General features: G+C 43.1%; 2 protein-coding genes, 1 long non-coding RNA gene and 2 pseudogenes across 5 annotated transcripts; 3 read left to right on the forward strand and 2 right to left on the reverse strand.

Annotated features, from left to right (window-relative positions):
• Nucleotides 1-15,949: 15,949 nt before the first annotated feature.
• LOC136529131 (histone deacetylase 2-like) lies at nucleotides 15,950-21,643 on the reverse strand (annotated as a pseudogene).
• A 4,624-nt stretch (nucleotides 21,644-26,267) lies between these two features.
• Nucleotides 26,268-30,360, forward strand: LOC136528676 (uncharacterized). Its single transcript, XM_066521641.1, has 8 exons — nucleotides 26,268-26,448; nucleotides 26,524-26,655; nucleotides 27,389-27,597; nucleotides 28,137-28,280; nucleotides 28,435-28,649; nucleotides 28,723-28,981; nucleotides 29,716-29,869; nucleotides 29,978-30,360. Exons 1-7 carry the CDS (start codon nucleotides 26,367-26,369, stop codon nucleotides 29,842-29,844), a joined length of 1,170 nt encoding a protein of 389 aa, XP_066377738.1. The 5' UTR covers nucleotides 26,268-26,366; the 3' UTR covers nucleotides 29,845-29,869; nucleotides 29,978-30,360.
• Nucleotides 30,361-30,876: 516 nt separating this feature from the next.
• Nucleotides 30,877-34,556, reverse strand: LOC136527349 (elongation factor 1-gamma 2-like). The gene is made up of 7 exons (XM_066520051.1): nucleotides 34,361-34,556; nucleotides 33,059-33,208; nucleotides 32,926-32,986; nucleotides 32,790-32,842; nucleotides 32,614-32,715; nucleotides 32,033-32,531; nucleotides 30,877-31,404 (listed from the first exon to the last, which is right to left on the reverse strand). The coding sequence occupies exons 1-7, from the start codon at nucleotides 34,367-34,369 to the stop codon at nucleotides 31,025-31,027; spliced, it is 1,254 nt and encodes a 417-aa protein (XP_066376148.1). The 5' UTR covers nucleotides 34,370-34,556; the 3' UTR covers nucleotides 30,877-31,024.
• A 14,866-nt stretch (nucleotides 34,557-49,422) lies between these two features.
• LOC136526221 (probable inactive receptor kinase RLK902) lies at nucleotides 49,423-50,398 on the forward strand (annotated as a pseudogene).
• A 15,649-nt stretch (nucleotides 50,399-66,047) lies between these two features.
• LOC136529079 (uncharacterized) lies at nucleotides 66,048-68,238 on the forward strand. Of its 3 annotated transcripts, none has more exons than XR_010777200.1 (4): nucleotides 66,048-66,273; nucleotides 66,598-66,665; nucleotides 66,752-67,381; nucleotides 67,504-68,238. It is a non-coding gene; the product is annotated as an uncharacterized lncRNA (long non-coding RNA). The 3 variants fall into 3 exon arrangements; XR_010777199.1 differs by lacking the exon at nucleotides 66,048-66,273 and having other exon boundaries at nucleotides 66,314-66,665; nucleotides 66,752-66,895; nucleotides 67,297-67,381; XR_010777198.1 differs by lacking the exon at nucleotides 66,048-66,273 and having other exon boundaries at nucleotides 66,305-66,665.
• Nucleotides 68,239-72,089: the final 3,851 nt, after the last annotated feature.

Consider the following 72,089-nt stretch of genomic DNA (forward strand, 5'->3'; position numbering starts at 1 on the left):
GAAAGAAGTGAGATTCCAAATGACCCACGTCACCTCGGAGTTCCATCGGGTGCATCCAAAATGATTTTCGAGCCTATGGTATGTTCAACACAAACCGTGCTACTATCTTGCGTCAGGATTAGCACTATCTTTAAATGGACCGAAACGAGCTTCCACTTGAGCCTCGTCACCTTGTGGTGCCATCAGGTGCGTCCAAAATGATTTCTAAGCCTGTGGTATGTCTAGCGCAAACCATGCACCCATCTTGCACCAACGCTAACACTGTCTCCAAATGGAAAGAAGTGAGATTCCCCATGACCCACGTCACCTAGGAGTTACATTGGGTGCGTCCAAAATGATGTCCGAGCCTAACGTACATTCGACGCAAACCGTGGATCTATCTTGCGTCAAGATTAGCACTATTTCCAAACGGATCAAAACGAGCTTCCACTTGAGCCTCATCACCTAGTGGTACTGTCGGGTGTGTCCAAAATGATTTTCTGAGTCGATTGTAAACCTATCTTGCACAGACAATAACACTATCTCCAAAGAGAAAGAAGTGAGATTCTACATGACATACGTCACCTAGGAGTTCCATCGGGTGCATCCAAAATGATTTCTGAACCTATGGTATGTTCGATGCAAACCGTGCACCTATCTTGCGTCAAGATTAGCATTATCTCCAAAAGGACCGAAATGAGCTTCCACTCTAGCCTTGTCATCTAGTGGTACCATCAGGTGCATCCATAATGATTTCTAGGCCTATCGTTCGCCTAGCGCAAACCATGCACCTATCTTGCACCGACACTAACTTTGTCTCCAAACAGAAAGAATAGAGATTCCACATGACCCAAGTCACCTAGGAGTTCCATCGAGTCCTATGGTATGTTTGACACAAACCGTGCACCTATCTTGCGTCAAGATTAGCACTATTCCCAAACGGACCGAAACACGCTTCCACTTGAACCTTGTCACCTAGTGGTACCATCGAGTGCGTCCAAAACAATTTCTAAGCCTTTGTTATGTCTAGCGTAATCATGCACCTATCGTGCACCCACACTAACACTGTCTCCAAATAGAAAGAAGTGAGATTCCAAATGACCCATGTCACCTCAGAGTTCCATCGGGTGCGTCCAAAATGACTTTCGAGCCTATGGTACGTTCGACGCAAACCATGCTACTATCTTGCGTCAAGATTAGCACTATCTTCGAACAGACCGAAACAAGCTTCCACTTGAGCCTCGTCACCTAGTGGTGCCATCGGGTGCGTCCAAAACGATTTCTAAGCCTATGGTATGTCTAGGGCAAACCATGGACCCATCTTGCACTGACACTAACACTGTCTCCAAATGGAAAGAAGTGAGATTCTCCGTGACCCATGCCATCTAGGAGTTACGTTGGGTGCGTCCAAAATGATGTCAGAGCCTATCATACATTCGACGCAAACCGTGGACCTATCTTGCGTCAAGATTAGCACTATTTCCAAATGGACCGAAACGAGCTTCCACTTGAGCCTCGTCACCTAGTGGTACCGTCGGGTGTGTCCAAAATGATTTTCTGAGTCGATGGCAAACCTATCTTGCACAAACAATAAGACTATCTCCAAAGAGAAAGAAGTGAGATTCTGCATGACATACGTGACCTAGGAGTTCCATCGGGTGCATCCAAAACGATTTCTAAACCTATGGTATGTTCGATGCAAACCGTGCACCTATCTTGCGTCAAGATTAGCATTATCTCCAAAAGGACCAAAACAAGCTTCCACTTTAGCCTCATCATCTAGTGGTACCATCAGGTGCATCCAAAATGATTTCTAGGCCTATGGTACGTCTAGCGCAAACCAAGCACCTATCTTGCACTGACACTAACACAGTCTCCAAACAAAAAGAAGAGAGATTCCACATGACCCAAGTCACCTAGGAGTTCCATCGGGTGTATCCAAAACAATTTTTGAGCCTATGGTGCGTTTGATGCAAATCGTGCACCTATCTTGCGTCAAGATTAGCACTATTTTCAAATGGACCGAAACGAGCTTCCACTTGAGCCTTGCCACCTAGTGGTACCATCGAGTGTGTCCAAAATGATTTCTGAGCCTATGTTATGTCTAGCGCAAACCATGCACCTATCATGCACCGACACTAACACTGTCTCCAAATAGAAAGAAGTGAGATTCCAAATGACCCACGTCACCTCGGTGTTCCATCGGGTGCATCCAAAATGATTTTTGAGCCTATGGTATGTTTGACGCAAACCGTGCTACTATCTTGCGTCAGGATTAGCACTATCTTTAAACGGACCGAAACGAGCTTCCACTTGAGCCTCGTCACCTAGTGGTGCCATTAGGTGCGTCCAAAATGATTTCTAAGCCTGTGGTATGTCTAGCGCAAACCATGCACCCATCTTGCACCAACACTAACACTGTCTCCGAATGGAAAGAAGTGAGATTCCCCATGACCCACGTCACCTAGGAGTTACATTGGGTGCGTCCAAAATGATGTCCGAGCCTATCGTACATTCGACACAAACCGTGGACCTATCTTGCGTCAAGATTAGCACTATTTCCAAATGGATCAAAACGAGCTTCCACTTGAGCCTCATCACCTAGTGGTACTGTCGGGTGTGTCCAAAATGATTTTCTGAGTCGATTGTAAACCTATCTTGCACAGACAATAACACTATCTCCAAAGAGAAAGAAGTGAGATTCTACATGACATACGTCACCTAGGAGTTCCATCGGCTGCATCCAAAATGATTTCTGAACCTATGGTATGTTCGATGCAAACCGTGCACCTATCTTGCGTCAAGATTAGCATTATCTCCAAAAGGACCGAAACGAGCTTCCACTCTAGCCTTGTCGTCTAGTGGTACCATCAGGTGCATCCATAATGATTTCTAGGCCTATGGTACGCCTAGCGCAAACCATGCACCTATCTTGCACCGGCACTAACTTTGTCTCCAAACAGAAAGAATAGAGATTCCACATGACCCAAGTCACCTAGGAGTTCCATCGAGTCCTATGGTATGTTTGACACAAACCGTGCACCTATCTTGCGTCAAGATTAGCACTATTCCCAAACGAACCGAAACACGCTTGCACTTGAACCTTGTCACCTAGTGGTACCATCGAGTGCATCCAAAACAATTTCTAAGCCTTTGTTATGTATAGCGTAATCATGCACCTATCGTGCACCGACACTAACACTGTCTCCAAATAGAAAGAAGTGAGATTCCAAATGACCCACGTCACCTCAGAGTTCCATCGGGTGCGTCCAAAATGACTTTCGAGCCTATGGTACGTTCGACGCAAACCGTGCTACTATCTTGCGTCAAGATTAGCACTATCTTTGAACAGACCGATACAAGCTTCCACTTGAGCCTCGTCACCTAGTGGTGCCATCGGGTGCGTCCAAAACGATTTCTAAGCCTATGGTATGTCTAGGGCAAACCGTGGACCCATCTTGCACCGACACTAACACTGTCTCCAAATGGAAAGAAGTGAGATTCTTCGTGACCCACGCCACCTAGGAGTTACGTTGGGTGCGTCCAAAATGATGTCAGAGCCTATCATACATTCGACGCAAACCATGGACCTATCTTACGTCAAGATTAGCACTATTTCCAAACGGACCAAAACGAGCTTCCACTTGAGCCTCGTCACCTAGTGGTACCGTCTAGTGTGTCCAAAATGATTTTCTGAGTTGATGGCAAACCTATCTTGCACAAACAATAACACTATCTCCAAAGAGAAAGAAGTGAGATTTTGCATGACATACGTGACCTAGGAGTTCCATCGAGTGCATCCAAAACGATTTCTGAACCTATGGTATGTTCGATGCAAACCGTGCACCTATCTTGCGTCAAGATTAGCATTATCTCCAAAAGGACCGAAACGAGCTTCCACTTTAGCCGCGTCATCTAGTGGTACCATCAGGTGCATCCAAAATGATTTCTAGGCCTATGGTACGTCTAGCGCAAACCAAGCACCTATCTTGCACTGACACTAACACTGTCTCCAAACAAAAAGAAGAGAGATTCCACATGACCCAAGTCACATAGGAGTTCCATCGGGTGTATCCAAAACAATTTTTGAGCCTATGGTGCGTTTGATGCAAATCGTGCACCTATCTTGCGTCAAGTTTAGCACTATTTTCAAATGGACCGAAACGAGCTTCCACTTGAGCCTTGCCACCTAGTGGTACCATCGAGTGCGTCCAAAATGATTTCTGAGCCTATGTTATGTCCAGCACAAACCATGCACCTATCATGCACCAACACTAACACTGTCTCCAAATAGAAAGAAGTGAGATTCCAAATGATCCATGTCACCTCGGAGTTCCATTGGGTGCATCCAAAATGATTTTTGAGCCTATGGTATGTTCAACGCAAACCGTGCTACTATCTTGCGTTAGGATTAGCACTATCTTTAAACGGACCGAAACGAGCTTCCACTTGAGCCTCGTCACCTAGTGGTGCCATCAGGTGCGTCCAAAATGATTTCTAAGCCTGTGGTATGTCTAGCGCAAACCATGCACCCATCTTCCACCGACACTAACACTGTCTCCAAAGGGAAAGAAGTGAGATTCCCCATGACCCACGTCACCTAGGAGTTACATTGGGTGCATCCAAAATGATGTCTGAGCCTATCGTACATTCGACGCAAACCATGGACCTATCTTGTGTCAAGATTTGCACTATTTCCAAACAGATCAAAACGAGCTTCCACTTGAGTCTCGTCACCTAGTGGTACCATCGGGTGTGTCCAAAATGATTTTCTGAGTCGATTGTAAACCTATCTTGCACAAACAATAACACTATCTCCAAAGAGAAAGAAGTGAGATTCTACATGACATACGTCACCTAGGAGTTCCATCGGGTGCATCCAAAACTATTTCTGAACCTATGGTATGTTCGATGCAAACCATGCACCTATCTTGTGTCAAGATTAGCATTATCTCCAAAAGGACCAAAACAAGCTTCCACTCTAGCCTCGTCATCTAGTGGTACCATCAGGTGCATCCATAATGATTTCTGGGCTATGGTACGTCTAGTGCAAACCATGCACTTATCTTGCACCGACACTAACTTTGTCTCCAAACAGAAAGAAGAGAGATTCCACATGACCCAAGTCACCTAGGAGTTCCATCGAGTGTATCCAAAACAATTTTCGAGCCTATGGTACGTTTGACACAAACCGTGCACCTATCTTGCGTCACGATTAGCACTATTCCCAAACAGACCGAAACGCGCTTCCACTTGAACCTTGTCACCTAGTGGTACCATCGAGTGCATCCAAAACAATTTCTAAGCCTTTGTTATGTCTAGTGTAACCATGCACCTATCGTGCACCGACACTAACACTGTCTCCAAATAGAAAGAAGTGAGATTCCAAATGACCCATGTCACCTAAGAGTTCCATCGGGTGCGTCCAAAATGACTTTCGAGCCTATGGTATGTTCGACGCAAACCGTGCTACTATCTTGCATCAAGATTAGCACTATCTTCAAACGGACCGAAACAATCTTCCACTTGAGCCTCGTCACCTAGTGGTGCCATCAGGTGCGTCCAAAACGATTTCTAAGCCTATGGTATGTCAGGGCAAACCAAGGACCCATCTTGCACCGACACTAACACTATCTTCAAATGGAAAGAAGTGAGATTCTCTGTGACCCACGTCACCTAGGAGTTACGTTGGGTGCGTCCAAAACAATGTTAGAGCCTATCATACATTCGACGCAAACCATGGACCTATCTTGCGTCAAGATTAGCACTATTTCCAAATAGACCGAAACGAGCTTCCACTTGAGCCTCGTCACCTAGTGGTACCGTCGGGTGTGTCCAAAATGATTTTCTGAGTCGATGGCAAACCTATCTTGCACAAACAATAACACTATCTCCAAAGAGAAAGAAGTGAGATTCTGCATGACATACGTCACCTAGGAGTTCCATCCGGTGCATCCAAAATGATTTTTGAACCTATGGTATGTTTGATGCAAACCGTGCACCTATCTTGCGTCAAGATTAGCATTATCTCCAAGAGGACCAAAACGAGCTTCCACTCTAGCCATGTCATCTAGTGGTACCATCAGATGCATCCATAATGATTTCTGGGCCTATGGTACGTCTAGCGCAAACCATGCACCTATCTTGCATTGACACTAACTTTGTCTCCAAACAGAAAGAAGAGAGATTCCACATGACCCAAGTCACCTAGGAGTTCCATTGAGTCCTATGCTACGTTTGACACAAACCGTGCACCTATCTTGCGTCAAGATTAGCACTATTCCCAAACGGACCAATACGAGCTTCCTCTTGAGCCTTGTCACCTAGTGGTACCATCGAGTGTGTCCAAAACAATTTCTAAGCCTTTGTTATGTCTAGCGTAACCATGCACCTATCATGCACTGACACTAACACTGTCTCCAAATAGAAAGAAGTGAGATTCCAAATGACCCACATCACCTTGGAGTTCCATCGGGTGCGTCCAAAATGATTTTCAAGCCTACTATATGTTCGACGCAAACCGTGCTACTATCTTGCATCAAGATTAGCACTATCTTCAAATGGACCGAAACAAGCTTCCACTTGAGCCTCGTCACCTAGTGGTGCCATCGGGTGCATCCAAAATGATTTCTAAGCCTGTGGTATGTCTAGAGGAAACCATGCACCCATCTTGCACCGACACTAACACTATCTCCGAATGGAAGAAGTGAGATTCCCGATGACCCACGTCACCAAGGAGTTACATTGGGTGCGTCCAAAACGATGTCCACGCCTATCATACATTCGATGCAAACCGTGGACCTATCTTGCGTCAAGATTAACACTTTTTCCAAACGGACTGAAACGAGCTTCCCCTTGAGCCTCGTCACCTAGTGGTACCATCAGGTGCGTCTAAAATGATTTTCTGAGCTGATGGTATACCTATCTTACACCTACAATAACACTATCTCCAAAGAGAAAGAAGTGAGATTCTATATGACACACGTCACCTAGGAGTTCCATCGGGTGCGTCCAACACAACTTTCAAGCCTATGGTACGTTCGATGTAAACCGTGCACCTATCTTACGTCAAAATTAGTACTATCTCTGAAAGGACCAAAACGAGTTTCCACTTGAGCCTCGTCACCTAGTGGTACCATCGGGTGCGTCCAAAATGTTATCTAAGCCTGTGGTATGTCTAGAGCAAACCATGCACCCATCTTGCACCGACACTAACACTGTCTCCAAAAGGAAAGAAGTGAGATTCCACATGACCCACATCAGCTAGGGATTCAATTGGGTGCGTCCAAAACGATTTCTGAGCCTATGGTACCTTCGACGCAAAGATTAGCACTATTCCCAAATGGACTGAAACGAGCTTACACTTAACGTCTGGTGCATCCAAAATGATTTTTGAGCCTATTATACTTCTAGCGCAAACCATGCACCTATCCTACACTGACACTAACACTATCTCCAAATGGAAAGAAGAGAGATTCCACAAGACTCAAGTCACCTAGGAGTTCCATCGGGTGTATCCAAAATGATTTCTGAGCCTATGGTACATTTGACACAAACCGTGCACCTATCTTGCGTCAAGATTAGCACAATTTCCAAATGGACCAAAACGAGCTTCCACTTGAGCCTTGTCACCTAGTGGTACCATCGAGTGCGTCGAAAAAGATTTCTGAGCCTATGGTAAGTCTAGCGCAAACCATACATCTATCTTGCACCAACACTAACACTATCTCCAAACAAAAAGAAGTGAGATTCCAAATGACCCATGTCACCTTAGAGTTCCATCGGGTGCGTCCAAAATGATGTCCGAGCCTATCGTATATTCGATGCAAACCGTGGACCTATCTTGTGTCAAGATTAGCACTATTTCCAAACGGACTGAAACGAGCTTCCACTTGAGCCACGTCACCTAGTGGTACGATCGGGTGCGTTCAAAATGATTTTCTGAGCTAATGGTATACCTATCTTACACCTACAATAACCATATCTCCAAAGAGAAAGAAGTGAGATTCTAGATGACCCACGTCACCTAGGAGTTCCCTCGGGTGCGTCCAAAACGATTTCCGAGCCTATGGTATGTTTGATGCAAACCGTGCACCTATCTTGTGTCAAAATTAGTACTATCTCTAAAAGGACCAAAATGAGCTTCCACTTGAGCCTTGTCACCTAGTGGTACCATCGGGTGCATCCAAAACATTATCTAAGCCTGTGGTACGTCTAGAGCAAACCATGCACCCATCTTGCACCGACACTAACACTATCTCCAAAAGGAAAGAAGTGAGATTCCACATGACCCACGTCACCTAGGAGTTCCATTGGGTGCGTTCAAAACAATTTCTGAGCCTATTGTACCTTCGACGCAAAGATTAGCACTATTTCCAAATGGACTGAAACGAGCTTCCACTTGAGCCTCATCTCCTAGTGGTAACGTTAGGTGCGTCCAAAACGATTTCTGAGCCTATGGTACTTCTAGCGCAAACCATGCAGCTATCCTGCACCAACACTGGTACGTTTGATGCAAACCGTGCACCAATCTTGCGTCAAGATTAGCACAATTTCCAAACGGACCAAAACAAGCTTCCACTTGGGCCTTGTCACCTAGTGGTACCATCGAGTGTGTCGAAAAAGATTTCTGAGCCAATGGTATGTCTAGCGCAAACCATGCATCTATCTTGCACTGACACTAACACTATCTCCAAACAAAAAGAATTGAGATTCCAAATGACCCACGTCACCTTAGAGTTCCATCAAGTGCGTCCAAAACGATGTCCGAGCCTATCGTACATTCGACGCAAACTGTGGACCTATCTTGTGTCAAGATTAGCACTATTTCCAAATGGACCGAAACAAGCTTCCACTTGAGCCACGTCACCTAGTGGTACGATCGGGTGCGTCCAAAATGATTTTCTGAGCTGATGGTATACCTATCTTACACCTACAATAACCATATCTCCAAAGAGAAAGAAGTGAGATTCTAGATGACCCACGTCACCTAGGAGTTCCCTCGGGTGCGTCCAAAATGATTCCCGAGCCTATGGTACGTTTGATGCAAACCGTGCACCTATCTTGCATCAAAATTAGTACTTTCTCTAAAAGGACCGAAATGAGCTTCCACTTGAGCCTCGTCACCTAGTGGTACCATCGGGTACATCTAAAACATTATCTAAGCCTGTGGTACGTCAAGAGCAAACCATGCACCCATCTTGCACTGACACTAACACTATCTCCAAAAGGAAAGAAGTGAGATTCCACATGACCCACATCACCTAGGAGTTCCATCAGGTGCGTTCAAAACAATTTCTGAGCCTATTGTACCTTCGATGCAAAGATTAGCACTATTTCCAAATGGACTGAAACGAGCTTCCACTTGAGCCTCATCTCCTAGTGGTAACGTTAGGTGCGTCCAAAACGATTTCTGAGCCTATGGTACTTCTAGCGCAAACCATGCACCTATCTTGCACCGACACTGGTACGTTTGACGCAAACCATGCACCTATCTTGCGTCAAGATTAGCACAATTTCCAAATGGACCGAAACGAGCTTCCACTTGGGCCTTGTCACCTAGTGGTACCATCTAGTGTGTCAAAAAAGATTTCTGAGCCAATGGTATGTCTAGCGCAAACCATGCACCTATCTTGCACTGACACTAACACTGTCTCCAAACAAAAAGAAGTGAGATTCCAAATGACCCACGTCACCTTGGAGTTCCATCAGGTGCATCCAAAACAATTTCTGAGCCTATGATACGTCCGATGCAAACCGTGCTACTATCTTACGTCAAGATTAGCACTATCTTCAAATGGACTGAAACGAGCTTTCACTTGAGCCTCGTCACCTAGTGGTACCATCAGGTGCATCCACAATGATTTCTATGCCGGTGGTACGTCTTACGCAAAGCATGCACCAAACTTGCACCGACACAAACACTGTCTCCAAACAGAAAGAAGTGAGATTCCACATGATCCACGTCACCTAGGAGTTACAATGGGTGCGTCCAAAATGATGTCCAAGATGATCGTACATTCGACGCAAATCGTGGACCTATCTTGAGTTAAGATTAGCACTATTTCCAAACGGACCAAAATGAGCTTCCACTTGAGCCTCGTCACCTAGTGGTAGCATCGGGTGCGTCCAAAATGATTTTCTGAGCTCATGGTATACCGATCTTGCACCTACAATAACACTATCTCCAAAGAGAAAGAAGTGAGATTCTACATGACCCACGTCACCTAGGAGTTCCATCGGGTGCATCCAAAATGATTTCTGAACCTATGGTATGTTCGATGCAAACCGTGCACCTATCTTGCGTCAAGATTAGCATTATCTCCAAAAGGACCGAAACAAGCTTCCACTTTAGCCTCGTCATCTAGTGGTACCATCAGGTGCATCCAAAATGATTTCTAGGCCTATGGTATGTCTAGCGCAAACCAAGCACCTATCTTGCACTGACACTAACACTGTCTCCAAACAAAAAGAAGAGAGATTCCACATGACCCAAGTCACCTAGGAGTTCCATCGGGTGTATCCAAAACAAATTTTGAGCCTATGGTGCGTTCGACGCAAACCGTCCATGCTACTATCTTGCGTTAGGATTAGCACTATCTTTAAACGGACCGAAACGAGCTTCCACTTGAGCCTCGTCACCTAGTGGTGCCATCAGGTGCGTCCAAAATGATTTCTAAGCCTGTGGTATGTCTAGCGCAAACCATGCACCCATCTTGCACCGACACTAACACTGTCTCCAAATGGAAAGAAGTGAGATTCCCCATGACCCACGTCACCTAGGAGTTACATTGGGTGCGTCCAAAATGATGTCTGAGCCTATCGTACATTTGACGCAAACCATGGACCTATCTTGCGTCAAGATTTGCACTATTTCCAAACGGATCAAAACGAGCTTCCACTTGAGTCTCGTCACCTAGTGGTATCGTCGGGTGTGTCCAAAATGATTTTCTGAGTCGATTGTAAACCAATCTTGCACAAATAATGACACTATCTCCAAAGAGAAAGAAGTGAGATTCTACATGACATACGTCACCTAGGAGTTCCATCGGGTGCATCCAAAACTATTTCTGAACCTATGGTATGTTCGATGCAAACCGTGCACCTATCTTGCATCAAGATTAGCATTATCTCCAAAAGGAACAAAATGAGCTTCCACTCTAGCCTCGTCATCTAGTGGTACCATCAGGTGCATCCATAATGATTTCTGGGCCTATGGTACGTCTAGTGCAAACCATGCACCTATCTTGCACCGACACTAACTTTGTCTCCAAACAGAAAGAAGAGAGATTCCACATGACCCAAGTCACCTAGGAGTTCCATCGAGTGTATCCAAAACAATTTTCGAGCCTATGGTATGTTTGACACAAACCATGCACCTATCTTGCGTCACGATTAGCACTATTCCCAAACGGACCGAAACACGCTTCCACTTGAACCTTGTCACCTAGTGGTACCATCGAGTGCGTCCAAAACAATTTCTAAGCCTTTGTTATGTCTAGCGTAACCATGCACCTATCGTGCACCGACACTAACACTGTCTCCAAATAGAAAGCAGTGAGATTCCAAATGACCCATGTCACCTTAGAGTTCCATCGGGTGCGTCCAAAATGACTTTCGAGCCTATGGTAGGTTCGACGCAAACCGTGCTACTATCTTGCATCAAGATTAGCACTATCTTCAAACGGACCGAAACAAGCTTCCACTTGAGCCTCGTCACCTAGTGGTGCCATCGGGTGCGTCCAAAATGATTTCTAAGCCTATGGTATGTCTAGGGCAAACCAAGGACCCATCTTGCACCGACACTAACACTGTCTCCAAATGGAAAGAAGTGAGATTCTCTGTGACCCACGTCACCTAGGAGTTACGTTGGGTGCATCCAAAACAATGTCAGAGCCTATCATACATTTGACGTAAACCGTGGACCTATCTTGCGTCAAGATTAGCACTATTTCCAAACAGATCGAAACGAGCTTCCACTTGAGCCTCGTCACCTAGTGGTACCATCGGGTGTGTCCAAAATGATTTTTTGAGTCGATGACAAACCTATCTTGCACAAACAATAACACTATCTCCAAAGAGAAAGAAGTGAGATTCTGCATGACATACGTCACCTAGGAGTTCCATCCGGTGCATCCAAAACGATTTTTGAACCTATGGTATGTTTGATGCAAACCATGCACCTATCTTGCGTCAAGATTAGCATTATCTCCAAAAGGACCAAAACGAGCTTCCACTCTAGCCATGCCATCTAGTGGTACCATCAGATGCATCCATAATGATTTCTGGGCCTATGGTACGTCTAGCACAAACCATGCACCTATCTTGCACTGACACTAACTTTGTCTCCAAACAGAAAGAAGAGAGATTCCACATGACCCAAGTCACCTAGGAGTTCCATTGAGTCCTATGCTACGTTTGACACAAACCGTGGACCTATCTTGCGTCAAGATTAGCACTATTCCCAAATGGACCAATACGAGCTTCCTCTTGAGCCTTGTCACCTAGTGGTACCATCGAGTGCGTCCAAAACAATTTCTAAGCCTTTGTAATGTCTAGCGTAACCATGCACCTATCTTGCACCGACACTAACACTGTCTCCAAATAGAAAGAAGTGAGATTCCAAATGACCCACGTCACCTTGGAGTTCCATCGGGTGCGTCCAAAATGATTTTCGAGCCTACTATATGTTCGACGCAAACCGTGCTACTATCTTGCATCAAGATTAGCACTATCTTCAAACGGACCGAAACAAGCTTCCACTTGAGCCTCGTCACCTAGTGGTGCCATCGGGTGCGTCCAAAATGATTTCTAAGCCTATGGTATGTCTAGGGGAAACCATGCACCCATCTTGCACTGACACTAACACTGTCTCCGAATGGAAAGAAGTGAGATTCCCGATGACCCACGTCACCAAGGAGTTACATTAGGTGCGTCCAAAACGATGTCCACACCTATCATACATTCGATGCAAACTGTGGACCTATCTTGCGTCAAGATTAACACTATTTCCAAATGGACTGAAACGAGCTTCCCCTTGAGCCTCGTCACCTAGTGGTACCATCAGGTGCGTCTAAAATGATTTTCTGAGCTGATGGTATACCTATCTTACACCTACAATAACACTATCTCCAAAGAGAAAGAAGTGAGATTCTATATGACACACGTCACCTAGGAGTTCTATAACACCTCGGGTGTTAGCCTTGCATAACTTGACTTGCATAACATGAGCATGAGCATCAAACATTCATAAATCATCATTTACAATTGAAACATTTGATCGAAACATATGAAACATTGCTTGTTATCTCGTGTTTCTTGGAACCTATGCATATGATCTTGTACAAATGAATGCAAGTGGGTAATGCTAGTCACTAAAACACCTTAGCCACACTTAGGTTAACAAAAGGAACCTTGTTCATGAAGGCCACATCTCATGATCAAGCATTTAAGTGATATTTCATGTGTTGACCTGGATAGCTCTATGTGTGACCACTGCATAAAATGATAGGATGACCTTGCAAGTTGCTCAAACATGCTTAGGATATCATTAGGAACAACTTTGGTATTAGTGCTAGGGCTAGTTTGGTCATTTAGCCATGGTTTGAGTATGTATCATGATTTCAAAGTGGCATGTTTGACTAAAGTTGAACTAGGTGTTAGAGACCTTGCATGGAGGAGTTCACTAAAGCAAAGTTGTAGTGTTTGGCATAGGGAACAACTTTGATTTTTGGGTCTTTGACTGATTCAGCTCCTAACATGTTTGAAATTGGATCACAAGAATCATCAAAATCTTGATTTCAACACTTACGAAAAATTTTCTAAGTCAAGTTCCTTGAACAGCCTGACAAGCTGACCTTCATGACAATATAACTTGAATTCGGTTGAGAATTGAGACACGATCATTGAACAACATTTGTAACTGGTACTTAGGTCTACAAAGTTGGTTTAGTAACCTAGCGCTAATTCGTCACGGTTTGGAAGTTAATTCATCACCAAAACTCGTCGTCAGGCACTGCATCGCGCGACTGACGAACTGAATCGACCGGCACAATGGCCGACCGGTTTCAGACACCGCGCGCCGCGTGGTGTGGGAAACGGCCGCGCGTCGCCACCGGTCTGTCCGCGCTGGCCATGACGCGCCTGGGCGCGCCTTCATCACCGCCAGCGCCCGCCCGAGCCACCCCGCGCCTCATTTCCCAATTTCTGCTACGTCTTCCTCGCCGCAGCGACAGCCGAGCTCGGCCGCACCTCTGCAGTCGCCATAGCCAACGCCAACTCGCCCTCGCTGCTTCTCCACCCCGGCAACGCCTCCACTAGTGCCTCAGCGACCCACTGCCTCCTCCCGTGCTCGCTGACCAAGCTTGGTAAGCCCCAGTGCCGTGCAACGCCTCGCCGGAGCTCTTCCGCCACACTCCGTCACCGTGGTCCGGCTGACTCCGACCACCGCATGCCACGTTTGAGCGCGCAATAGGCCAACCATAGCTCGTAGATGCTCGTTCGAGCTTGTGTTTGTGTCACCATAGCTTCCACTGGCGTTTCACCGTCGACCCGCACCTCCACCCCGCCATGGTCGCCGCCGTCAGCTCTAGGGTCGGCAATAGGTCTGGCCAAGTAGCTCAATCAATGCGCCAGGTCACCTAGGTCATGCCGTGATGATGTCACCACCGGCGAGTTCGCCATCGGCGAGCTCTGGCCGCGCCAGCGCTGTGCAGTGCCATTGCCCTATTTCGTGTCACTAACGCGTGGGGTCCCCTGACCAGCGGGTCCCACCTGTCAGCGACAGCAGTAGTGAAGGCTAACTCATTTTGAATCCAGTTTTTGATTTGTTTTGTGAAATTTGTATCTTCAGTTTGGTAGCTCTAAAAATTGTGAAATAAATATGATTATGTTGCTTAGGAAGTGTAGTATTTAGTAAAAATATGTTCTTGGCTTCAACAGTAGAAATTTCTGGAGATTTAAATAAGGATTTGAAATGTGCTTTTGAATGCATTCAAATTTATTTATTTTATATCTAGAGTTCCTGTGCTCCAAAAATTATGAAATTTTTAGTGGTAAGCTAGTCTTAGCATATGTGAACTTTGGTAAAAATTTGAGGACCAGTGCATGTGTAGATCTATAGTTATAGATTTTTCTTTTATAAATAGTTAATCCTTGCATGAATTTTTATAAATTAATTATGAGTCCAAAATTCATGAAATTTATTGGAGGTGATACTAGTACCATATGGATGTTAAGAAAAATAAGAAATCTGTTGCTTGACACGTTTCAATAGGATTTTCCATTTATGCTATTTCAAGCCTTGCTGCCTTATCATTTTTTATATAGAATGTTCTACTTAGTAAAATGACATGAAATTTCTATAGGTAGTCCTTTGATAGCATTAGTGAGGCACTGTAAATTTTTGAGAATTTATGAAGTACATCTGATATATGTTTATTATTTAACCTAGATATCTAAATAAAATAATAAAGGCATTTAAATAAATAGTTTGGACTTCACCATTACATCATCTTAACTGTATTTGGTATGCTTAAACTAGTGGTAGAGTCTAGGTTGTCCAAATTTTGAATGATTACATGAAGTAGAAGTATTTTTACTTTACATTGCATGTTAAATAGTTTCCGGACTGATTCTAGAATGTGATGAGTTGCATGTTGAAACTGATGTAGACTGTAAAAATGGTTAATAACAAAGTTGTGGAAGAATTTGATAAGCTTTCCAGAAAGTCCAGGATCACTATTTTTGGATTTGCAGAACTCCAGTTATGAGTGAAACAAGTAGCTACTGTTTGTGGCATAATCGATGCATTGTAGAAGTAGTTAAGTAATAATTGAGAAGAGATATGCACCTACTCAAACAACGTGATGCACTTGTTAACATATATGCATTCGTAATACTTATACCATACTCATGCATCTAGGATCGGAGGAAGAGATCATGTTGCTGGAATTCAAAGAAGCAGAGGAAGGGAACCCGCAGGAGGATCCGCAAGCCCTAGCTCCCGAAGGCGTGGAGCAGAACCCTGAAGAGCTTCCGGAGTGCCCTGACCACCGCCCTACTTCCTTTCTGCGAGGCAAGCCCTGGAGCATTATAAGTCTCCTAGTAATTTACAAATATTTACTTACGTATTTATGATTGTTGCATTAGGTTATAAGAGTTGAATGAAACCACTTGATGCATGTACATTCCTTGTCCAGATATTAACCCTTTAACCGGTATAGGTCCAGGATCGAATATATGCTTAGCCATGCTTAGACCGGTAGAAGTCAGGTGATGTCCTGTCACCTGCGAGAGATAGGGGGATACTGGAGCACGGTTGGCTATATCTGCTATCGTGGAACAGAACCATGTGGTAAAAGTAAATCGAGACCGGACGGGAAGTCGATAGAGAAGCAACAAGACATGGAGGTCTTGGGTGTGGACTTATCCCCGTCTATGTCGATTAAGGACCGTACCATTGTTGGCGCTTCTGACAAGATTGAACGCATGCCTCTCACTTAGCTAGCTGGATAACTCGTTTCGACTGCGAAGCCGAGTAATTCAACTCAGGCCGAGAACCATTCTGTTGTGCGCTCCTTCCGAGGGAACGATTAGACTGAGCCCAAGGGCAGGCTTGGCCTGAGCATCCTAGGCATCTGGTGTTCCAGATTGTGCGGCGCGGTACTGGACCCACGAAATGTGTACCTGAGTTGTACCAAAGGTGACCTAAGACTATCGTGGCTGATAGATCTGGGTTTGTGTTAGGAATAAATTCCCAGCTGGTTGAAATCGATTCGAATCGCCGTCTCTCTCGGATAGTGAGAAACTTGGCTAGTCCCTAACATCGTAGTAACTATATTATGAAACATGATGGTTCAGATGAATATGGAATTACAATACCTGCTATGGTTACTATTGTATGCTTCTAAATGATATACCACATGCTTGGCACAGGATAGTTGCTAATCTAGAAATGGATAGTCATAATTAACTTGATAAAGGAATCATAATGGTACAACGGGTAAATTGCCTTTTACGCAAAATGTTGTCAAGTTACGTCCACTTATACAGCCTTGCATAATCCTTGGAGTCATTTTATTTCTGGTTCATGACGGGTAAGTCTAGCTGAGTACCTTCTCGTACTCAGGGTTTATTTTCCCATTGTTGCAGATGGCACTGTGTATCATGGTTATTGCAAGAGTTGCTTCTATCCCGCTGTGGATGAGGAGTAAGCCTTGGGCCGGCTTCTTTAGTAATTCCTATCTTTGCTTTTGTGGACCGTGATCTGGCTTGCACTGTATCAAATTCGGTTTGTAATAACTTTTATTCGTACTCTGATGATGAAAAGTATCTGTGAACTTTATGTAATATGTGGCATGTATGTTGAATCCTGTACGATCTTGGTTGTTGTAAATCGTTTATCGAGACCCGTCGTGGTACTCGACGGACTACCGGGTTTATATGGGTTCAAGTATGATAGTGCGACCGCTTGCGGATTGCCATTGTACTTGTATTCTTAGAAATTGGTCGGTTCTGCGACAGTGGTCAGGCATAACTAGTGCAGTGTCCAGCTTATTTTAGTAACTAATGACATCGTGAACATGATCTCTGCATCTAGCAGCATTGCATTGGAGGATGCTTAGGTTTTCTGAAGATAGAATTCAGAAGAAGTACCTTCAATCTGCCTAATGGATCACCATCCAGGATGTCTGTTCCAGCATTGTAAACAATCAATTGGGGCTGAAATCTACTACTGCAGACCTGCAATAATATGTTCCAAGAGGAACTGTGAATAACAAGTTTGTTAAAACTTAAAACAAGCAAATAAACAGCACCAATGAATTGGCATTTACCCATTTCCTTATAAGGTAATTTAATAGGATTTAGTCATGTAGAACCAGACTTTCACCGTTTCAAACCTCATGCTCATTTGGATTTATATATACAAAGAGGATACTGAATCATTGATAGATGCACTTGAAATCACAAGTTAAAATGATACATTAAAAGTCACATTATACTGACTAGTCAAAATTTTGGATACATATCATGCAAAAGATGACATTTCAAAACATTAACCTAGTACCCAGTGTAAATATTTCTTATTCCAGCCAATTTTGCAGGTATGTAAATGTACCTCGAGAGCCTTGTCAAGTTGCTCCAAGTATTCATCTGTTTTTGTCCCACTCTATATTGCACAATCACATAACAAGAATTTCAACTAAAAAAATAAAGTACGTGCAGAGAAGGAGAGAATGCATAACTAAAAGGTTGCAAGATGAAACTTACAACTAATTCAACTTTTTGATCAATGTATTGCTTAGCAGTGAAATCCTGAAACAGACGAATGTATGTTTACAAAGAAACAAGAATCAGGAATATATCCGGTGTTGAAGAAAATGGAATGATAAATACAAAACTTGTCCTTTGTTTTGGTGTCTACATCATATTAACGTGGACTACTGCGAAACTGATAGTGTGAGACTGTCAGAATTCATTGCAGTATCAGCTGGACGGAACTACTGTTTTCTCTTGGAGAGGTCTTTTGATCTCTCATTGTACTGTTTTTTTTTTCTTCTTAATGAAATGACACGCATCTCTCCTGCGTCGTTCAAGAAAATAACTGCTGTTTTCAATTTCGATCTGTGAACAATTACATCATCTAAATGGTATATAAAGCTTGTTCAAAAAGATGATTGTACATTTAGGGTTTAACAATAAAACTTATGTTCAAGAAGTGAGATAAGAAAGTTCCACATAAGTAATCTCTCCATCAATATGTATTTCATATGACAATATATAAGAGCACAACAAATAACAAAAGAAAATAGCTTCATATACTACAGATATCTAAGGAGTGAGGGTGATGAAGATGTAGACTCTTACAAAGGGATAAATTCCAGCATTGTACATGTCTAAAATGTAAACCCTTCCTGTGAGTGATAAACTTGCATCAAATTGACAAATATAAAGAACCAAAATCCAAAGAAAATTAAAATACGTACCATCATTAGCAAAATCTTTTTCGTGTCCATTTCCTTGGTGGGCATCCAGGTCTAAGATCAATACACTGCAAATGTTTGAAAGGGAAAGTCAATTTGTTTTGTATAGCTAAGTTACACCCTTGCATAGGACTGCCAGCAATGAAAATATATATTGACCGACTGCCTGAGAGGATGCCTACAAGCCTTGCACTGTTCTTGGAAGGAGGATGGATTAACATCACACAAAATGCGTTGTGGATGCATTCATCGGTCGCACGTATCAGTGTGTAAGAAGAAGGCGCAGGATTCAGTTACACCGTGAAGATCATCAGCAGATTTTTTTTTTTTTTTGAAAGTGCGGGGGGGGGGGGGGGGGGGGGGGGGGGGGGGGGGGCAGGGGGGGGACGATTTGTCCCCACCTGATTTGATTACCACAGATTCCAGGAACACCTGGTGGGTGGAAGGGCATTAGCCCTGGGGTTTTGGCATGGTGCCACAGTTACAAAGGATAAGCGAGGCAGGAGAGCAATACATCTTAGTTACATGAAACTAATGGATCTCCAGAAACTAGATAAGGCGGCGGAGCTTCTAGGCAGTCAGCATTGCCACAGAGCAGCAGTAGCTTTGCAGGTAGCTACCAGTCTCAAACCAAATCATCAGCAGATTTGGTTTGAGTCCAGATAAGTTTGGTTTGTTAGGCAAGATACATGGGTTTGTTAGTAAAGTAAGAGTCCTAGCTTGTTAGGCAAATTGATTGGGGATTGGTGCTATATAAACAGAAGAGATGTAATTGCAAAGAAAAGCACGGAATAGACCTAAATAACTCAGAGCCTCAAGTTGGGGGCGAGTTGGTTTATCCCCTGCTATCGCTCGTCCCTAATCCGACTCCTTGCTTGCCGTTTCACTACATATCTTCAGTTTATATAGCACCAAAGCCCAAATCAACTTGCCTAACAAGCTAGAAGTCTTTACTAACAAATCCATCTATCTTGCCCACCAAACCAAACTTTTTAGACAAACAAAACTTGCTGATGATTATGCTCAAAAAATTTTCTGATGATCTTCATAGTATGACAAATCACCTTCTTCCTACAACAATGATGCATGCGAACAATGAATGCATCCCTCCACAACACCATGCTTCCTTACACTCGCTCCAGTAACAAAAGAGTGACATTTTTAGACAATGACATGGTTCCCAAAACAGAACTTTGACTAGCAATTTCTATTATAATACATTGGCAAACCATACCACAACTGTATGGCTGTACTTCTGAGACAAACTACTCATACCATTTCTAGCTGTTCATATCAATAACATGAATTAATTGATTATCAAAATTCAATAACTTGACTGCAAGTAACCCAAAATGTCACTGTTTGGTCACTGGAAGGAGCATATGCAGAACGTGCAGTCAACCAAGCATATAAATAAGAGACTAACACAGTCAAGCATATAACTAAGTAAAACTTAGTTGTTATAGATAAAATTCTACCTATAAAGGGTTTTTACCTTGAGATATTTAGACGGACAAAAGCAAACTGGATGCACAGAGAGATGTCAGCGTATGCACAAAATCCACCCCCTTCATCTGCCGAACAATGGTGAAATCCTCCACCAACATTAATGGCCCATCCTCTCTCAATCGCAAGTTTGGCTGATAAAATGGACCCACCCACCTGTGAAAAGAAAGTTTATCATCCCTCCCTGATAATCAAATTATGCATACGGGTTTACAAATAATCCAAAAGCAAGCACATATTCACAATACATTACCTGCTTCCGGAAGGGGTATAATAGCTTTTTGTGCACAATCCAATTAGGGACAAGCGACACAGGAGGGACCTAATAAGATATCAAACATCTGTCAACCACAATACATAATTCACCACCAATCAGGCTAACCTCACTTCTTCTGAAAAGTCACTACCTCTACAATGGAGGAAAACTCTGAAGCTGCTTTTGAGACTGTTCAGATACGCCTCTGTGTGCACCTGGTTAAGCAAGCCATGCAAGGGATTCATCAGGACGAATACACTATGAAGTCTGAACCAGGCGAAAAACAGCTTCCTAATTATTAATTAATTTACCACTAGCAAATCCTCCTTGCAGGCTTCCAATGGCTCCACCATCCGTTTCTTGTCCAGGTACCCTTCCCTGGTGAGGGTACCTACAGATGCGGCCCCATTTGGCGGAATCAAACGGGTGCCTGCACAAGGGGTTGCACGCACGCAGTGTCAAACACATTTGAACGCCGATGCGTGTTTCTGCATAGGTGGTGGGCAGGCGGGAAGGCAGCTCACAGCTTCTCAAGCCCGAGGAAGGAGATGTCGTATGCCGGCGAGTACACCACCGGCGCCTGCAAGAAAACATTGAGATTGAAACACGGGCACCTCGCGCGTATCTTGGAAGCTGGAGATGGGACGATGTCCGCGACCGACCTTGGAGGAGGGGACCTCGAGGTAGAGCTTGCTGGAGAGGATGCGTTTCTGGCGTAGCGCCTCCCCGGCCAGGGCGGGCAACGGTGAGGAGGAGGAGGAGGCCATCCGCCGCAGGCGGGAGAGAGAGGGAGGGGTCCCGTGCCGGGATTGGGGAGATGCCGAATGGTCGCGGTGGCCGAGGAATCCTGCCGTGGCTGGTCGGCTGTGGCGCGCGCGCGTGACGCGGGGAGGAACAGCGGTTGCGGTGCCGGGACCGGGACCGTGAGGATTCGGTGCTGACGCGGGGCTTGCAATGTGCCCATCATTTGCACGATTGCATTATTTTGCAATCAAACCCATCTTGATTCTAAATTTATGTACCTTTTTTTTTGAACGAGCAAGCGTTGGACCTAAGATTTGTCTTTTGTTTAGAGGGATTTGTCTTTGTAGTGCATATATGTACCCTAAGGTCCATTCTTTTTCTTTGTCTTGTTAGCTCATTTCATCGGGAAGAAGATTCTTAGGAATTTTGTCTTTGTAGTGCATATATGCAGGGGCAAAGCTAGGATAAAATATCACCGAGTCAATACAAACACATAATATTAACTTTTAACTTGTAAGTAATTTGCGAAAGGCATGTAGCATAGTGATTATAAGAGTCTCAGTAGCACCTCATGTCCTGGATCTGACTCTCCGTGGGAGCGAAATTTCCAGGATTTAACGGCGTTGTGTGCTTTTAGTGGTACACGACGTTCCCGCCGACAGCGAGGTGCCTATGACAACTTCGTCAATCTCGAGGATTTGCCGGGGGTCTTCAAAGATGCTCATAGGGGTAGATTTGTGCGCGTGCTTTTATAGGGCTAAGTGTGCATACGTTGATAGTGTATATGTTGTACAGTGTAATCCAAAATATATATAATGGTAAAATTGGCTACTGGACACAAAATCGCTTTGCCAACAGATACATAAAAAAAACATCGCTTTTAAAGCAGACTTTTTTTTCACTGGCAAAGAAACTTTACTTTCACTGTCAGATAAACTAAGATTTGTTGCTTTTATAAATTTTTCTACATTGTGTTTGTATGTCAACTTTTAAGATAAAATGCATCTATAGATACACTATGGATGTGCGTTGGTTTTTTTTTTGGAGGGGGGAGGGGCTTCTAATATATTTCCATATGGGTTTTTATATTTCCGCTGAAGATGGAATTACTAAATAGTTTGCTATTTTAGATGTTTGGTTGATGGTTTCTGCGGCTGATAAGCCGGCTGATGTTGATTTGTTGTGAGAGAAAAACATTGTTCCATGGTTGATAAGTAGTTCAAATGAACATGGCGTTTTATTATAAGTATCTGTGACATACTGACACTTGACCTGATTTGAATTGGACCTATGTGGTACTCCCTCCATCCCTAAATAACTGTCGTTTACGCTTTCCAAGAAACAACTTTGACTAAATATAAATTTAAAAATATTAATATTTATGGTACCAAATTAATATCATTAGATAGATCGTTGAATCTATTTTTATAATAAATTTATTTGGAGATACAAATGTTACATGTTTTTTCTACAAATCTAGTTAAACTTACAGTACGAAAACTAAAAGTGACCGATATTTAGGAACGGATGGAGTATATGTTTATTGTGGATTGTTAGGCTTAATTCAAACTAGTTATAATCCGCCTTGATTAGATGGACCATTTTGGGTTAGTCGAGCTAAGCTCAAAGCTTTTATGTGCAAATTATAGGACTATTTGATTTTTCTGTATACATTGTTTTTACTATGTATATAAACTTAGTTATCTAAGTGAATAGCAGAAGTCACGTAAAAATCAAAACATCTTATAATTTGGATCGGAGGGAGAACCATACAAGAGGGTGTGGAAGGGCTAACAATGATAATTATAGTTAATAACTTGGAGTTAATGTTGACTCTATCATTAATAGCTAAGTATGATTTAAGTGTATCCGTGGACGCTCTGATTTAGTTTAGGTTAGAGGAATGTCAAATGTGTAATTGAACGTGATGATCAAGCCTCACCTAGTACACTCGGTTATGGCCAAGACCAATGAATAACTTCTTCTATGCATGAACTAATTTGAGTGGGGACTAATTTATAAAAAAATATGGACAAGACTTGCAGATCACGACCTTTACTTCCTTTGCTGTGAATTAGTCGCTGCTCAGGTTTGTATTTCAGTTTTAACTTAGTTTTTTTACTACTGCCGTTGTTGTTAAGTATCAAATGCAAAAAAAGTTTTTAAACTTGTTCCTTTTCATGCAATGAAGAAAGGTTTTAACTGCAATGTTGCAAATTGCTACTATAAAACAGGATTACCTAATGCAAATTACTCGTAATGCAATATTCAGCCTGTTTGCTTGTTGGTTTTAGCCAGGACTTATCAGTCAGCCAAGAGTATTTTTCTCTCACAACAAACCAGCACCAGCCGAACTTATCAGTCCAGAAACCAACTAGCAAACAGGCCGATTAACTAATGCAATGTTTGAATTAATTCCAAGTCCATTAACTTGGAGTTAATGTTAAACCAAATGCAGAATTTATGTTGTTAACAAAACAGACTTACCTAATGCACAGTTTGAATTAAATTCTTCATCAAAAGCAAATTGACTGTTGGCTCCGTCAGAAAAGTCCATGCCTCTTGGCCTTTTTGTGAAGACTAAGGCTGCGTTTAGTTCGTGAAATGAAAATTTTTAGATATCACATTGGATGTTTTGGGGATGTCGGAAGGGGTTTTCGGATATTAATAAAAAAAATTAATTACATAGCTCGCCTGGAAACTGCCAGACGAATTTATTAAGCCTAATTAATCCGTCATTAGTGCATGCTAGTTACTGTATCACTTATGGCTAATCATGGACTGATTAGTCTTAAAACATTCGTCTCGCGATTTCCAATCAAACTGTGCAATTAGCTTTTTTTCGTCTATATTTAATACTCCATGCATATACCGCAAGATTCGATGTGATAGTTTAGAGTGAAAATTTTTTAGAACTAAATCAGACCTAAGTTAGCAAAGTCTATAGACTTTCTTTATTAGCCCCCTCGTGCTCCGTTTCTAGGTCACCACTGGCTAATGATTGTTACAAGGTCCGTGGTTTTTTTTTTACGAGAAAAGATAGCTTTATTAACGAGTTAACACACTCATGAACAAAGAAAAGTAAACACAATTCTCTCTTAAACTAAAAGCTAAATTTGCAAGCTCGTGTGCAACTTAGGGCGTGTTTGCTCACCTGTCTCTGCCCGGCATGGCCGGCTGGCCTGGTCGTGGCCAGCCTAGGCCCGGCTGACATGGTGCAAGCACTCTTGTTTGCTCCATTGAATCAAATGAGCCAGGCCAAACAGGGATTGTGTTTGTTTCCCTGTACCACGTGTTATGCTCACCTTGCATCCAAGAAGTGGTAGCATTACCACACAATCCTTCCCTTCTCTATCCTTGTAGTCATTTCATCGAACACACTGCGGGTCTGCTTGGACGAGGCAGAGCGGCGGCCACGAGCTCCGACACCCAGGTCCTCCTTGCCGGCCGCGCGCTCAGGTCCTCCTTACCGGCCTCGCGGTTGAGGACGACGAGCAGCACCGCGTCGTGGAGCCGCTCGAATTGGTTCACGTCCTTGGCCCCATCGCATGGCATCCCACCACCTCCTCCAGCTGCTGCTGCCGCCGCGGCGCCGCCGAGGAGTCCGCATCGAGGTACTCCGAGGAGGCCGTGAGGACGGCGGCACAGAAGAGGAGGTGTGTGGTGGGGCGGTGGGCACGTCACCGGCAGGCGAAAGGAGGAAGCCAAGCGACGGTGAAGGAGAAGCGAACGGAGAAGAGAGGAGGTGAGGCCGGGAGGTGACGAGCTCGCGCACCGTGTGCTCCATCTCGCTCCGCCGAGCCGGGCCGCCAAGAAACGAACCCCCTGGTCGTTTCCTGGGAGCCAGGCTGCAGGCTGCTTTGAGCAGCGTGCGAGCCAGGCCAGGGAGCGGGCCACAGACGGCAAACACGGGCCGCTGCAGCTGGGGAGCGCGAGCCACCGTCCGGGCCAGGGTCGCAAACGCGCCCTTAATTTTCCTCCTTACTAATCCTAGAGACTAGGGATGCAAGGTGGGTTACCCGCAAATAGGCTAAATTTTTGTGGGTTACCCGCAAATCTACAAAAAATTAGCCTATTTACATGTTCGCAAACAACCCGCTTTGCATCCCTACTGAAGACCTCTAGCCGATGAAGACTTTCTGGATCAGTGGCCACACTAGGAGCGATCTGGGCTTCGCGCATTTCTGAACAAGAAAACCGATATACAACACCAAATGTAACAAACTACAAGTCAAAAATACCATCCAAAATGCATTTAGCTGTGATTAATGGTAGTAACAATTGATAAAATTAAAATGGTTTCTAAGGTTTTAGAACAAAAGACTCTAGAGGAATGCAAAACTATAGTGAAAAAAGTGACATTTCATTCAGCCTAATTATACTTTGCAACGAAACAAAATACTCTCTCCGTCCTAGAAAAAATGTAAATCTCACTTTTCAAAATAAGATTAGTGTAGGTGTCAAATTACATATTTACCCCTACTCTATCATTCTATAAACTAAAAAACAATAGTTACATTAAAAAAAACAATGGTTACATTCCGAAACGTTCTTCTCATCGATGAATAGAATATGATAATTTTTAGACATGTATTGGTATTTTTAATAGATGAGTCTTATTGGAAAAGTTGATTTCAAGTCTATATTTACATTCTTTTTTAGACAAGATTTGGAACCCAGAATTACTTTTTTTTTTGTTTGACAGAGGGAGTAATTAAAAACGTTGGACGGTTTGAATCTTGATTGACTTATATTCTGCGGAACCTGACGACGTGTTGACGTATATCTGCATACGCTTATCATTTGCCCACCGCCCACCGCCCACCGCCGTCGGCGAAGCCGACGCGATTTCATCCCCCGACGGGACCGGGGCTCCGCTGCCGCCTCTTCGCCCCTATATGGCGGCCCCGAGGCCTCGGATCCGCGCCGTACGTCGAGGCCCGCTGCTCCTCTTCCTCCTCGTCCCGCTCATCTACTCCGGTACGGACCTCTCCTTTCTGTCGTCCAATTCCCCTCACAATGAGGACGCCCCCCTGACGATTCAATCCGCGCCAGTGTCCAGGCTGCACCCCTGGGCGCCGGAGAAGGGCGTGTGCTTGCCTCCCCCAACTGCGCCGAAGCGGCCTGACCGTCTCGTGCTCGGTCCTGCCGCCGGACAGGGCCGCCCCGACCGCCTACAGTGCCAAGGTTAATCCTATCGCTTCGGCAAGCTCCATTCATGCTGAATTTAGTGGTCGTTATGGAGGCTGCTTAGATCTTGGTTCGAGACATCTAGGGCTGTCTAGACACGGAGAATTGCTTTGAAAATTGAGCAACTGTTATCAATGTCATTGTGGCAATGGAATGTTTTGTGTTGAGGGTACAAATTTCACATTCAATAGTCCATGTCCAACTAATAAAGTGTCAAAAGTAAGCTCGTTTATTCATCATGCACTGGAATCGTTTTACTATGCCATCACACGGTAATATTTATCTTTTTGAGGAAAAAAATGATGGGGATACGATTATATGCTCATTCTGCATTTTTGCTCTGCCACTGTAATATTAGATTTTGCTGAGCTGGATTTACAGCCTAACAAACTGTAAGCCTTTGTTTTTCTGTGACAAGCATGAGGCAAAATCAGGATAACAATGTTGCTTTTTGCAAAATCAGTTCATCAGGAGCAGTAAAATAATTTCTCTAATGCATTGCTTTGAACAGCATGTTTCAGATAAATCTAGAATCTTGATGTAATGATGTTCCACATAGATCTTAAACAGTTGTTAATTTGCTTATAGTTGTCGATGATGTTCTGTAATCTTAACTTAATAATGGTAGATTGCATTCTGTCTTTCTCAAATCAGTACCTCCTTGCTGTTGGCACAACATAACCTGGTGATTGAGTTCATATGACTGATGATGTTTCTGTCACCTGCTCAGGACTTATAGCTCTGAACAAGATTGGCCTATCAAGTGAAGAGAACTATTCTGGAGAACCCATTTCTTTTGTTACTGTATTCACAACCTACAATTCTGTCTCAGCTGGAGATGGCAATGTTCCATCTGATTATGTAACTGTTGGAAACCATTCTTATAGCAAAATAGAGAGATCCATGGCCATTCTGAACACTTTCATCAGTTTCATAAAGGTACCTCTTCCTTTTCTCTAAGTTTGTGTGAATTTTGTTTACTGGTGGCAAGTTTAACACTAACATTTTGATGGCTCAAATAATTTTCTCTCTCTTGTGAATGATAGATTGCAGGACACCCCATATATTTGAATTACAGTTGAATTTCTAGTTCCATCCCTATGTTTATGATACCATATCCAGCATTTCAACTAAGATGTTCCAAGTCTTGCATTATTGCATGTTGTGAGTGATTGCTATCAAACAGTCCTGTTTAAGAGTTACCAAAGAATTGGCACTTTCTCCCAATTGTTGAGATTGTTATCCTTTTTGTGTGGTAGGAAAACATGAAGTAATGTAATGAATGTGAATACTAACATCACTATCATAACCCTTTCTAGAAATGGCGTATGAGTTCATGATCTTGTTACCTATGCCCATAGCAAATATCCCTTTTTCATCTTATTTGAAGCTGAAAATACAGAGTGTGCTACATTATTCCCAACAACGATTGTGATGTGAGTTGTTTAACACCTGATCCTATCTGTAGAACCCTGCAGGTATCAATGCCAAGAAGCAACGTGATCATATTGACTGATCCTGGTTCAAAAATTTCAGTAAATCAAGGGAGTGCTACACTATTGCCTATTGAAGGAAACTATTCTCGAGGAAATTTGATGCTTCAAAGAATAAAGACATACATTGTAAGTCTATCGGCTTCATTTAGATCGTTAAATTTTCTGCATATGCTTTCTCAAAATTACTTCTAATGTGATCCATGTATTACTGCTATCATCATCTTTATGCATTATTTTCAACTGAAAGAATTATATTTATGTATCTTATCCTCATATTCAGGCATTTCTGGAGCAAAAACTTGTGGAATTTGATAGGGTGGAGGGGTTGAATCATTTTGTTTTAACTGATTCCGATATAGCTATGGTTGATGATCTTGGACATATATTCAAAAAATATCCCCATTGTCATCTGGCTCTTACTTTTCGTAATAACAAAGGGCAACCTTTGAACTCTGGGTTTGTTGCGGTAAGAGGAACCAGGGATGGCATCACTAAGTAAGTTGACAGCTATTGAATAGATCGTATTGTAGAAAGCCGGCAAACTTCAAATTAAACTCTCTTTTTTCAGAGCTGTGGAATTCTTGAAACAAGTCCTTGAAGCTTACAGCTTAAGATATATCAAGGCTTCCCGTATGCTTGGTGACCAGTTAGCACTGGCGTGGGTTGTCAAGTCTCATCTACCATCAGCTTTTGGAAAATTTTCTAAGCATGAAACATTTACTGGTGAAGTTAATGGAGCATCTGTTCTCTTCTTGCCTTGTGCTGTTTATAATTGGACCCCACCTGAGGGTGCTGGACAGTTTCATGGTATACCCTTGGATGTTAAGGTATAACACTTTTCTTACTTGTAAGGAACTTAATTGGTCAAAGTTTTCCTCTTTTTCTTCATGGAAATAAATTTTGGCCTAACATTAATAGAAAATAGTATTCTGCAGGCTCCTTACACATGAATACATGATGCTAATATAGATGTGAAAACTATGAAGATTGCTTCACCGTTTCTTTTTCTCGCATATATGGAATTTATAATTCAAATAAATAAATTTCTTGGTACTGTGATAATACTGTGCATTGTGGATTCATGATGTTTTCTTTTGTTATAAGCTATATGCTCCGATTGATGACCATTTCGTCAGCATGCAAATATGGGTCATTCTTACAGGATTATACTACTACTACAACAACAACAACATAGACTTTCAGTCCCAAGCAAGTTGGGGTAGGCTAGAGTTAAAACCCACCAAGAGCCCCAAGTCACGGTTCAGGCAATTTAATAGCTACTTTCCAAGTACTCCTATTCAAACATAGATCTCTAGGTATATCCCAAGCTTTTAAATTTCTTTTTATTGCCTCCCCCATGTCAATTTCGGTCTTCTTCTACCTCTCCTCATATTATTAGCTTGGCTTAGGACTCCACAATGCACTGGTGCCTCTGGAGGTCTCCTTTGGACATGGCTCTTACAGGATTATACTAATCCAATAAATGTGCATGTTGTGTAACATTGTTGTATATGCTTTCTATTTACTGTGACATCCAGAATAATTCTTGTACCGTTTTCAGGTTGTCCATTTCAAAGGTTCAAGAAAGCGTTTGATGCTTGAGGCATGGAATTTCTACAACTCAACCTCTAAGCTGTCTGATATGCTATGCCTAATCTTGAGAAGTGGCCGGACAAAATATGACTTCTGAACTTTTGGTTAAAAACTGACACATGGTATCCTCCCTCACTCTCATCCTCGTTATCTTTACCAAACTAACCTGACTATTAGATTTTGCCCTTTGGTATTAAGTGTTTGTTAACAAGTTTATCTTTTCTTTACAGTTGATCATACTCAAAGCTGTTATGTGTTCCTCAACTTACAATACAAAAATTGCTGACCATGAGGCTGTCATCGCAAGAGTTAAAGAATTCGGATCAACATAAAATGGACAAGTATCATTCATTACGAACAAGAATATGTTAAGCTACTTGCAGGGATGTGAGATTGGTGTGAAACTGTTTGATAGCTCATTAGAAGTTAGAACCCATACAAGAACCATACACAGGGCGACCACTTGGGAATTCACCTTTTGTTCTTTTGGTTTGCCCCTTCCTGTTGAATATGTAATGTTGTTCCCCACCACTGTACACTATATCTATGTTGCGGTAAAGACAATTTCGCCATCTGATGTTATTAGTATTGAGTAAAACTGGCGCTGCTTCAATGTGTCACCGGCAAAATTTGTGTTGTTTGCAGATGCTTTATGCCGTCGCTCATCGCACTTCCACCAGGTCCGTCACTGGAGATGTCCCAATTTGTCGCAAACTATGTTGTGAACTCACCTTCCTGGGAGGTTAAAACGAGAATGATACCATTTGCATCTGCTAAAACCTTTGCACAAATAGCACCAACTACCACTCAGGATCAAAACTCTGCTAAGCCTTGTTTAGAAGCATGTATCCATTTCAATTCACATATGTTGAAGTGGATTCAAATAGAATTTACTTTAATTCCTCTCCAATTCACCTCAACATGTGAATTGAGATGAATATATACGCATCCAAAAGAATATAAGTCCTAGAAGGCTTTCCTAGATCAAAACTCTTCTGAAGGCATGATACAGTCCTAGAAGGCTTTCCTAAATGGCTCTGCCGTCTTGTAAGTTCTTGCATGTCTTTTTTTTAAAAAAAAAACATAATCACAACATCTCAGACATAAGCAAAAAAAAAACATGACCAGATTGTTACGGAGGAACATTCAGCACACAGCACAAACTTCAACCAGTTCATAGCAAGGTATACCAGATCAACATAGACAAGTAAAAGGGCAAACTCTTCCATAAATATCCAATTCAAGGCCTAAACAGTTCTGGCTCCAGGCAAGCACACTCACTTGAAGCATTTCGCGTCAAGCAAGGCCTCGCCCTCAAAGGGCTCCTGGTCCTCAATCATGGCATTGACACGCTCCTTCTGGGCCTCATCAGAGATGTCCACCTTGGTCCACTCGTAGAGCTCCATGTCATAGACCTCATCCATTACAAACTTGGGAACCTCCTGACCACGGAAGAGCCAAAGGCCCTTCAACTTGAAGGGTGGCTCAGAGCCTATCACGAGCATCTTACCAAAGGCGTACTTGCGGGCCAGGTCCATCCGCTGCAGGAATCCACCAACCTTGTTCAGGGTCACAAAGGAGACGGTGTTCTCATCATTGTACTTGTAGTCACAGAACCACAGAGAGTAGCCCTCTGGGTCGTACATGTCCCAGAAACCTGAAACACAGACGGATTATTAGTCAAGACTGCACAAACATGGAAAAGGAAATCCAAGCCATTCATGTAATTAATATACTTTCAGTACTCCCTCTGTTTTTCTTTCCAGTATTTTGTTTCAATAGCACGAGGCTTTTGACAGGAAAATAACACAGTAATACTTCATTTTTGTTATACAAAATTATAACCATAACTACATATATTTTTTAATATGAATCTAATCGCATGATTTTGTCACAAACTATGTATTAATAAACTGTTGATCAAATGCTTGTCCTAGCAAAATGGAGGGAGTAGTAAATAGCTGTGGCAAATGGATGACGAAGTAACTGCTTATTAAAGCAGACATAACTACTATTAGCACTTTGTTAGTTCACGTCAACATAAACTCTTTGTGGCCATCTGTGATTGACTCAGCTATAGGGTGCATAATCCTTCAGGTGTCTAAAAATATTATTCTTATGAGGCCAAAATCAAATTCTAGTCAGGAAGGTGACTCCAAATTTGTTTTCCTGTAAGATTGATAGATTGCAAAGTACAGAATTCTAATACCAACCACTCGCAGTTAAAAATTGTTAGGAAAGAAGCAAACATATTGACCATATTATTGAAAACATGGAGATGATACCTTTGATGGCAACCTCCCGGAAGTTGGTCTTTGTGTTTGAGTATAGCCTCTTCCAGTCATCAAGGACCATCTTGCTTGGTGGCAGCAAGTCAAGAGGATTCTTTGGCTTTGGCTTTGGTGCTTCCTCTTCTGCTGGTGCCTCAACCACCTTTGGCTTGGGGGCCTCCTTTGGGGCTTCTTTCTTGGCATCCTTTGCCTTCGGTTCCTTAGGAGGAGCGGCCTTTTTCTGAACAGGAGGTACAGACTCTGCCTGCTTGACCTCACCAATGACCTTCTTGAAGTTAGGCTGGTTAACCATGGTCCAGAAATACCTCTCGACATGAGGAAAATCAGAAGTGAAGCTCTTGGTCAAGATCCGTGCAATTCCATGGTACAGGTTGCATGTCAATACAATGTCAGCTAGAGTAACAGAATGCCCAACAAGGTATGTGTTTGAGGCAAGGTGTGTGTTCAGAGCACCAAGCGATCTCTTCAATGAAGCAATAGCTGTTTCCTCAGTCTGCACACACAAAAAAGGGTTAATACTATAGCTAGTAAATGTTCAATAATACAAGAACCAAGTTTCCCTGCCCACAACTTACTGTGTGAGCATAAGGGATGTACCCAAGCCTTGGATACAAGTACCATGCAACACCAGGGTCAACTTCTGTTGCAGCAAAGTCCACCCATTGCTCAACGTGGGCCTGCAAGAACCATTGGTGAGGTCCACAAGCAGTAAAACTCAGTTAACTATGTTAACACTCGATAAATCACTCACTTGTTCAATACGGGAAGACCCAAGAAGAGGGTTGTCGTCCTTCAAACGAGCAACTGAAAGGAAAACAGAGACATGGTCATCAGCGGCAAAAAGTTAAAAAAAATTAAATTGAAAAAGTGTGGGATTCTATATATACCATAGCGTGCAATAGCATTACTCTCAAAAACAGGGCCATCAGGAGTCTCCAGAACAGGAACCTGAAGAGTAATCTTTAGTTCATGAACCACTATACATAGCAATTCAAAGATAATGATTGGTGCATGGTGTACCTTCCCAAGGGGGTTCATCTTAAGAAACTCAGGGGTCTTGTTGGAGACACCCATCTCAAAATTCTTGGTCACCTCAACCTTGACCCCACTGTATTCTGCAGCAATAAGTGCCTTGAAGGCATTCTTGTTTCCAGCCCCAGTATGCAATACCTATGCAATAAAAAAATTAGACATATTGTATTACAAATTGAAACACCTTTCTGTTTGTGCATGGTAATTTAATAGTACACATGAAGCAGGCAATGACATCTACACCATTGCCTAAGTGATAGAACCAGAACATAAACATAATCTGCGGAACACATGTATTTCACTATTTAGGGGGAAAAATACACAAGCAAATGCAGCAACATCCCAGACTGAGCATTCACAAAGCACAATATGAAGTAGCTGATGACATGTCTGTTTCCCAACAAGGCACAAATGAACATTTTCACACAGATTCCAATAAAGATGCTTTAATAACACAAACAGTACCATTGTGTAGCCAAAACATTACTACAATTGAATTGCCTAAATTGCTAGCTTATAAAAACAAACTATAACATAGTCATGCTCGACCTCCCAACTTCAATTCCTCATCTTCCTTTCAGACACCAAAAGAGCATTGCTCCATGTACAAACATTTTCTTCAACTTACAAATCAAGTACAACTTAGTATCAGAAGGTTAAAAACTTAAAAGCGCTTGAGATGATAGCACCTAAATGAATCCAATGGCTCAAATACACGAGGTAAATGCCATTGGCCATAGAGCAATTCCCTTGTAAAAACTACATGGTCACCAGGGTATCAAAGGTTCAAGGTCTTTTCCAGTGCCATTCTAGTGACATCACATGCACTGTGATCAGACTACTAAGTTCAATCAAACTCAGTATGAACCGACGGGTGTGAACAAGGGATAACAACAGGCGATCTATTTCCAAAGGCCAAAGTTTGGGTGGTGTTGATATTGGAACGAACCAGCAGTCCAAAGTTACCCAACATAAAGGCCTGCCCAAAGCAAAGCTGCTGATCTAAACAACTTAACGCGCTCCGATCACATCTACAGACTACAGTTCCCATACCTATGAGGCCATAACTCGCGAAAATCGCATCAAACAGAAACCACAGCTTAGCAGCGCGCATCACCAATCAGATCAAGTTAAACTACACGGAAGGAATCACAAAACCCTATAAACCAAACTGCCGAGCATACCAAAACTTCCTCACAGACAGTCTGACAAGCGATGAGCTACACAGCACTTCTGAAAGAGCGATAAAAAGAGAGAAAGCGAGAGAGAGAGAAAGGAGAAGGAACTCACAAGCGCCATGCCGACGGTTGCCGCTGGTTCACGGCCGATCGGAACCTTAGATCTGCTGGACAGATCGCAGGAGTAGGCCGCGGGAGGAAGAGAGAGGGGTTTACGGAGGGAGAAGGCGGCGGACTTATATGATGGCGGCGCAGCGGAGGCGGGGACAGAGAGGAAGGCGCAATCTAGGGTTGCGTCGGCGGGGGGTTCGGATGGCAAGCATTGGACGCACTGGATTGATCACAAGATGAGCCGGATGCGTGGCCGCGTGGGGCCTGGATGGACACCCTTTTTTTATCACGCTCCTTGTACTATTTTGTAATTTAAATGGGCATATACCTTTTTAAAAAGGGTTAATTCGAACGCTGTCGTCGTAATTCCGAGTTTGGAAATATGCCATTGCTATTCGCGATATTGTAAATATGCCATTACAATTCATGTAAAACGTGATTCATGCCATTAAGTACCCTTTCAGGCGTTCGTATACGGCAACATTTTTCGTATGGTCCGTATTGCCCCTGCCTCATCCGACTTACACGTTCTAGACCGAGTCAAGCCGCCCCTGAGCGTGCACCTGTCTAGTCGCCGTAGCACCGCCGCGTGTCGCATTGCCTGCGACGTCCGCTCCTTGGTCGGCACCGTACGTCCGTACCTAGCAGCAAGAAGCTACACAGAGGGGCTGTTCAAGTGGCATGTGAAGAAGATATTTGATGTTGCACCAAATGCCATAGAATTCCTAGAGCAGCATTACAATAGACTGTGGTACAATAGACATTTGGTGCAACATCAAATATCTTCTTCACGTGCCACTTGAACAGCCCCTCTGTGTAGCTTCTTGCTGCTAGGTACGGTGCTGACCAAGGAGCGGATGCCGCAGGCAATGCAACGCGCGGCGGTGCTGCGGTGACTGGACAGGTGCGCGTTCCGGGGCGGCTTGACTCGGTCTAGAATGTGCAAGTCGGATGAGGCAGGGGCAACACGGGCCATACGAAAAATGTTGCCGTATACGAACGCCTGAAAGGATACTTGATGGCATGAATCACGTTTCACAGGAATTGTAATGACATATTTACAATATCACGAATAGCAATGGTATATTTCCAAACTCGAAGAATTACGATGACAGCGTTCGAATTAACCCTTTTAAAAAATGGGTATATACCTTTTCTACATTTGTTTCCGTGCTAAGGAGCGGGCTTAACCGAAAAACAACACAAAATTGTACCCCTTCAAATTATTAACTACTAATCTTTACCTACGTGACGGCTACCCTTTCAACTTAACTAATCTTTACCTACGTGACGGCTAAGTAAGATCCTGTTTAATCTCCTGAGAAAAATAAGAATAGGGGGTGAAAAAGATGAGAATGGGATCCAAACATTGTAGAAACAAACTATCTATCCAAAAGCCATAAAATCACGGTAAGAATGAGATCCATATACTTCTCATTTTTAATCTAAAAAATTTAGATTCTATATTTTCTATCTAGAAATCCAAATTTTACATTTACTATTTAGAATCGAGATTCTCATTGAGAATAAGATTCAAACGGGATCTAAAAATTCGGATAGATAAAATATTTGACTTGGTGCAGTTAAAATTAACGAGTAAATTAGTGCAAGAATTTAACATTAAGAGCCTGTTTGGATGTTGCAGTTTTTGAAAAACTATATATAGTATCACAAACTGTGGTTTTATAAGCTAAAGAGACACGAAACCGTGGTTTAGAAAGAAGAGGTTACGAGTGGAATTTTTAAAATTCCAAAAAGACCACAGTTTTGATAAAACTATGGTTTTGAACACTACAAGATTTGTTACATCCAAACACATAGTAGCTTTTAAAAATTAAAGTATTTTATAAAACCATAGTATTTCTCCGATACTTAAAAAATACTTTGCATTCAAAAAGGGCCTAATCCTTTTTAATTTGGATCTGGCTGTAGCACGTCTCCTGACCTTTTTTTTGGCGAGGGATACCTTCTTTCAGTCAAAATACACTTCAAAGTTCTACTGCGTGGTTATAGGAAAAACAAATGCTTTATCACATGATTTTTGCTCGTTTTTCATTTGCTTTGTTTAAAACTAATGTTACTCGTATTTCCTTGGATTCCTTCGGAGGATAATAAAAGTGATAGTAGTACGTGCATATGTATATATAAAAAATTTAGATCGGCTATAGCCGAATGATACGCCCCACGCTAGGTTGCGAAATGTGCGTGTCGTCTAAACAGCGGCGCCGCCCTCCCCACATGTCCTTTTTTATCTGGCACCGTTGCTGCGCTCCAAACGTCCTCTATGTCGTCACGCCCATCCCACCGTGTCCTCTGCGCGTCATCACCTAGCTCAATGCGGCTCATGCGACATCACCTTCTACGCTGGAAGGGACCGTAACGCATAAGAGAGAAAGTGAATTAGGCAACTCAAGAATCTACTTCTAACTATAATCTTTAATTTTGTCTAGTCAAAACTTATTCAAAAAGATAATCTATGTGCAACTAAAATTTTGCTAGATGTGTTGCTATCTCTACCACAAAAATTATGCACCCTATGTTCTAATCCTATCAACTAGCTTATCAATTAAGCTAGGAAAGTAAAGCACTCAACCAAGGTAGCAATATAAATGCAGAAGGTAAAAATGAGATAGAGATACAAACTCCCGTCAATGACTCCGGTATTTTTATCGAGGTATCGAGAAGCGCTCAAACTTCTTCCTAGTCCTCATTGGAGCCCCTCGGAAGGAATTCCTCAGGGTTAAGCTCCCGGTCGGGTAACTCCATGATAGCCCTGAGCCTTTCCCACGTACAAGTGGGTCTCCGGTGTGCCTTCCGGCAAGTCTCTCTCGGATCGCTCCCCGCCGTCTTCATTATCAAGCTTCCGGCCGAACTACTGCGGGTCTTGTTCTCTTAGGTACACGGTGGCGGCCACACACCAAGCATGGTTGGTGTGGTCTCACAAGACTACAAGCCCCACCGAGTACAAGCACTGTGCGCGCAAGCACCTTTGGATGAGAGGTATGCAAACCTTACTAGCAACTAGACTTAAGTCTAGAGCAAGCGCATATGAGCATGGTCTAACTAACCTAAGCACTTTGCAAAAAGCACCTACGCTAATCACCAAGTAATCTTTAAGCCCGATGCATGTGGAGAGCACAAATGTGGTGTGTGAACACCCCACTACCTTTCCCTTGCTCTCTCTTGCCCCAAATGGCCGGTTAGGGCACATATATATAGCCCCCATTGCAAATAGAGCTGTTGGAGACTAATTTGTAGCTTTCTGTAGAGGACCGAACGCTCCTAAGGTAGCACCGGATGTGTCCGATCATGCCACGTCGACTAGCCCTTGGGAAACTAGCTGTTTTACTTGTTTTCTATGAGCACCAGACGCACCTGTGATGACCAGACGCTCAGGACCGGACTCTGCGGTGTCACTGTACACTTCAGGGCTGATTTTTGTGATGACCGGACGCTCAGGACCGGACTCGACTTTGGTTAGGATCGAACACGTCCGGTCCTTTATTTTCATCACGTCGGGCTTTCGTATTTTGGGCATAACTTTTAGCTCCGAACTTCAATTTTGATGATCTTGGATTTTTTGGAAAGCTAATGAAAAGCTCTACAGCTTTGAGCTAGTGTCATGTCAATTTGAGCAGATCCAAGATCATGAGACAATTCTAATTCATCCACCTTTTTGTCTCGACTCGAATGGCTTCAACTTTGTTTGTGTCTTCACGTCTGGGCTTCTACTTCCTGTGTCTTGGAATTTGCTTGATCTTTGTAGGTCTTCGACATATCTTCTAAGGTCTTGCTTGAGGTGTTGATTATTCGGATCATTACATTGCCTACGTTCAAGTCCACTTTGCATCCTTTGAACTATATCCATAAATACTAGCAAATGTTGTTAGTTCAACTTGGTTGTGTTGATCATCAAACACCAAAATCTATAATTAATGGGCTGAGGTCCATTTTTCTTATAATCTCCCCCTTCTTGGTGATTGATGACAACACGACCAAAGCAAGCAAATAATAATAGATGCAAAAATAAAAAAAAACTATCTACTTATTAGGATGCAATGCAAAGGCAAATTTATATGATGATAAAGATAACACTTGTATGGATCTTTGTAAACTTATCTTGCCCTTGCAATTTGTCCTCAAGTGGCATTATGGACTTGAGCCTCCCCCTAACTCCATAATCCTCTATCATTCTTTTCTCGGACCATTACCACTTGTATTTTGTTATGGTTGGGCTTGCTTTTGGTCCTACAATTTCTTTCCCTTTGGAATCAAACACCGAAAAAAGACATGAGTAGCACAAGGGAGGGTCAAAATTTATGATCCTTTATGTGTGGAGTGGAATAAAACACAAAACTTGACTCTCACATTACATTGACTAAGCTCCCCCTAAATATACGCATACATGTGGTGGAGAGTGAAGTATATGCATAATTGGCAAAATAATGCACAAGGGAGTTTAATATATATAATGCATGGAGAAAGCATATAAATACCAAAGTGAAATCAACATAATAATATCGATTTAGAAATACCACATTTAGAGACCACTTGGATTATCACCACTTGTAATAATATTACTTGTAAATGGTGGTGGATTTTAGAGCATGATGCTTATCTCCAGGGACTCCATTTTTCTTGCAATGAGACTACTACACACATGATAAGCTTCAAAAGATGTTAGTCTCAAAGCATCTAACTTGAAGAGTAACCTCCCCCTAAATTTATGCACACAAGCATGGAATACTTGTAGGAGACATGCACATTGATTTTAAAATAAAAAATACCACTTGAAGGATGACATCACATGAATGTGAGGATCATTTTCAAAAATGATATTCGGGAGAAATTATCTATAATTTGGACTTTGGCACATATTAGATATAAACTTGTAACACAATTTAAACAACTTGTAAAAAGAGCTATGTGCCGTACTCCTAACCATTTTAAGCCTATGTAGGTCAGCTCCAAGGGTAAGAGTGATATCGAGCAACCCTACCATATGATATACCTAGTGTATGCAAGACAAAAGATTAAATATGCAAATGCAAACCTAGGCATGAAAAGGAACTAGATGCTAATTGAAATTACAAGAAATTAAATCTAGTTACCTAACATGACAAAGGGAATTTAGGTCCTTAGTGTTCGCTAACCCACTTGGCAATACCCTTGTAAAATGTGATGCACCACATGAAATGCACCCGAACTTTGCTAAGTCTCCAAATTCCCCATAGTCCATCGGACTTCTCACTTCCCTTTCAGGATCTAAACCTTCTTGGTGCTCTTTATGTTAGAAATGATCTCCTTTGGTACCCAAATGTGTTTGGCCCCTTTGTTGGCTTGCTTTTTCACCTTGATGGCCACCATCTTGTCATTTTTGTTCTTCTTCAAGAGATAAGGTGTGGAGGCCTTCTTGTCCACCTTGTTGGTGTAGGTGTTGGAGAGCTTGTTTGTTTGCTTCTTTTCTTTCTTCTTAGATCCTCCCCCATTCTTCACCTTGCACTCATAGGACTTGTGGCCTTCCTTGTAGCACACGTAGCAAACCACCGTTTGTCCTTCATCAAGCTTCTTCACTCCCTTGGCGGTGTTATCTTAATGAAGTTGGGTTTACTCCGTCTTGCCTTTCACTTGAGTCAAGTCCTTGGTGAGGCTAGCCACTTCTTGCTTGAGTTGCTCATTCTCCATTGCGACCTCTTGTGTGCATATTTCTACAACAACTTTCTCAAAACAAATTTGGTCGCACATGGATGAGTCTAATTTAAATAAATCATTGCAAGAAGTAGAGGCATCCTTTTTAGATATGCCAAAAATTGAACTTTTCTTTTTAGATACCTCGGGCAGGGTTTTACCGAGGGCTTCAAGATTAGCAACTTTATTAATTAGCTCATCACAATGTTTGCACATGGTTTCCATTTTAGCAAGCAAACTTTTATAAGCATCTTGTGAGCTAGCTAACTTTTCCTTTAATTTTTCATTTTTCTTTACAAGTTGCTCATCATTGATTATGCATTCATTTTTGTTTGCACTAGCCTCAAGTTGCTCAATTTTAGTAGATAGCTCAACATTAAGATTTGTAAAAGTTTCATACTGTTCAAGCATGGCATTATAAGCTTCTTGTGAGCTATCTAACTTTTCTTTTAGCAATTTTAGCTTCTTTTGTTGGCTAGTACAACTTTTAGCATATTTAAGATTTTCTTGCACAAGTTGCTCATAAGAAGGTAGCTCATCATCACTATCACTATCATTCTCACTAGAGGAGGATGAACTTTCGTTACCTTATACCATAAGGCACGTGTGAGCAGAGTTTGATGATGAGTGCTTGTGCCTGGTCTTCTTCTTCACTTGAAGAATCATCCCATGACCTTATTGATGTGAGGGCTTTGTCCTTGCATGCTTTTTTCTTTGTCTTGTGTGTGGGCTTGTTTGGACAAACTTCCACAAAGTGTCACAACTCGCCGCATCGATAGCATCCCTTCTTTCTTTGCTCTCTTCTTTGATTTGTGAAGATGAAATCTTGAACTTGGATAGGCACACCCTTGACATTGAGCTTTTAGATCATCTTCTCCACCTTATTGATAAGCTTGATAGATTCTTCATCGAGGTCGGAGGTGGAGGAGAAAAATTGATCATCATCACTTGATTCATCATCATTATCATCCTCATCATAATCTTCTTCTTCTTCACTTGAGAAGCTTGAGATTGAGCTTGTCTCAACTTGCTTGTCCTTCATCTTCTTGTGCTCACTACAAGCGATAGCTTTGCCTTTCCTTGATGAAGAGGCTTCTTCTTGACCCATCTTGCGTGACATCTCAAATGCCACTATCTTGCCAATCACAATAGCCTGGGTCATGTTGCTCAAGTCCTCCATGTTGTGAAGGATGGTGATGATGCTTGCATACTTCTCTTGTGGTAGCACGGAGATGATCTTCCTCACAATATCCGCATCACCTAGCTTTGTTAATCCTATAGAATTGAGCTCATTGATAATTAGATTCAAACGAGAATACATATCATGAACAAGCTCATCTTCATTCATTTTAAAGAAATCAAAGCTTTTTTTGTGAGGCAATGTTTTTGCTCATGGACATTACTTGTGCCGTCATGTAGCTCTTGAAGTTTTAACCAAATTTCATGTGCCGAATTTAAAGTAAACACTTAGTTAAAAACATCCATGCTAAAAGATTCAAACAAGTAATTTTTAGCTCTAGCATTAAGATGAATTTCTTCTTTATCACCCTTAGTTGGTTTCTCAGGATTTTTGAGGGGTTCCTCAGGATTTTTGAGGGGTTCATCCCATCACGGGTGACTCTCCAAACACCTAGATCAACTGTTTCTAGGTATCAAGCCATTCTAGCTTTGTAATTGTGAAAGTTAATGCTATCAAAGTGCGGAGGCCTAGACGTATCCATCCCAACTACTCTAAAGAGCGTCGGCTCAATGGTGGTGAATCCAAAGGTCCAAATTGAGCCAATTGGCTTTGATACCACGTGTAAGGGACCGTGACGCCTAAGAGGGGGAGTGAATTAGGCAACTTAAGAATTTACTTCTAACTATGGCCTCTAATTCCACCTAGTCAAAGCCTATGCAAGAAGGTAATCTATCTAAATATGCAACTAAGGTTTTGCTAGGTATGTTGCTATCTCTACCGTAAAAAGTTATGCACCCTAGGTTCAAGATATAGCATTTCTTGTCAAACTTGCCCAATCTAGTGTATTTCTTTTAAGATATAGCATTTGCAACCAAAGATCCAAAAATATGCAATGTTGGGCTTTCTATCATTCAAGAGCTCATAAAGTGTCTTATCTTTCAATGGGTGATAATACAAGTGGTTGCTATAATAGCAAGCCATGCTGATAGCTTCAGCCCAACAAGATTGACTCAAATTGTACTTACTAAGCATAGACATTGCTATATCAATGAGGGTTCTATTCTTCCTCTCAACAAGGCCATTTGATTGTGGAGTGTACTTGGCCAAGAATTGATGTCTAATTCCAAACTCATCACATAACTCATCAATTCTAGTATTCTTGAACTCACTACCATTATCACTTCTAACTCTCTTGATGGTTGTTTCAAACTCAATGTGAATACCCTTGACAAATGATTTGAATGTTGCAAACACATCACTCTTATCCACTAGAAAGAATACCCAAGTGTATCTTGTATAGTCATCCACTATCACAAAGCCATATTGGTTTCCATCGATGCTAGTGTATTGTGTTGGCCCAAATAAATCAAAGTGCAATAACTCAAATGCTTTACTAGTGCTCATCATGCTTTTCTTAGAATGGGTGTTTCCATCTTGTTTGCCGGCTTGACAAGAGCTACAAAGCTTATTCTTTTCAAACACAACATCTTTCAAGCATCTAACCAAGTCATGCTTAACCAATCAATTCAATTGTTTTATTCTAACATGACCAAGCCTTCTATGCTATAACCAACCCATACTAGACTTAGTGAACAAGCGTATTGATAATTGAGCTTCACTAGCATTGAAATCAACCAAGTATAGATTCTCATATCTAAAGCCTTTAAAGATCAAGTTAGAGCTATCTACACTTATGATCTCTACATCATCTACCCAAATATGCATTTGAATCCAAGATCACACAATTGAGCCATGGATAGCAAATTGAAGTTCAAGGTCTCAACTAACAACACATTGGAAATGCTCATGTTATTGGATATTGCAATCTTATCAAGCCCTTTGATCTTGCCTTTACCAATGTCACCAAATATGATACTATCATAACCATCATTGCCATTGGTGTTGATTGAGTTGAACATTCTTGCATCACCGGTCATGTGTTGAGTGCACCCACTATCAAGAACCCAGTGCCTTCCTTCGGCTTTGTAACTGGCCTACAAAAAAGATCAATTCTTTTTAGGTACCTAAACTTGCTTGGGTCCTTGAAGGTTAGTTACCAAGCTCTTTGGCACCCAAATGGTTTTCTTCTTTGAGCCCATCCATGGTGCACCAATGAAATTAACATTCACACCATTTGTACACTTAGTAAGCACATAGAAGGAATCAAGCTTAATATAGGATACATTTGAGTCCTCTTTTTCGTGGACTTTTACTCTACATGACCAACTTGCTTGCAACTAGTGTACAACCAACTATTATTCTTCACAAAACTAGTCTTGTGAGGAGCAAAAGGCTGCCTTGCCTTTCTTAGGGGTATAACCCAATTCCTCTTTGTAGAGAGAATCTCTTTGGCTACCCAAGTACATAAGCAAGCGATCCTCACCACCATAGGCCTTAGCCAAGGTGTGGTTGAGCTCTTTTACCGCCTTCTTGAGTGTCTCATTCTCAACCATTAGTGAGGCACCACAAGTGAAACCATCACCACTAGATGAGCTAGAAGTGGATGTGCTACAAGAAGGGTTAGTGGGAGCAACAATGATAGGCTTATAGAATGATTCATCAATTATATCACAAGTTATGTCTTTGTCACATGTTATAACACGCTCCTTCTCATTTTGCTCATTAAGTAGAGAGGAATGAGCTTTTTCAAACTTCTTGTGAGCGTTGCCAAGCTTTTCATGGGCTTCCTCTAGCCTCTCATGAGATGCATTGAGCTCATCAAAGGCTTGCTTAAGGGCTTTTAGTTCCTTTCGCAAGTCTTTACATTCTCTTCTCTTAATGTCAAAATATTCCTTAGCATCTCTAACATATCAATTAATTCATCTTTAGTAGGTTTATCATCATCATCATTATCACTTTCATTTTTATCTTGTTCTTTATCATCATAGTCATCATCGGATTGTACCTTAGTGGCCTTAGCCATAAAGCATGATGGAGTGTCGAAGAGAGAAGGCTTGTCATTAATAGCAATGCTTGCAAGAGCCTTCTTCTTGGTGGTCTTGTCATCATCACTATCATCATCATCACTTGAGGAAGCAACACTATCCCAAGTGACCACATATGAACCACCCTTCTTCTTCTTCTTCTTGAAGGTCATCTTGTCCTTCTTCTTGCTCTTCTTGTCATCATCATCATTGTCGCTATTGTATGGGCATTGAGCAACAAGATGATCCTTGCTTCCACACTTGAAGCACCTTCTTAACTCTTCCTTGTTCTTGGATGAAGACTTCTTCCTTCTAGCATGGTAGCCCTTCTTCACCATGAATTTACCAAATCAATTAACAAAGAGAGCCATCTTCTCATCATCATCATCATCCCATGAGTCATCATTTTTACTTAATGTATCTTGCTTGGCCTTGCCCTTGGATGATGAACTGCCTTTGAATGCCACACTCTTCTTCTTTTCATCCTTCTTCTCTTTGTTCTTCTTCCTTCTCATCATCATCTCTATAAACATCATCGGTCATGATATCTTCCAAGATTTGGTTTGGTGTCATTGTATCCAAACTGATCCTCACTAGCAAGGTGACCAACATGCCAAATCTTGTGGGTAAGCATCTCAACAACTTATGGGAGAAGTCCTTGTCTTCCACCTTCTCACCAAGTGCTTTGTGATCATTGACAAGCACTTTCATCCTATGAAACATGTCCAACACACTCTCATCTTCTTTCATCTTGAAGCAAGTAAATTTCTCATTGAGAATGTATGCCTTTGCACCCTTTATTGCCTTGGTGCCCTCAAATGATTCTTCCAACTTCTTCCAAGATTCATGAGCTATCTCAATGTCCTTGATTTGTTCAAATGTTGTCTCATCAATAGCATCATGAATAGCACTAAGAGCAATGCCATTATTTTGGAGAAGTACTTCTTCGACCACGGTGGGATTCTTCGGATTGACTATCTCAATTTTGGTCTCCACCACCTTCTACACTCTTCTATTGATTAACTTGATATGCGTGGTCATCTTTGACTTTCAATAAGGATAATTTATGCCATCAAATTGGGGTGGCTTCTTAGTGTTGTTGATTTAAGCCATTTTGACACCGGAGGTTGTTAAGCCTCAAATCACGGTGACCACGACTCTGATACCACTTGAAAGGTCCTAATGGCTAGAGGGAGGGGTAAATAGCCTATAAAAAAATTCTACAACAACACTAAGGCAAGTGATTAGTAAATAAGAGGGTGAAGCGAATTTTGCGCTAGCACTACACTTGTGTTGCAAGCCACCTACCCAATTCTAAAATCTATGATCTCTAGTATATCACAACAAGGCAAAGTTACTAATTTACACCCAGGTGAGAAAGCTAGCAAGAGAACTACAACTAAGAGCTACACTAACTAGTTCCAATTACCACAAGGTCTACACAAGTAAAGGCACAATGTAATACAAGAGAGTGGTAGAGAGGTATACTACCATGGCAAGTGATCAATCAATGAATACCAAGGATACAATCAAGACACAATGATTTTTCCTCCGAGGTTCACTTGTTTGCCAGTAAGCTAGTCCCTGTTATGGTGATTCACTCACTTAGAGGTTCACACGCTAATTGGCATCACACGCCAAACCCGCAACCAGATGCCATACAACCAACACAAGATAAGGATCACACAAGCCATGAGTAATCCACTAGAGTACCTTTTGACTCTCCACCGAGGAAAGGTCAAGAACCCCTCACAATCACCACTATCGGAACCGGAGACAAGCACCTTCCTCTGCTCAACGATCCTCGCTGCTCCAAGCCATCTAGGTGGCGGCAACCACCAAGAGTAACAAGCGAATTCCGCAGCGAAACACGAACACCAAGTGCCTCTAGATACAATCACTCAAGCAATGCACTTAGATTCACTCCCAATCTCACAAAGATAATGAATCAATGATGGATATGAGTGAGAGGGCTTTGGCTAAGCTCACAAGGTTGCTATGTCAATGCAAATAGCCAAGAGAGTGAGCTAGAGCCGGCTAAATGCCTTATATAAGTGTCCCCTCAAAATAGAGCCATTGGGCACCACAGGTAGCTCACTGCATGGTGACCGGATGCGTCGGTCAGATTGATCGGACGCTTGGCCCCCTACGTCCGGTCATGGGATCACTGCCACGTGTCACAGCTTCAAACGTGCGGCATCTGATCCCAATGATCAACTCAATCACACGCTCAAATTAATGAACGATTGGACGCACCACGCCGAGATCAGACATGGCCACCCAGCGTCCTCTCGCGCCCTCGCCTGAGGCGCCAACCCAACTACCTGGTGCACAGATAGAATGCCCGTGCGCTCCATCAACATGGAGTTCGGTCACTTCCAGAGAGCATCCAGAGCCGCATTTTCTCGATCAGACACGTCCGAGGGAGCATGACCGAACTCAGGGCCGAGTCGGGTCCTCACTGCCGCTGCGCGCCAATAGTTTCGCTGCCATGTCACCATACATCATCGTTGACCAGACCAAGAGGCTGCGCGTCCGATCACTTCCTCGCACCAGCGTCTGGTCAACTAGGCAGAGACTGTGCCACTGCTCCACTACTGACCAGACACATAGGTCCAGTGTCCGATCCTACATCCGGCCAGCATAGTGACCTCATCGACTTCCCAAACTTCACCACCCTTGCTCAAATATGCCAACCACCAAGTGTATCACCTTGCACACGTGTATTATCATATTTTCACAAACATTTTAAGGGTGTTAGCACTCACTAGAATCTAAATGCATATGCAATGAGTTAGAGCATCAAGTGGCACTTTGACAACTATATTTTGATACGACTTTCTCCCCTCTTAATAGTACGATTATCGATCCTAAATGTGATCACACTCGCTAAGTGTCTCGATCACTAAATCAAAAAAGCTCCTATCAAGTTTTACCTTTGCCTTGAGCCTTTTGTTTTTCTCTTTCTTCTTTTCCAAGCCGAGCACTTGATCATCACCATGGTCACACCATCATCATGATCTTCACCACTTGCTCCATTACTTAGAATGTGCTACCTATCTCATGATCACTTTGATAAAACTAGGTTAGCACTTAGGGTTTCATCAATTCACCAAAACCAAACTAGAGCTTTCAATTGTACATGTTTCAATAGTGCACCGGGCATGTTTCATTAGTACATCACCGATGTTATAGTGGTGGGCCACAAGGGTGTTTGTGCGGAAGCCAACATCCTCTACGCGCCACCACTGTCGCCCCTTGGTCCTCTGCATCATCACTGCGCGCCCACCCTACCCTCTGCGTGGTGTTGCCGCCCTCCCTCTCCTATTCTCTGCGTCATCATCGCATCCCATCCTATCCTCTGTGTATCGTCGCCCAGCTTTGTGCGGCGCTGCCTTCTGTGCGCTGCAGAGCTCCGCATCGCCAGCGAACTCTGCTTTACCACCGAGATCTACGCCTGGAGGCTTCGTCCTAAAACGCATGTGCTCCTGTCCTCTATGCACTGCTGCCATGCCCCACCCATCCTCTGCGCTGCGTCGTCACCGGCCCCAAGGGGAAACAGAGCAGCCGTGGGGCGTCGGGACATGGACATACGAGCGCATATGCAGATAATCACATGACTATTCTGTATGTACTATGACTTCAATGAGAGAAGGAAGAAAAATAAAAGGAATCAGCATAATATCGAGAAGAGCAAAATTCACCACCGGTCTCTGAACTTGGCCGGTGGTGTCATCCAGGTCTTTGAACTTCTAAAGTGATATTTGTGGGTTCCTAAACTTGGCAGACGGTATCATCATGTCTCTAAACTTTCAAGGTGATCACCGCAAGTCCCTAAATTTGATCAGCGGTGTCATCCCATTCCCTAAACTTTCAAGGTGATCACCGTAGGTTCCTAAACTTGGCAAGCGGCATCGTCCCTGTCCAAATGTGGTCTAACCTACTCTATAAGCTGGCGTGACACACTGACTTTATGTTAGACGTGGATCAAACATGTGTAAATTAATCAATCATTCTTTATATAATATTTATCATGAAAATATAAATTATATCAAATAATTTACATCAGCAAAAAATAATTTAATGTATTAAAATAATTTACAACAACAAATATTAGGTTTGAACTAAAATAGAAAAATACTAAAATTAATTTAATATTTATGTTCATTAATAGTATTAAAATAATATTAAAATTTCTATAGTATTAAAAGTTTTCTCTATTGAAAGTTACTTCTAATTTTAGTATTATTTTAAAAGTTTTAATAATAGTATTATAGAAGTAACTTTTCTCTATTATTAATACTATAATACTATACTACTTTTAATAGTAGTATTATGGTATTAGAATTTTTAGTAATAGTATTATAGTATTAAAAGCTATAATAATAATGTTATAGTATTAACAATAGAGAAATGTTACTTCTATAATACTACTATTAAAACTTTTAATTAGAAGTAACTTTTAATAGAGAAAACTTTTAATACTATAGGTAACTTTTAATATTATTATATTTGGACATGGATGACACCGCTTGATAAGTTTAGAGATCTATGGTGATCACCTTAAAAATTTAGAGACCAAATTTAATGATCCGCAGATATCACCGCCGACCAAGTTCAGGAACTGGCTGCTCTATGCATCAGGAATGAAGCCTGAAGTGGATATTCCGTATCGCTTGGCAGCAACAGCATCTCTCCTCAATTATCCGAAGGAAAAATTGGTCTCGTAGCATTAAAAGATCGCCGTATTCGAAAAATACCATCGAAATTTTGCCGCTCCATAAAATACCATCGAAAGAATGCAAGGTCACCTGGATATAGCATTCCGTCATGTTTGGAGCAAACGCCGTTGCCTCCGTCAAGCTCGTCCCCTTCTCCTTCCTGAGGTGAGCGTGGCCGCTGCCTCTGCTCCAGGCGGGGGGGGGGGGGGGGCATGGCAGTGAGCTCCGGCGTCTGGCTGGTGCGGTGCAGCTCCGGTGGAGGTGGCTTCGGCGAGCCGGGGCGAGCCGGGACGGAGCTAGCCCAGCACAGCAAAGAGGCAATGAGCCCCAATGACTACACTCTACGTGTTTCAAACGCGCAACCACCGCCGCCACTGCCTTCTGTCCGGCCAGCCGTCTCGGCTGCAGCCGGGGGCGGAAGAAGCTTTTCTGCTTCGGTAGGATTCCTCGGCCCTACGACCTCGAGGACCTGCTACACGCGTCCGCTGAGGTTCTTGGCAAGGGCACGTACGGTACCACGTACAAGGCCGCGATCGAGTCTAGGCCGGTCATGGCGGTGAAGCGCCTCAAGGAGACTTCGTTGCCGGAGCGCGAGTTCCGGGACAAGGTCGCGGCCATTGGCGGGATCGACCATCCCAACGTCGTGCTCCTACAGGCTGCAGGCCTATTACTTCAGCAAGGACGAGAGAAGCTCATGGTGTACGATCGAGTTCGTGGCCATGGGCAGTCTTTCCTCCATGCTTCACGGTACGTGCTCTGTTCTTGTCAAGCGACCTGCGACTGTGACCCCTCTCTGTTTTGATGACCAAATTGAATGAGGTTTTCTGACGGGGTTCCTAATTGCAGCAACCATAGCTCCGGCCGGTCGCCGCTGAGCAAGGACTCGAGGAGGCACATCGCACTGGCCTTGAGTACATCCACGCGACGGGCTCCATGGCCACACACGGCAACATCAAGTCCTCCAACATCCTCCTCAGCCGCACCGTGGACGCGCGTGTGGCCGAACATGGGCTCGCGCACCTCGTCGGCCCCACGGGTGCGCCGACGGCCTGCGTCGCGGGGTACCGGCGTACTGCACGCCCGAAGTTGTGGCGGACCCATGCCGGGTGTCGCAGAAGGCCGACGTGTACAGCTTCGGCATGTTGCTCCTGGAGTTGCTAGCAGAGAAGGCGCCGACGCACGCGATGCTACACGACGAAGGCGTGGACCTCCCACGGTGGGCGCGCTCCGTGGTGAAGGAGTGGACATCCGATGTGTTCGACATGGAGCTGCTCAGGCACCCGGTACCCGAGGAGGAGATGGTGGAGATGCTGCGACTGGCCATGGACTGCATTGAGCCCGCCCCGGACTAGCGGCCAGCGATGCTCGAGATCGTGGCCCGCATCGAGGCGTCGACGGCGTGCTCCAGACCAGCCCGGGATTTTTCCCGTAGCAGCCCAAGGCTGAAGCTCGCCGCCACAGGCCCCCTACCTGGAGCCGAGGCTGCGGCCGCACTCACCTCAGGAAGGAGAAGGGGAGGAGCTTGATGGAGGCGACGACGTTTGCTCCAAATGTGACGGAATGTTATATCCAGGTGATGTTGCATTCTTTCGATGGTATTTTACGGAATGACAAAGTTTCGATGGTATTTTTTGAATACGGCGATCTTTCAATGCTACCGGACCAATTTTCCCTTATCCGAAAGAACATGCAGTCCCGTTGGGCTTTCGACCCATAAAGCTCACAGCCTTTGACTTTTCGGTCAATACATGGCCCAGCGTTTCTGAAGTCGAGTTTGTGCTACGCGCTTCGACAGACCGCACCATTCGTCAGCAGTGGCGTAGCCAGGATTTATAGCTATGGTGGTCCATTGTCTAAATTTTGTTTAACCATTATAAATTTAACTCGTCAGTACACAAGTATATGAATTACAAAATGCGATTAAGCATAAAAGGACATACAGAGTTCATAAAATAGAAGAGTATAGTTTTCTTAACATAGAATTGAAATATTACAAATTTGTTCTTCTGGAACGGAGATGGAGAAAAAGCATTTTTCTTTGATTCATATTTCTAAAAAAGAGAGACAATATCACCACTCTTCATTTTTTACAAATCTGAAAGAGAAATAAATAATCCCAATGTCCAATGATATAATGTTTTAATTAAATATTTAAATCATTTCAGTGCTACAATAAAATTTTAAAATTGCGATGAAATAGAAACTAAATTATTTCTGCATACCGCGGTAGTGGCGAACTGCAAACTGGGATGTGCCGTGAATTGAAGTTGAACTGCAGATCACTAGATCGTTGATTGTCTCCTGTTTAGCAGTTTAGGGCTTAATCCCAAAGAGAGACGTGATAGAACTTTGGTAAAGAAAGGATATCAGGATCAACATACAGGTACTGAAGTGCGTTGCTAGCCTCTGACTCCGACGTCTGGCCGGCGGGCGGCGGCCGCTCCGGTGCTCCGCTGCTGCAACTGCAACGCTGCAGTCCGTCGAGTCGAGCGGTTGGAGTCAGAAACCAAGGGGCAGGTCGCGGTCTTGCGTTGCGGACGTCGCTTCGAGTCTTCCACCAGGTTCGATCGGCAGCACAGGCGAATAGGCTTTGGGCCAAAATACCAAGGGATATTAGACTTTGGGCCAAATCTACAGGGTGGTCCGCGGCCCACAGGGACCACCCTGTAGCTCCGCCCCTATTCGTCAGTGCGTACGCCCCACGAGCGCGAAGTGCCTGGCCATGGCGAACGGCGGAAGCCAACGGCAACACACGACGCAAGTCGCGTGCTCGTGGCCATGGCGACGGCGTGTCCTCCGGCTCCCAGAAGGCTGCCATGGGTGAACACCCCCCCTCCCCCATTCCCATCCTCCATCTCTCTTACAGTTGGCGATCGAGATGCCGCTCGTGTTGTGCGCGACCGAGATGTTCGACGAAATGCGATCGAAGTGTTTCTGGTGTCGTCACGTGCTTCCTGGGATGTAGGATGGGGATGTTCTTAGGTGGTTGGTATAAGCATTGGCGATACAAATCTGCAGGAGTTTCGTAACTAACCTACCCCCTACCCAAGTGCTGCAGCGTGGGGCGTGGCACAGAACAGATTTGCCGGTTTGTGTTTGGTTGCACTAGCTTCTGCAGGCCACGGAGTTACAAATTCGTAGTGAGCTACGTGATTTTTAGCTCTGTTCCAGGTAAGCGGAGTAACTGCTAATTGATTCTATTACAAAGAGTCATGTGTCCCCTTTTAAGAAAATGAAAAAAAAAGTGAAACCTATGGAACTCCTTCCTTTGCAAATGTTCAGGAAAATGTGAGACTGTTTGACAAAGTTGAGTCTCAGTGATATAGAGGAGTGTCAAGTATACTTTCTTTTTCAGTGAGGTTAAGGGTCAATGTCCTTGGGAATTTGACTGGTGTGGGTCGTTGCTGTTGAGATTTGAAAGGACAAGTCTGGGACCACTAACCCAATACTATGAGAGTAAATACAACTAACATACTCTTCCCCTCATCCCTTTGTTCCCTACAGGCTGCAGGGAACAAGATCTTGACTTTTAGAATGAAACATGCATGCATGCATCACCCTCCCTCTAGCTCAGCAATTTCTGTGCCATTGAAGTCTTTCTTTTTTGCTAGTCCTGATTCTTTGTGTGGTGCTATGCTATGTTTGATGAAATTATGAAAATTCAATGTTCCGTAGCAAGATACATATGCATGAAATGGGCTTGCACATTTGAACTTTTTAATATCCATGTAATTCACATAGTCTCTCATGAAGGAAAACCCCCACAAAGGTTGAGCTTTGCATCATAAAACTGAGCTTTTTTCTTGACAAGTCAAAAGTAATAGGTTGATGGACCATATCCTTCTTCTCTGTTTGATGTATTTTATGGTAAAATAGTATCATGTTATTGCAGAAAGTTCATTTGTTATATGGCTTGTCAGCTATCTTTTCTTAATTTAGGAGCTTTTGCACAATTTTTGAGGTAATTTTCTTGCATACGATTACAGTAAGAGAAACATCCACACCCTTTTTTCAGTCTAAACTAAATGGAATTAACTGATTATGAGATTGAGGTGGAAGGTGTAGTCTATTGGAGGCAGTTCTTTAGTTCTTTAGTTTTTTTTTCCATTTCAGTTGACTTCTACCAAAATTTGGGAAGAACGCGGGAACTCGAAGCTTCCAGGATTGTGTCATTAAGGAATCGATTAGATGAGAATCGGTATCAGTTGATTTAGATGTAATATTAGAATAGACTATTTTATGGATGACGTCAGCAGACGGCGTTAATGGGCTATGCTTGAGTGGCGCCAGGGAGATGTGTCAGACTCTACGAATAAGGAAAATTGGGGTCCACGTTATTATTAAGTTAGGAAGTTTTCTTTTATTCCAAGAATTATAATGAGTCGTATTTGAGTAGGATTCATGTTTATGTTCTGGGTATAAATATTAGACCCTGGTTATTGTAAAAAAACGAACATTCAATCAATGCAATCTTTTCGGTTTTCGCTATCGCATTAGGAGTAAGAGTACTGTAGATCTCGACGAGTTCTTCAGCAAACAGGGCTGCATCGATTAATCGACCTCCAGCTTGCTTGTGAGTACCGTCACGACTTGTATTGTGCTTGTAAAGCTGCATCAGCTGCTTGATCTTTTATGAGCCATAATATAAGTTAGTTATCGATTTGTATCGTAATTTGTAAGGCTGCTTCAGCGGATTGATCTCTTACGAATCATAATATAGATCAAAGTTATCGATCTTGTTTTAAATAACTTGTTGTTTAATACAATATCACCTGTTATCGAATCTAATAAGATTAGTTTTGGTTGATTCATCAGTTATCGATCTTGTTAGAATTAATGTTTTACTAATTATAACAAATCATCTAATTGAGATAGAGATAGATCAGCATCATATCACCTTAATTAGTCGTCCTTTGCTCTAGTCACGCTTTAAATCTTATAATTGATGGCTTAATTCCGCTAGATCGGCTGTCTTATCTCTATTCCAATCAAACATAGTATGCATTCAAAGACATGTTTCAATCTTAAATAAGCTCACTAGTTAATGAGATCTAATCTAATGACACTACCATAGCTGCATCGATCTGATCGAACCTCCCTGGTAAGACTTTAGATTGGAAGTTATCGATTAGTGGTCTTGTTCATGATCAAGATATATACTCTGTTTGTTTGCTTGCATCGGCTATTTTAGCCGATTTGCCTATACTCTCACGCATATAGCATGTTTTTATGAATCTGTCAACATATAGATGGTTTTATAGATTCTTTGGCTTTAGTTTGTTATCATTATCATATCTTCATCGATCTGATCGAACCTCATTGTTGATGATAATAGATTAGATTCAAACTGTTTATAGATTAATTTATATTAGACAGTCGATTTGTTCGCATGTTATACTCTTTTCATCAAACTTATCGGCTCGACACTTTATATCGATCATGTTCCATTTAGTCGATGATACTTTCTTATATCGCTTCTTATGGATACGCTGGATATCGACTATTTAGTCGATAGCCTTATTGAATCGGCCATCGAGCCGTACATTTGGAACTGTTTGGTGCAACACCGACATGTTTCACCTTAAATTACTGAAATGATTTTCTTTCCTTGTCAATTGCAGGTCAAATTGACTGGCACATCGTTGGGTTTTCAAAATTGATTGGTTCTGTGTTGAAGCCAAGCAGATCTCTGGTCCCGTTCCACTCAGATCTTTCGGCTTGCTATGTGTTGATCACATCGCCATATTTTTATGTCAACAACTTCATTTATCTAGACTCATCTTGTTCGTTTGGTTGAATGTTAACTTGTTGACTGGATGGTTGTTGCTTAGCTCTATTGCTTGGCATTGAAACTTGTAAGTTGGAATCCGCAGCATCGTTGTTGTGTCAGAGTCTGTACAAAACTTATATATTAACTTTCTATAAATGCTGAATTACCTATGAAAAAAGGGCAAAAATTTGGTCATGGTGAGGGGAAAGAATCAGCACATGAAGATAAATATAAAGACATATAAGAATGTAAAGGATGAATAAGAAAAATAAAATATTATATATAATTTAACTCCAACAAATGTTGCACAACAGATTTCTGAAAGGGCAAAGCAAATGATTGCAAATATGTTCATAGATGACAATGATACTATAAACACGATAACAATGTTGAAACAGAGAAGCATTTGACTCATCAACGTATTTCAAAGAGACAAGTACTTACTCTGTTCCAAATTATAAGTCGCTTTGACTTTTTTAGTACATTCATTTTGCTATGTATCTAGATATAGCCAGGCTCTATCCATTTATTCACTAGACAAAAAAATCAGAATTTTGTGATTAAAAAAAGAAATTGATTTTATTACGACATGCTATTTTTTCCATCCATAACCTTTGAAGATCAGTCGTGGTTATTATATTTAGATACATAGCAAAATGGATGAACCAAAAAAGTCAAAGCGACTTATAATTTAGAACGGAGGGAGTACCAAATATTGCAGTCTACCTTCTTTGAGGTATCACTTCTTGGAGATTTCGTATCGTTGCAGGCTTGCAGCCCTTCACAGAGAAAAAGCTCATTCTCTGTCCATTTCGTTGTAACAGTAACTATCATTGCTAAGTCCCAGTGCCACAACCAAAAGAGCTGCTTGATGAAGAATCCTTGGCTTTAGTGGAGAGTGCACAAATTACTCATAGAGCTTGGAGCAACGCAAAGCAGATACCATGGAGTGGAGGCTCTACTGGATGCGACTTTTTTTTCCTGTCAGTTTCAGGATGCTATTTTGGTAATTTAGAATAAGTATCAAGATTGCTGGTGGTGGTGCAACACTGGTAAAATAATTTGAGATTGTAGCCAGATACCAGTTGTCAGAATATCTGGACCAGTCAGGGTCACACATTCTAAGTAAGTTATTTCCTTCTAACAAAGATAGCTTGTGCACACTTGTACCTGTTAGTATTGAAGCAAAAAGAAGAAATGCAGAGATGCACAATGCAGTAACATTGGAAAAGGGCCTGGGGACTCAAACTTTTTAACGTTTCTGTGTGTTCTGCCTCTCTTTCTTGATAGTTAACCCAAGAACAAAGAGAATATGTAGAAGGAAAAAAGATATGGCAATGATGGACATATTTTTCCTCTTTTGGAAACAGGAAAGGTCATATGATTCCCCATTCTCCAAATAAAATTATTCATTTCAAAGCGTTCTATCAGAAATCGTACCTGTGATTGCTATGTTGCCAACTTGCCACACAATCTAGAAGTTAGGTCCTTTATCTTTTCTTTTTTAGAAAAAAATGACTACTGTATTGTCAGAATATTACTGATAGTGCAGTAGAAGTATAAGACAGGGTCTTCCTTTCAAAGCCTTTGCTCATGTAATAATTTTTTCCACTATTGTAATATTTCTTGTTAATAGATAGTTGCAGAGATATAAAAGCTTTTCATATCAAACAACATACTTGGGTAGTTGGGTACACATCATATTATCTCAATTCATAAAAGGCAAGTCAGAAGTATGAAACTAGGCACTCAGCCCTAAAATGCTTTGTTGTTGTTGTCAGTAATCAAGAAATAAACCTGTCACCAGACCTCTATTTAGTCTGATAAATTTACAGAAGGACTTGTACATAACTTTTATTTGTGAACATTGTTTCTAGTCAAACTGATGATGCATATGGACCATGTAGAGCTTTTTTCCTTACAAAGTAGCAGAATTAAGGTACTGACTAATTTACTTTCTTCCCTGATCCGCAAATCTGGCACAGAAATCTCTTTAATATTTATTATTATTGGTTGTTATTGTTATTTTTCTTTGTTGGCTAACATTATGCAAGAATGTCAAGCATTTAGCCCTGAAATAAGTGGCTGTTGTTCCTCCCTTCATCCTACCCGTAGGTTAACCTTATCCTTAATCCTCCTCCCCTCCTCCCCTCCTCCCTTTGCTTATTCTGTTTTTTGTTGATCCTCTGATAGCAACCGCTTGCTGCAGTTGCGGCCTTGCGGGTGTGTGCCATCCACAACCACCTACAACATTGTAGCCTGATCACATCCCTATCATCTGACTAGTCGATGACTCATTTTAGTTTAACTGTTATACTAATTGGATAAACTATTACAATTTCTACATGTGCCTTTTCATTTTTATATAAAATAATTCCTGAGCAACAGGATCTTCTCTACCTTGCTGATTAACCAGATATGACGTAATCTGTCACTTTTGCTTTAGATTTTCCGGTGGCAGAGAGTTTAGTGCAATACCATCTCAAATATCTTGGCCCATCTTTTTCCTGGTACCTTGAAAGGGATCATGAAAATTAGAAAAAGAATGGATATTTCATTTTAGTATCTGGAGATCCCTATTAACATGATCTCATCAAAACTATTTTTAATTAGCTGGTCTACCCATGTATGTCTTATAGCTTCTTTGTCTCATTTGAGTGCCGACAACCGAGACCGACACAACTCATTGTGCAAGCACTCTAAAAGAAGTTTAGTTTGCTATATGTATAATAATCCTGTGCTGCACCGTACAGCCATCACCCTTGATTGATGAGGTACCTGTATGTGTACCGTAATTGTTTAGCTTTTGGATCACCAACCATGCATTTGCTGTTACCCCCACAGAGAGGGTCCCTGTAGAGATGGGAGCACAGTGTCCTTTTGCTCAACGCCATGATCCCTTTGGATTTGCAGAGCCTTCTGAAAGTTACGTATTTGTTGGGTATCTGTTGGGCGCATGTCTATGATTGAGCCTTGCCTTACCACCTTACAACTTGTGACAGTGAGTTACTCTCTCTGTCTTGCTCGCTCTAGGAGTGATTCATAGACCGCATACGTATCCAGCCTAACCATCATACAATCTAGCTGCAGCTGCGTTTCTGTTAGAAACATTATCCAGCTGTAGGAATGATATGATAAGAACATTGACGGTGCTTGCCCTGAATGCCTTTTGCCCTTGCGTATCTGAAGTGCCCAAATATATATAGGATTTTGATGGATATGCTGATCTTAGATCACCCCTTTTACTGGGCATCAGTCTTGCAGTTGGGTTTTCTTGTGCTGCCATAGAAATGGTTTGCTAGTAAACAGTTGTGCCATTCTGAAAGCTGTGCTATTTCCTGGAAGTGGGATTGTTAGAGGAGGGTCTATTGGGCCTTAGCCTATTAGGGTTAATTAGTCGCTTGCTTAGGGGCCAAGTCAGACCTCTCTGTATAATGAGAGGAGATGTATCAATCTAGAATTAAGCAAGAGATTAGAAGGAAATCCCTTCTCTCTTGCCGGCCGTGGGCGAAGCCCCGCGGCCGGCCTCCCCCTGCGCCCCTAGCCCTAGCTGCCGCCACCACCACATGAACAGTACCCGCGGGGCTGTAGCGCTGTGGGTACTGTAGCACCCGCATCGCCGCCACTTCCCTCAACTCGCTCCTCTCGATCCCAACAACCCCAACATGCTTGCGCCTGAAGACAACAGCAGGTTGGCGCGGTTGCTGGTGGCCGTCCGACCATGCTAGGTCGCGCTCCCCTATGCTGATGTCGACCGCCGCCAAGGTCGCCTCGTGCATAGGCGAGCGCATCTTCTGCAGCCGCCGGCGCGCTAGGAGGCCACGCGTCGCAGCCTGCAGCCGCACCGCCGCAAACACCTTGCAGGCACTTGCCCGCGCAATCGCCTTCCTCTCCGTGAGCTGCAAGGCTGCTGTTGTAGGGACGACTGGACGCCGCCGCTTGAAGATGGGGTGTTGTCGTCCCTGCCGGCGAGCTAGGAGGCAATGCGCCACCGCCTGTAGCTACACCGCCGATGCCTGGATGCCATCCACGCCCTCGTAGAAGACGCCATCGCTGTCCTGCTGTGGCGGCACGGGGCTGGGGGTGGTGAACGACGGGATCAATGAAGGAGAGGTGAAAAGTAGTGCGGGACTGCTGCTCTCCGCGCCCGTGCTGTCCAGCGAGGGCGACGCGGCGGAGAGCGTTGGCATCAGGCTGCCACCGTGGAACAAGGGGCTGTCCACCCTGCCGTCGAGGACGCCCGGAGCCAGGGCGCCGCCAGGCGCCATGACAACCCCGCTGGTCTGAGGCATGGCGTAGGGGAAGATCGACTGCGGCTACCACGGCTGTGGAGGAGGTGGTGGTGCCGGCTGTTGTTGAGGGAGAGATGGTGGGATGAGGGCGGCCAGGGTCGCCTGCATGGCCGCCATGGCCGTCATGCCGCGGGCGATCGCAGCCACATCGGCGGCCAAAGATTCCAACGTCAGGGGCGCTCCCGAAGATGCGGACGACAACCCCGACGCGGCCGATGGCGCTGGCGCTGATGGCAGGGGGTGGACATGAGCGAACCACATGATCGAACCAGAGATCTCTGATACCAGATTGTTATGGATGGTGTTGGGGTTGTTGGGATCGAGAGGAGCGAGTTGAGGGAAGTGGCGGCGATGTGAGTGCTACAGTACCCACAGTGCTACAGTCGCAGGTACTGTTCACGTGGTGGTGGCGGTGGCTAGGGCTAGGGGCGCAGGGGGAGGCCGGCCGCGGGGCTTCGCCCACGGCCGGCAAGAGAGAAGGGATTTCCTTCTAATCTCTTGCTTGATTCTAGATTGATACATCTTCTCTCATTATATAGAGAGGTCTGACTTGGCCCCTAAGCAAGCGACTAATTAACCCTAATGGGCTAAGGCCCAATAGGCCCTTGACTCCTCTAACACTACACCCCACCTGGACATGCAGCTCGTCCTCGAGCTGCAATCTAACGATGACACTAACGATGCCTCCACTAGACACAAACCTAACACCTAAAAATAATCCTTTTACATCTCGGCTTATTTTATTGACCTAAAGAAGACTACGACTCTTTATTTTTGACTCCTGAAGATACAGCGGACACCCTCCGCTTGCTGGACCAGCACGTGTGTAGCCACCTGGATCCCATGGAGACCATTGGAATGAGAGGGGTGCACGGGTATGGCCACCTAGAATTGGTGGCAACAGCAACCAGCGGAGACGTGCTCGTGGCGGATGGTGGCAGAATGCGATGGCGCTAGGTAGTGCATCCTCGCCGGTGACAAGGAGGGAAGCTGCTCCCATATCGCCGGTGCCACAGAGTTGGAGTTCGCCGCCCACGGAAAAAACACCATGCTTGCGCCTGAAGACAACAGCAGGTTGGCGCGGTTGCTGGTGGTCGTCCGACCAGGCGAGGTCGACCGACCATGCTAGGTCGCGCTCCCCTATGCTGAGGTCGACCGCCACCAAGGTCGCCTCGTGCATAGGTGAGCGCATCTTCTGCAGCCGCCGGCACGCTAGGAGGCCACGCGCCGCAGCCTGCAGCCGCACCGCCGCAAACACCTTGCAGGCACTTGCCCGCGCAATCGCCTTCCTCTCTGTGAGCTGCAAGGCTGTTGTTGTAGGGACGACTGGACGCCGCCGCTTGAAGATGGGGTGTTGTCGTCCCTACCGGCGTGCTAGGAGGCAATGCACCACTGCCTGTAGCTGCACCGCCGATGCCTGGATGCCATCCACGCCCCCGTAGAAGACGCCATCGTTGTCCTGCTATGGAGGCACGAGGCTGGGGGTGGTGAACGACGGGATCAGTGAAGGAGAGGTGAAAAGCAGCGCGGGACTGCTGCTCTCCGCGTCCGTGCTGTCCAGCGAGGGCGACGCGGCGGAGAGCGTCGGCATCAGGCTGCCGCCGTGGAACAAGGGGCCATCCACCCCGCCGTCGAGGACGCCCGGAGCCAGGGCGCCGCCAGGTGCCATGACAACCCCGCTGGTCTGAGGCATGGCGTAGGGGAAGATCGCCTGTGGCTGCCACGGCTGTGGAGGTGGTGGTGCTACCGGCTGTTGTGGAGGGAGAGGTGGTGGGATGAGGGCGGCCATGGTCACCTGCATGGCCGCCATGGCCGCCTACATGGCTGTCATGCCGCGGGCGTCGCAGCCACGTCGGCGGCCAAAGATTCCAACTTCAGGGGCGCTCCCGAGGATGCGGACGACAACCCCGACGCGGCCGACGGCGCTGGCGCTGATGGCATGGGGTGGACATGAGCAAACCACATGATTGAACCAGAGATCTCTGATACTAGATTGTTATGGATGGCGTTGGGATCGAGAGGAGCGAGTTGAGGGAAGTGGCGGCAATGTGTGTGCTACAGTACCCGCAACACTACAGTATCCACGGGTACTGTTCATGTGATGGTGGCGGCGGCTAGGGCTAGGGGCGCAGGGGGAGGCCGGCCGCGGGGCTTCGCCCACGGCCGGCAAGAGAGAAGGGATTTCCTTCTAATCTCTTGCTTGATTCTTGATTGATACATCTCCTCTCATTATATAGAGAGGTCTGACTTGGCCCCTAAGTAAGCGACTAATTAACCCTAATGGGCTAAGGCCCAATAGGTCTTTGACTCCTCTAACAGGGATCTTCTAAAAGCTGATACTCCTATACTTGGCCTGCACTGTTTTATATAATAGCTTCAGTCTTGTCCCTTTTCGAAGACTATGTAGTGTCAGGGATTAGGACTCTTCTTATCAGCTAATTGAATCCTCAAATGTTCCTCTGTTTTTCTTATGTGGCTGTTTCGCGTTATCTAATGAGAACATTTCTAGCATTCACTCATCTCCAAATGAAACTAAATTTGATATTGCTGGTCCGATTACAAGGAGTAGAGCAAAACAATTGGAGAAGGAAATTTATTCTTAGGTGAAATCTAACTTTATGCTTAATAATTAGATTATGTTGAATGAGCCTATGCTTTTGAGTACTTGTTTCAATGTTCTTAGGAATGATGGAGTGCACGAACAAACGTGGGATGATGATGGATTCTGCCCACCAAATATAAGCAAGGAACCTAGACGTGCAAGAGAGAGAGAGAGAGAAGAACATTCAACTACCATGAATAACAGTCGATGGAGTGCAAGCAAATATTTCAGAAGTTAGGAATACATGCAGCCAGCAACCGGGTTGCTATCCACACACGTTCCAGCATGCATGCAGAAGAATGCCAACCATCCATGCGTCCCACTAGGCCTGGCTATTAATAAAAGTAGTGTTACAACTTTCCACTACATGTTCTCATTTATTTCTTCCAAACTGAAACTCAACTAGTATTATATATCCCTGTAATGGGTGACGTGAACAGTAACTTGGAGATTGCAAATTCAGAAATACAAACTCTTTGAGTTCTTGTTCCAGCGTGAGTCTTGAGAGGCTTGCAAATTTGTTCTTTCGATTCCTGAGGGAGTTGTAGAACGCCGAACTACGGTTCACCCAGTTTGTGCTTTCACATCTATACGGCGTGATTGCGTGGGCTGTTTCGTCGGTACGTGGAAGGGTGATTGTCTCGATAGTTCGTCGCGTGGGCAGCCTCGCGGTGCATTGCCTCTTCACCAGGTCACATAGCGACAAGTTATCAAGTTCGCGGATCCTTCGAGAAGATCGGGACACAACTACTCGTCACACGTGATCCATAGACGTGTGCCCATCATCTAGTACCAGAGCCTCCGTTTACTCATTAGGATCATTCTTATTTTGGTAGGATAGTTTTTTATATACCTATAGTCCACACATAGACAAATAGAAAACCTACAACCTCTCATTTGTGCCTGATTTGTAGTTTGCATTATCGAGTTTTCAATCCTTTGAGACTTGTCTAGTTGCTGAAAATTTTTTTTACATCGTTCTAACTTTCATCCTTGATCAGCTGAATATATATATTAAAAAAAACCCACCCGTCCCACCCTTGATTGCTTTTTAACCGCCACAAATTCCCACCCTTTCCATCCGAGTTTTCTTGTTCTTTGGGATGCGCCACCCCTCTATGTTGTCTTTGTTGCGCCCCCTTAGTTGAAAGTTGTGCTGCGTTTGTCTCAAAAGATATCAAAAAAGAAAAAGAAAAAAAAGCGAGAGTATATATAAAAAAGAAGAAGAAACAAAAAGAGACTTGTGATCAGCACGCCAAAAGGGGCTTGAGCAGCACTTTGGTTGGTGCGAGTTGTTTCCACTTCTTCCATGTTGTTCCTTTCTTTTGCATCTTTTTCTTTCTATTTAGCAACTTAGACTTGTGTTATTTCTCTTTTGGATTATTATTTGGTTTTGCATCACTATATTTCAGCGCACTACTTGTACATTTTATCCCCACCAAGCTCCACTAAAAAGCACCGTAAGCTGTTGCACCGTAGTCTCTGGTATAATCACTCTTCCACTATAGATTGTAGCCCCGGTTCTTGCCCTTTCCAGGAAGAGAAAGAACTTGTTCAGCAAGTGGTGAGGGAGTGATTCCACATATATTCCACATATATATTGTCCTATTTTTTCCACTCTACTAATATGGCAGGACGTGGAGATGGTGCCGCTGTTTCGGTAGGGGAATTCCAGGAGCTGCGTACACAAATGAATGATTTGATGCAACAACTACAAACTCTCCAATTGAACATGCCTCATAGAGAACCACCACCAAATGAGGATGATGACAATGAGGATAACGAGGCACCACGTCATGCCGCTGGTCATGGACATGGACATGGTGGGTTTGGCCATGGTTTTGGTCATGCTCGGCGTGTTCTTGTTGGAGGTGGAGATTATGATGGTGATGATGATATGTTGTCCGACATGGATGATCATCGACATGGTGTCCATCATGGTTATCGTGACCGCCGTCGTCGTCGTGATGATGATGGTTTAAGCAAAGTGAAAGTGTCTATTCCAAAATTTAACGGAAAGGAAAGTGCTGATGATTATTTTGAGTGGGAGACCAAGGTTGATCAGATCTTTGATTTCTATACTTACCCTCCTGTCAAGAAAGCAAAGCTTGCTGCAATTGAGTTCATAGGTTATGCAGTCACTTGGTGGAATCAAGTGTGTGCTGATTTCCACCGTGTTGGACATGATCGTATTACTTGGGATGACATGAAACAAGAAATGAGGTGGAGATTTGTTCCTGCCCATTATTCTCGTGAGCTACATTTGAGGCTGAAACGTCTTGTCCAAGGTCATCGTAGTGTGGATGAATATTTTCAGGAAATGGAAATGTGTCTACTTCGTACCGGTATCACTGAAGATGAGGAATCAACGATGGCTCGATTTCTGGTTGGTCTTAATAAACCAATCGCAGACAAGGTGGACATGACTAATTACAACACTATGGATGAATTGCTACATTTTGCAAAAAGGGCAGAATGGCAGCTTGCTGAATCTTATAAGAACCGTGCTTCATTTTTAGCTCCTCATAGTTCTACTCCATGGCGCCATTCACAGCAGCACGGGTCAGGGATGCACACACCTTCATCTCGTGCAACTTCTCGTTCAATTTCAACGTCTGCCAAACATTTTGATTCAAGAGGCACTATAAGAAATCCTTCTTTCTATGACAAAAATCCTCATGACGGGGCAAATTTTTGTCATATAATGTATCATAATACGACATAAAAGTTTGTAGCGTCATAAAATCAGGAGAGCCAGAACTATTTATGACGATACTCTTTGTTTTGTCACATAAAGGTACCAAGTGTCGTCACAAAATGTAAGTCGCCAGGAGGCGGTTGATGGTGGCATTTTTATGACGATATGTGCTGTTTTTATGTGACGGCTATGGAGCATCACTGTTTGTTATTTCAAACATGACAACCCAACGCGGGAGAGGGATAAGGCGTGGGCAACATTGGGCTCAGAGCTAGGCCTCGGCCCAATGCGGGAGAGGGATAAGGCATGGGCAACGTTGGGCTCAGAGCTAGGCCTCGGCGCAGGGAGACAGGCCGTGCCCCAAAAGAGTAGGGCTGAGAGATGTTTTTTCTTTTTCCTTTCTTTTTTTCTTTTTAATTTGTAAATCCATTTTGAGTTCAAATTCAAGAGCTTTAAATTGTTCAAACAAATTCGTATGAAGAAATGATCAACACCAAAGTTTTAGATCTCAATGAGTTGTACAACTTTGTTGTTGCTCACTTTTTCATTTGAAATCATTTTATTATGTCAAAATTATATTTGAATTTATCAAATTTTGAAACTCAAATTTAAAATTACCCAAACGAATTTGAATGAAGAAATGACCAATATCAAAATTGTAGGTCTCAATGAGATCTATAACTTTATTGTTTATAACTTTTTCATTTGAAATCATTTACTCTCCCAAAATTCTGTTTGAAGTTCTTATATACCGAAGTTCTCACAAATTATATGAACAAGCGCAGTTTTTCTTTTTAATCTCTGGTTAAAACTTGTAACTAGTCTTTCTCCCTCATACTAACTTCAAATTTAATGATCTTTTTTTCTAAAATTTTCTAAAATCATGCTCTATCAATTTATTGTGTTCTTACAGCTATTATTTTTATCATTGTTTCATGTGACTTTGTTCTATCAATTCAAAATTTGAATTTCAAAAAATAGCAACTTCAAACAACGTTTTGAAGTAGTAAATCATTTCAACTGAAAAGATGATGAACATAAAAGTTGTAGAACTCATCGAGATCTACAACTTTTATTTTGGTTATTTCTTCATCCGACAAAGTGATAGTAACATTGTTCACAAATTTCACATATCTCTCTTATAGTTTATGAAACTATAAGAGAGATATGTGATATTTGTGAATAATGGTACTATCACTTTGTCGGATGAATAAATGACCAAAATAAAAGTTGTAGATCTTGATCAGTTCTACAACTTTGTTGTTGATGATTTTTTCATTTGAAATTACTTCGTACCCCAAAATTTTGTTCGAAGTTCTAATATTTTAAAATTCAAAATTTAAACTGTCCAAACAAAGTTATATGGAAAAATGACCAAAACAAAAGTGGTAGATCTCGATGCGTTATACAACTTTGCTGTAGATATTTTTTCCATTTGAAAACATTTATTACCCCCAAATTATGTTCAAAGTTCTCAACTTTTGAAATTTAAAATTTAAATTCTTTAAACAAAGTCGGATGGGGAAATGACCAAAATAGAAGTCATAGATCTCGATGATTTCTATAACTTTGCTAGTGATGACTTTTTCATTTAAATCCATTTAGTATCTAAAAATACTATCCCAAAAATTATTTATTATCAAAAGAAAAGAAAAAAATACAACTTGGGCCAATACCTCCCACAGGCCCAGCTACGGCCTCAGTTGCCATCAGCCGTCCATCTCTCGATCCGACGGTTGAGATCCATGGGTTTCCTCTCAAACCCTGGCTCTCTCTCTCCCGGTCCCTTCTCTCGTGAGTTGTGACGCCGCCCGCCTCCCCCTGCTCCCACCTGCTCTCTCCTCCGGCAGGGCCGCTACCAGCGTCGCCCCTTCCAGCCGCACCGTCCATGCCTCAGCCTCCCATGTACGCCGCCGGCCCCCAAGCACCATGCCGCCCGACCCATGCTGCTGCCGCCGCCGGGCCATCCACGTCATGATGACTGGGGCCGGCGCCGCCCCTCCTCTTCCTACTAAGCGGGACGTCGAGCATCACCAGAGGTCCATCACTCCCTTCGTCCTATGTGAAAATACCCAATCTATTATCTATTTCTATTTGGATCTGAGCTGCAATGGCCTGGATCTTGATGGCTTCGCCTGGTCAATGGGGACGCCAGATCCGTTAGGCGCCATGGTAGAGAGGCCAGATCCATGGTGTACTAGTTCAACGATAGTGGCAGGGATGGCGTAGGAGGTCGGTGCCGCAGTAGGCGTCGTGTTTGTCCAGTGCACAGCTTGAGTCGTGTGCTTTTTGTTTGGATTTTCTCTAGTAGCTATTTCTGGTGGGCTTCTCTTTCGACAGCGCAATTATCTTTCAACCTGCAGGTTTATTTTTGGAGCTCCATGAGGATGTGTGTTCAAAGTTAAACTGTAGCAGCTTGTTCAACTTTCAGGTTCAGAGAACTACTATTATTTTTTCTTTGTTTGCCTGGTTTGGTCCCTACGGCAGTTCATGTAGCTGTTATGTTCATCTACACAGTTCAGAGTAATATGTGACATGGTGAGGTAGTCCTCCAGCGCTCTAGTCGGTAGGGGATGGTCTGCATCAACCTCAAAGCCAAGCAGTGTCCCTCCAGCTCCAAGCACCACATCCCTTTGCCTGCCTGTGATTCTTGCTTGGGAGGTAACTTTCAGTAGTCTGCGTAATCGTTTTGTCTGTTGCCAAATGCAGATTTTTTTTCTGACAAGATGCCAAATGCAGTTGAAGCCCCCCATGGCAGGAACGGTAGTACGACACTATATGTTTGATGAAATGCGTCTGACACATGATGTTTCTATTTGCCAAAATATGAAATGTTTGGTCTCTAAAAAATTATGTTTTAGATCGTTATTACGTTGCTTGTCTTTAAAGGTTGATACATGTTTGACATGAGTATCTGAGTTTTTTGTTATCTAACGAGCCATGCATATTATGGTGAAACTTCATCACAGTATACAAATGTTTGCGAAGTAGCTATGATGTATTGATCTTGCTCCTCATCCTGTTTGCCCTATCTGATGCAAGTGTGAATGGATATCTGACAGACATCTCAGCAACTCTCCTAGGAGGCCACATAGGCACATGCAAGCTCTCCCTGATTAGATCAATGCTGCAAGCGACGTCTGCCAGGCAAGTTGCTTGTCGTTCTTAATTATTGCCATCTCTTGATAGATTGGTCTTGTTTTGTTAACTATTGCTAAACCTGAGTTTGGTGGTATAGTGTCGTTGATAGTGTTAGCCTTGCATTTCAGCAACCTGCAAGACCTTTTGTGGAGTAGTCGGTCCATACAATTATTTTGTAGCAGCTGAAGAGACCATTACTGCTAAAGACAGGAAGGATTGTAGTAGATGACAGCTGCTACAAGGTTGTCAAGCTTATCTTGGTATTTTTTACTGCTCTAAATCAGTATACGTGACCCATATAACTTATAACCTAATTGTACTGAAGCGAAATGGACACTATGTAATTTTCTGTCCATTAATACGGTTTATATTTTGTTGCTTTTGTTTTCAACTACATTTTCCAGTGGCACTATAAATGCTGTCAGCCTTGGAACTATGGGAAACTTTCTTAAAAACAATGCATTGCCTTTGTGCTGACCGAGATGCACAAATGTCATGTTCTTTATAAAAAAGAAATCAGAGGAGAATATGTTTGATTGAGTGGGCTGTGGTGTAGTGGTATGAACTTTAAAAATTGCATTCCATTATCTTATTATTACTAAGCTGGCATGATTATCATCCAGCAACCTGCTAACAGCACAAGCAGCCACATTTTTAGTGTTGATGGAGTACCTCAAAACAAATTAATTGTGACAACTCAAGTTCGACCTATTTTTAGTGAATGTAGTGTTGAACACGGAACCGTCATGCATTTTTAGTGAACTAGATAGTGCAAGCCATGATATATCTCTCATTAATCTGCTGCTTTACTCTGCCCTAGAATCAATACTGATAACTCAATTTGCTACCTAAAAATGGTCCTAATTTTCTTATCAGTAAACTTACAAAGTTCTCGTGCAGTAAACTTACAAACTTTCTTGTCAGTAAACTTACAAAGAAGTTCTCGTGCAGTAAACTTTCTTGTCAGTTCTCGTACTGATAACTTGGAGATTGCAAATTCAGAAATACAAACTCTTTGAGTTCTTGTTCCAGCGTGAGTCTTGAGAGGCATGCAAACTTGTTCTTTTGATTCCTGAGGGAGTTGTAGAACGCCGAACTGCGGTTCACCCAGTTTGTGCCTTCACATCTATACGGTGTGATTGCGTGGGCTGTTTCGTCGGTACGTGGAAGGGTGATTGTCTCGGTAGTTCATCGCGTGGGCAGCCTCACGGTGCATTGCCTCTTCACCAGGTCACGTAGCGACAAGTTATCAAGTTCGCAGATCCTTCGAGAAGATCGGGACACAACTACTCGTCACACGTGATCCATAGACGTGTGCCCATCATTATCCTTGCTTTACCAAACTCATGTTAATTGGGCTGTTTAATCACTGATTATGAATACGTTTGTATAGATATGGAACTGGTGCTGACTACTGAACCACTAAAGCATGTTTGATGATAAACCTGCAGATTTCTGGTCAGATTCTGCAGCTCCGCGTCTCTACCTGCCAACAAGAAGTTCAGAGATCCAGCTCCAATCTCCATGCGCGGAGGAAACATGCGTCGTTGAAAGATCTCCCTTGTAAGTGTGTCAAACGCACAATGTTGTCAATTGCTTTTCCTCCTCGTTATGAATAATTCCCATCTTATTTTGATGCAACCACCATGATCCGATTAGGACTCATCCCTGAGTAGGAAGGAGTATATCCGGCTGTAAAGGACGCGGCAAGGTTTGAGTTGTGCAGTGGGCGCGGCCCGCGCGCCCTTGTGCATAGATTCGGGCCAATCAGTCTCTTGTTTGGACGTGCATCTGTCCCCATTAAGGGGCAGATCACGAGGGGAGAGGCGCGAGGAACAAGTCGCCCAGCTGATTTTGGACGCACGCTGTTGGGGGCGTATGGGCTCCGTCATGCCGGATTCGTTTCACTGTACCTGCTGGTCGTTCGTAGCAGAGGATAGATGGAATGGACCAGGAGAAAGCAGGCGCGCTGTGGTAACAATGAGAAGAGTATGGCCGGTATGGGTGAGCTTTGCGCCTTTGCATGCCGTGCCTTGCCTTTTTTGGTAATCCTTGTGGGAAAGTACTGTTTTTTACTTTTCCTGTATTAGCGCTGGTGCATGCATGCACTTGCAGGCCATCGTGATCGTTTGGACGTCCACGTACACAAGATCTGATTTAAATGTAGAGATTTCAGCAATCCATGTAGCTAGGTATTTGTGGGAGTCAAACATAATACTTTAAGTGAGAAATTGAAAGTACAACAGGCTTATACTGAAGCATATACTAATAACTATGTAATGGGTGGTGGGGGCTGGGGGATAGAGGTTGTTTGGTTGTCACCACAGAGTCAGATGGCAACAGGCACAGACGCGCTGGAGTTTGGTAACCTAAATGCATGTCCATGAATATAAAATGTGCTCACTCTAGAAACCCATGACCCGTGGTGGGTTTAATTTTGTGTCCAGACCCATATCCACTTGAATCATAGGTACCAATGGGTGGGTCACTCGTGCTCACAACAGCAAGCACACCACATCACCGCCAATAGGCATATAGTATTAAAACTACATATTCACAATTGGTATACTCATGTATGCATAGTGCAATGGAATATAATTGAATGAGAAATCACATTTCACCAACCATACAAAAACCAGCCACCATAGTCCATATATATTAATGACATACATATATCAGCCGGTCGGGATCTTAGCCTCTTAGATGCGGCGTGATGCGCAAGCTTGAGCATGAATGTGTGATGTAGATGCGCGCCACCGCTGTTGTAGTATGGCTGGGTGGGTGATGGGGAAGGAGTGAGCTAGGTTAAGGTTTAGGATGGAAAAGTTGGCTTATGCCTCTAAATGGATCGATATAGTTGAGAAATTTGGAGTACCGTGGGCTGATATAAGCTACACTTCTATGATGGATTGAGTTTAAAAACCTATGGGTGTACCATGTACGAGTTTGGGTACTACACCTCCAGACTATGCCTACAAACCTGTTGGGTCTGGCTTTTTGCCCATTAACGATCCCACAAGTAGAGAAATTAACCCACGTCCTTGCCCTAATAGGATAAAAACATGATGGGTTTCGGATATCCGTTGCCATCTCTCCAATCTTAATTTGCTGCAACTAACCTTAGATAAGCATGACAAATTATAAAAAGTATGTCGAGGAAAAGTTTGGAGCCACAAAAGGTGGATGCATCACGAGTTGGTGGGTTGGCACACAAAAGGCGCCGATCGGAGTCATGTAATAAAGGGTAAAAGTGGGCATAAGGATGTAGAGAAGAATGTTGTCATGGTGAGGAAGGAGGCGGGCTACTCACTCCGCATCTATGTGGTGAAGGCTCGAAGTGTTAGCAGTAAAAAAAGTACTAGTAGACGCTAGAGAAACCTTAAGTGCACGATAGATTATAAGAAACTTCAGCATTTTTCTCCGCAATAAAAAAATGAGACAACCATTGCTCGGACAATTATTAAGGATGTTGTTGACCATCAAAGTACATCCCACTTTGGATAGTCAAACAAGCAAATTGTTTTCCGCATATATATTCAGAAAATACCTGTCGATTATAGAGAAATGTTTGCATTATCGTTACTGGTGTTTTTCTTTTGTTGATACAAGGGGTGGTTTTTGTATCTAGTTCTGGTCCCTTGAAGGTCATGATTTTAGAGATCTGGTTTTTTTTTGTGAACATTAAAATGAACACATTTGGGAAAGTTACACAAATCTATGTAAAGATTTTGTTTGGTGCTTTGGCCGCAAAGAACAAGTACCAACTATGCTCGCGGTGGGTAATGGAGGCAACAAGTGTCTTTTTACCTGCCGAGGTCATTTAATGCACTACTACATATATGATTTTAAGATAGAGAGGCTAGTACTGCTTGGTCCAGCTCTTCCGTCTCTACAAAATCAATAATTTGTAGAGGCAGCTACCATACCGTCTCGAAAAAAAATCAGATTTCTAGAGGCGGCTGAGAACTGGAGCTGCATCTACAAATCAATTATAGGCGGCTTCTACAAATTGTTTTTTAAAATCACAAGTATGGTTCAAAAAAATAACATTTTTTTAATCCAAGGAGACCCACCAAGTAGCCACACGCACTCGGTCACAAGTCACGCGAAAAATGCGCGCTGCGTGGCCATGAGGGCTCAAACTCATGGCCTCAGCCCTCGCATGTTCCTCCTCTGACAACTCTACCCATAAGACACTTGTGGCCATTTGGGATATTTGTCCTCTCATTTTATCTTCATCTGGTTTTGAAATGATTATTTAAATCCTTAAACAAATTTAAATAAAAAAGTTGTCAACTATAAAATTTTAGAACTTTTTGAGATCTACAACTTTGGTTTTAGTCGTTTCTCCATCCGAAGTCGTTTGAAAATTTTGAATTTCAAATGTGAGAAATTCAAATGTAATTATCTTTGCATAGATAATTTCAAATAAAAAAGCTGTCAACTCTACAAAGTTGTATAACTTTTTAAGATCTAAAACTTTTATTTTGGCAATTTCTTAATCCGAGATTGTTCGAAAAATTCAAATTTACTGTACAGCTCCTACTTTTAGAGATGAATTCATTTTCAGCCGCCTCTAGAAGTCAACCTCTAAAAATAGAGGTATTTGTAGAGGCATCTCTAAAATACATTTCTAGATGCAGCTCAGTTTGGAGGGCCACGGTAGAGGCTTCTAAAAATTGAGCCGCCTCTACCAAAGAAGCTTGCCGTTGAT

The sequence above is a fragment of the Miscanthus floridulus genome, chromosome 19, assembly GCF_019320115.1.
Source record: "Miscanthus floridulus cultivar M001 chromosome 19, ASM1932011v1, whole genome shotgun sequence".
Lineage (NCBI taxonomy): Eukaryota > Viridiplantae > Streptophyta > Magnoliopsida > Poales > Poaceae > Miscanthus > Miscanthus floridulus.

What these genes read in the sequence shown, in the direction of transcription:
- LOC136528676 (XM_066521641.1), top strand. Translation starts at nt 26,367, where the DNA reads ATGGCGGCCCCGAGGCCTCGGATCCGCGCCGTACGTCGAGGCCCGCTG. An exon ending in ACCAGGGATGGCATCACTAA is followed by an intron (nt 28,650 to 28,722) that starts GTAAGTTGACAG and finishes CTCTTTTTTCAG; the next exon opens with AGCTGTGGAATTCTTGAAAC. An exon ending in GTATACCCTTGGATGTTAAG is followed by an intron (nt 28,982 to 29,715) that starts GTATAACACTTT and finishes TACCGTTTTCAG; the next exon opens with GTTGTCCATTTCAAAGGTTC.
- LOC136527349 (XM_066520051.1), bottom strand. An exon ending in GGTCTTCCCGTATTGAACAA is followed by an intron (nt 32,716 to 32,789) that starts GTGAGTGATTTA and finishes TGGTTCTTGCAG; the next exon opens with GCCCACGTTGAGCAATGGGT. An exon ending in ACATCCCTTATGCTCACACA is followed by an intron (nt 32,532 to 32,613) that starts GTAAGTTGTGGG and finishes TTGTGTGTGCAG; the next exon opens with ACTGAGGAAACAGCTATTGC.